This window comes from Fringilla coelebs (assembly GCF_963513975.1).
Source record: "Fringilla coelebs genome assembly, chromosome: 3".
Classification (NCBI taxonomy): domain Eukaryota; kingdom Metazoa; phylum Chordata; class Aves; order Passeriformes; family Fringillidae; genus Fringilla; species Fringilla coelebs.
Genome location: NC_140030.1, coordinates 78,163,113 through 78,224,060, shown reverse-complemented (window position 1 = coordinate 78,224,060; position 60,948 = coordinate 78,163,113). Strand labels below are relative to the sequence as shown.

Sequence of the window (60,948 nt, the reverse complement as noted above, 5' to 3'; positions counted from 1 at the left end):
AGTTCTGGACACCACAGAGTTGCCCTGTATCTGCTCATGCAGTCACTGTTTGTCCTAGAGGCCAATGCATAAGGACAAGTAAAAAATAAGACAGACAGAGAAAATACATCTCTTCAGCTTTGACCCAGGAAAAATTCATTGCACTTTACAAGCATCTGCCCTTAGCAACAATTTCTCACCCTGCTCCAAGCTCACTGGTGGCTCCACCTGATCCATTCCCAGGGGAAAGTCTGCAGTGAAAACTCTTTCAAGACAGGCTCTCCTCAAGACCGAAGTGGTGAAGTGGGAGTGAGACATTTGCACCAGGTGAAAATGCCTTCCAGTGTGCAAAGTCAGAACGAACGAGGAGAGTAATTCTGCTTCAACTTGGCAATCTATTTTTAATGTTTAGAGGAGTTTTGAATGGCACTGAGAAAGTATGAGTGTGGTTTTGAAAGAAAGGCTACCAGCAAAATGAGTGCAAGGAGTCTTGTGCAATTGGGCTCTGCTGGCCCGGTGCTGACCCGAGGCAAGCAGCAATTCCAGACGGAGCCTCTCCTGGGCTCTGGCACTGCTCGGCGCTAGCAGCACACAGAGCAGGTGTGATGCAGATTCAAGGCTGTAACCACCAGTAACTCACTGAGGAGGATTTAAGATTTCAACTAAACTACATCTGAATAAAAGTATGTGCAGGTTTATTAGTGCTAAGCAGCTTTGCATTTCAGTGCTGTTATACTGTGGAGACCAGCTTTGCTGAAACAGAGTTAGTAGGACCTATTCCACAGATGCTCAATCAACCTTTACACATTGCCAGTCCTCCAGCCTTGGTCTGAGGTCCAAAAGAGCCAGAAAGACTGCAGCTTGCCTTCAGCCACCTCTGTGACTGAGTCTTTTAAGCAAAATCTGGTTCCATGTTTCAGCTGAAGTCGGTATTTGATCCACTGTTCACTACAAAGAATTGTGTTTCTCTTAGTCAGATTTGTGGGACGTGATCTGCAAAGATCAACATCCTCCCAAGGCTTTCTCCTAAACGTGATTATTAAGGCAAGAAAGAAGTACAGTAAATATGGTAACTTTCAGGTCCTTCTATGAATTGAATTATTGATTTTTGAAAGGAGTTTCGCTTGAAACACTCCATTTTGGTTTAACTTTATTTTAAAAGGCACTTTCAAGGAAAACCTTGGTCCCAGGTCACGATTAATTCTCAAAAAATCAACAACAATGTTTATTCACACATCACTAGTATGTCTCTTCTTTTTCATAACCAATCACATTCTTGTCATAGCAGACAGGACCTTTGCAAAGTTCTCAACAAGGCAGGCACTTTCCTGAGGATGACTTCTGTATAAATTGCTCTGGCATCATGTAGCCTACCTAATGTTAACACAGATTTACTAGTTTGTATACAAAACAGCATACTGGCTAACAATCGTGATCCTTGCCTACATAATGTCTGAAACAGAAGGTTTAACATTCTCCAAATTCCTGAAGTGCCACAGGTCCTTAACTCTCACCACTTTGAGTGTGAGCCCTCATCTGTATGTTTCAGATATTCTGTTTCAAATCTTAAACAGAAGAAACATTTTTCATCCACATAGCAACAGCTCTCTTTCTCTCTCTTTCAAGTTTCTGCCTTTCCACTTAAATAATCACCAATCCCAAACCATGCATTAGGGTCTTCAGTAAGCACACAGCTATTCTAACATAAAAACTACCAATGCAAAAAGTAGCAGAAAGGTTTTTTTACTGAATTTATGCAAAGTGAAGGAAAAGCATGTGCCCTTGACAACAGAAAATGTTGGGATAGTGCAAAGAGGTAAAGAAATACTACACTATATTCCCATCTTAACTGAGTATGATGTGAAAATCATTGATTTTTTTTTTCAAGCTTGAGAGAGTCTGGGAAGCTTGGTATGTATTTTTAAGACACTAAGCTGAAAAAAATTGGAAGTTCTGATTTTAAAAAAGGCATATCAAAATAATTCTTTTTCTCAAATTAATTCATGGAAGATATTTGAGGGTTTCAACATAGTTGCTTTCTGAGACCTATAGCTGCACAGCCATCCTCATTGAATACATGCATGGCAATTCTGTTTCCCTGCATGTAAACACGGTTTGCTTAAACACTTCCAGTCTGCAGGATAAGTTCCACTGAGGAAGGGAGTACTCAGACAAAATGAAGATTCATAGACTTTTAACCATGAAAGATTTGCACATCCTGTAAAACATATCTTGTCTTCTTAAACCATGTTAGCCAATTTTGTCCTCTTTTTTAAGCAAAAAAAAAAAAAAAATCCTTTTTCCAACTCTCCAAGCCCAAAGAAATTAAAATATTTAACCATAATGAAATCCTTTAAGGAAGTAATAATGTGCCTCCTCTTTTTTTCTTTTTTTTTTTTTTTTTTTTTTTTTTTGTGGAGTACAAAAGATAACCTCCTAGCATGTTTTTGAACAAGTGTTTTCCTCATGCAAAGAGAACTGCATCTGCAGACCAATCACTATCAAATTCTTTTACTTATATTGGCAGGGGAGGGCAAAACCCCCTAAGATCTTTCCTTTGTTTAAATGCATTTCCTGCCTTCCTTACTGCTATAGTCTGTGTTGTGACAGGCCTATTTATAGTCCAAAGAAAGGAAAAAGCACCACTGGAGGCAGGAAAACTAAGTTGGGAAAGAATAGAAGGAAGTGTGGCTGCCATTTAGCCAAACAATCTAGAACTAATTGAGCTCAAAGGAGCCCCAGCCCCAGTGAAGCTGCTGGGAGGGAGCAGAGCACAATCCTGCTTCTCTCTCCAGGGCCCTGCCGGGGCTGCCGAGTGGGAGAGCCATGGGCAGGACACTGCAGGGAGCAAACAGCCTCAGCACCTTGATATCCTGAGAAGAACTCTTGGAAAAAAGGAGAGTGATGCAAGCTGGATACCTATCAAATTCAGGTAAGTGCCTCCTTCTGGCATTTCTGCTCGCTGCACGCTCCACTTCTTTTCAGGTGTGGCCAGGCTGCAAATGAAAAAAGAATGAGCTTTGGAGAAGGAATCGCAACTGACTTTTAGATAAGGGTTTGGCAGGATGTCTGATTTTTAGACAAAGAAATCTGAATTCACTTGTGGATTCTTCAGAACTTATCTTAAGCAAAAGAAACCTTTGCCATAAATCCATGACACAACTGCTGTTTTCCTGACTTGTGTCGTGTTCATCTTACAGATTGCGATTAAGTACTAGAGAAATGTTATGGTAAATATGGAAAGGAAAATATGATGTTAACTCTGCATTCTTTTAAAAATATAGATTTAGAGAAAGAGGGAGGGAGAAGTATATGAGAGATATATTTATACAGGATGTGTCAGTATGGAATAGAGAAACACATCAAAATGTGTTTCTCTATTATTCTCAATAATCTTGCATTATTCTCAATAATGCAAGATTTGTGATAATTTAGTCTTATGATGTTGCAACTTAGTCTGAATTAAAATACCTGGAAGTTTCTAGAGTTTCAGAATTTATTATGACAAGTAATCTGTGTATGTGCATGCATATATAGATATCAAGCCAAGATATATTATTAATTGTTGCTTGCATTGCAATACTACATGCTGCCATTAGATTCTGAGAGCTAATTTAAACTGACAGTAGAATATGAGTGGAAATTTCTAATCTGCTGATTTTCAGATACTATACACAATATCACACTGTCATGACTGTGTAAAAAGCTCCATTTAAAGATAGATCAGTGTACAGACCATATTAATTCACTGAATTACCATCAACAAGACAGACTTTTAAGATGGAAAAATTGAGTTTTTTAAGATTGTGTTTGATTTTTTCAACTCTCAACATGTCCTTTGCACTTCTAACAAAGGAAACGCTGTTGTGATTTGCAGGCAGCAGAATAGAAGCTGTAGAATAACAGACTCAGGTTTTCATCACGCAAATTTTATCTTCTTTGCAAGACCTATGAGAATAAGCTTTGTATTTGTCTCATTTGTGTTAACACGTTGCCCCTAAGCCTATGCTGTTCAGATGATCAATTTGTTATGCAGATGTTGTCTGGGATTAGCTGTTCATGGTGAAAAGTTGCTGGTGACTAAAAAGGAAGTGTGATGTGCTGTTGTTCTACTGTATCCCCATAGGATGCTATTATGTTTAGAGTCTGCTATTGTGAAGATAGCAGGGCAGGATGTCACCCATGTAGGTGAAAAGCCTCGACAGGACAATTGTAAACAGCAGCATTCTGCTGGAGCTCTGGTCCAGGGAGGTGCCAAGCAGCAGCTCCAATGAAGCAGATGTCAGCCAACACTCATGGAAAGGATCAGGCCTTTCCTGGTCTGATTTCAAAGTACTCAGCATTTACAGTGATTCTCAGTAATTTACAGTAGCGCTAGGTGGTTATAAGCCTGGTCTTGTGGAGACTAAAATGGCAGTAAAACTAGAAGCTTGTACAGGTATTTGTAAAACTCTTTAGACTGCACTTTGTGTGACTAGCATGGCATGCTCTCGTGCAGGTAGCATTCCTTGTTTTCAATTTCAGTTACTGATTGTGCAAAAACTAAGCAGAAACAGAAAAAGAGTGCTTTAATTTAAAAACTTAGGAAGCATTGCAATTTCTGGTGTTGAATAAGGGCAATCATGTCCATGAGATGTCAGTTGCACAGTGATACAATCCGACTAAACAGTACACACTGTATCATTCAGATTTATTTATTCAGGTCGGCAGCACTCACCAGGTTATTTTAAAGCTTGGTACCACTGCGTGAATGCAGCAAAACAGAAACATTTCCTTAGCTTAAGGAGAAGATCATTTACAAACCAGGCAGTCACGTTGTAGTTTACCAGAAAAGGTGATCAAAAACATACTGATGCACTCCCACCTTTGCCTTTGGAAAAAATACTACAAATAGTACTTTAAAAATTTCCTAATTAATAGTCTTGATAAGCACACACATATAAAGACTTGTTTCTAAACTGCAAGAGTTCACATGTTCATGAGTTCGGAGTTTGCAAATGGAGGGTTTTGTCCTGCAGATAGAATCATGAGGAAAAAAATACTTCACTGAAAGAGTGATTGGACACTGGAATGGGCTGTCCAGGGAAGTGGTTGAGTCACCGTCCCTGGAGGTGTTTAAAAAAAAGGCTTGGTGAGGCACTCAGTGCCATGGTTTAGCTGATAAGGTAATGATAGGTCACAGGCTGGGACTCCATGATCTCAAAGGTCTTTTCCAACCTAGTTTATTCTGTGATTCTGTGATTTCAGAAAGCTTAGAATGAAATTTACACCCCAGCACCTTATAAAACCTTACCACCTGCTAGGGTCTAAGTACTCTGCAGGAGATTCTTTCCACATAAACACTTTAGAGTGTTCACAAGTACTAACAGAGCTGCAATTATTCAAGCTCCGAGCTAAAAATTAAATATGAGAATTTGATATACCAGAAGGAAGTTGAGGTTCACATGCTTCCTACCCTGACATTATTTCACCAGGTAATTAAAGAGGTTTAGGGTTGTCAAATAAATACCTCAGTCAGCTGTCACTACTGTGTGGGCAGTATGGATTTCTGGTTCCAGGAAATCTGACTGACTTGAAGAAAAATCACATGACTTAAAAAGTAATGCACGTTGGGTGACAAGTCATGCCATGCTTTCCTGCAAAGCCAGTTCAGGTTTAGTAAGATTTATTATTCTTCATGCAATTGCTCCGGTGTAAGTATCTTAATTTCTCTCTAAGCCCTTATTCCACTCTACCAGACAGTCTTACAAGGAAGCTTTGTGCTCCAAGTCACCATTTAGTCAGGCCCACTAACATTATAGAAAAAAAAAGAGCAGAGAATTACAAGTGTTTGGAGTAGTCAAAGCAAGATTTTTCAAGAACACGTACAGTCTACAGTAGTCTCACTCCAAAAACAGAACTGGGGAAGAAGGAACACAAAAAGAAACCCAGTTAAAACACATTAAGACATCAACATTCAGTATTGGATAGCATCAAAATAGTTCTACAAAGAGATGCAGCTGTTCAACACAACAGAAATATCAGTGTTAACAAATAATTTCTTTTGATAATATCTAAAACACCTAGCTCATAACTATGTGCTGAATAACATCCTGACTCATGAAAATGTTTATGCAGGTGCTTAAATTTAAGCATATGGGCAGTCTCACTGATTTCAAGCAAAATTTTTTCAACAGACTGATAAAATTCAAAGCCTGGCAGAGTCATTAGATCATCTAGTCTGACTACAAACACAGCATGTTAATTTCACCATTTCTCTTCTCCAAAACCCAAAAGCTTCCCTGCTTACAACAGAAGAGTATGGATAAAAGTTTAAGGGGAAGATCACAATGTTCTACACGCATGAGTAGCGACCCACAGCAGTGAGAATTGTTCAGGCTGACACAAATCCTTTAGCTCAAGTGGGAATTAAATGTGCAGCCTCTGCACCAACTTACTGCACGGGGGTGAAGGTCAATGTGTGTATGGAAGATGGACTGTTTCTCCCAGAAGTCTCTGTGCTATCAGAAAAAGCCATTAACTTTACTTGGGTTGCTTTCCTACTCTTCTAGTGGACTAGAAAATACTGTTGCATAAGCAAGGATTTTTGGAAAAAGCTTCTTTAAAATCAATCTTTATGCCAAAGGGCAGACATATTTTTCTACCTGAAGTTCACTCATTCACCCCAGACCATGTGCAAATTGTGGTACAAAATAAGGAGCCATTGCTCAGGAACAGATGAAACATAGATGCATTAACCAAATAGAAAAATACATCCAGAATGAATTTGTCAAATTTCTTACTTGGCCACTCCTAGGCAGTTTAAAAAGACTTATTATCCGAACAACAGGTGAGAAAAAGTGGGAGACTTGACCTAGGGTCTCATTTCCAAGGATTAGTAGGAGTGGGTTTCTGCATGACCACATGGCAGCAGCAGTGGTGTTGAAGGATATGTGCAATACATGGCATTAACAAAAAAATAGAGGGGGAACAAGAAAGACTGCCATGGAGTACAAGTCCACCTGGTCAATAACCCAATAACCCTGCAGGTATCTTCGTATCTTAGGTTACCAAAAACAAAAAAACCAAACCAACTTGGCTTTGAGAAGTATTTGAGAAGAATTTTTGTCTGTATCTTCTTCCTATGCAAGCTGAGTTTCAGGGTTGGTAATCTCCTTGTTGCTTAGCATAGTACTTCCTGGGAAGCAGAGGGGTACCCTAGGGGAAGGAGAAGCTTTTCCCAGCTTTTGGCAGCAGAAGGAAATGGCAAACACTCTAGAGGTAGATGTAGATGTACCTCTAGATGTAGAGGTAGATTCAGTCCTCTGCTCTTCTCTGAACTCCCTGCAGCAGTTTGCTCTCACCTGGATGCCATCTCTGAAGTGTCCCTTCCCAAGCCCCTGTCTGGTAATGGTTGCAGACCCATTTATCACAGTGGTCCCCAACAAACGCTGTGGACTCAAACAGCTGCACGGTGCAAAACACAGCCCTGCCCTGATGGCTCTGCAGTGCAGCACCACACAGCCCCAGGAAAATGAAAATGCAAGGGGCCCACCCTGGTGTCAGTGTTGCAATGCAGATGTGCCACTTGGTCAAGGCAGCAGTGAACATCCAGAGCAGTTATGATGTGACACAGAGCACTGTGTGCAGTCTGCTCTGCCAACATGGTCCAGCCATGTGCCAGATAACTCCACTGGAGGGGCTGGACAAAGGAATTTAAAGTCAAGCTTAGAGGTCTGGCATTGTCCCACTAATTGATTAATGACTGTTTACATTATAGAGCTGTAATTCACCTGACTTAGAAAGAATAGAAATTAATGTGTACCAACATCTCTGTTTAGACAGCTCAGAGTTCTTAGAATCCTTTCTATTCTAACACACCTTTTTTTCCAGCCTAGTGTTCCAGCATAGTGTTCCATTGTTATTTTGGATTATTAACGTACCACAATTATCTTGGAAGGCTGGAGACAAAGATAAATCTTCAAAGATGAGGTCATTACTAAAGGGAAGAGGAAAACCCAAGTCAGTTTCAATTGAACTACAAAATACGCTTCATAACTTCATAAATGGGAACAGGCAAGAGAGAGAAATAGATTAATGCTGAATTTTTCCATGCTGCTTGACCTCCTTCCCAAGCATGGGTAGTCTCTTCTTTCTCTCTTAAAAAAAAGAACTATCATACTGCCTTTGCAGAGTGCTGTGGCTTTATACTAGAACACAACCTGTGTGGAATTCCGGACCCAGCACATCACTGATATTGTTCTAGTCATTCAGATATATTCTATTAAGAATAACTGTCCTAAGCAGTAGTTAAAAGCAGTAAAAATGTAAAAGAGGAGGATAACGTATTTATAGCACTAAAAGAAATTGAACTGAAACTAACAACAGAGAAGGGCCCAGAGTAAAACAAGTGTAATAAATCCAGCAGTTAAATATAGAGACCTTGGCCCCAAGGGGCTCCATCATACAAAATATTAAGTGTTGTGACTGTAATAAGCAAATCTCCTCTCAACTAAGGAGCATGGAAGCAATAGACTCTCTCTTGTCTTTGCACTGAATACTTCATACATTATAGGAAGGCACAGATGCATGCAAATTCACTCATCTCAGAGTGAGCTGGGAGCACGAACCCAGCATGAGACACTCGCAGCAGATTTCAGACAGGCTGCTGGATAACAGAGTCTGGCTGATAAACATGCTGTGTGTTGGACTAAGTGGAGATCCTGCCTGACAGTTCTATCAGGGCAGGCATTTGTGGTCCATGCCTCCTTTTACAGTGCATAAAATGCTACTTTTCATAAGTGAGCTGTGCACTAATTTTTAGTATTTTGAAAGAAACTGTTAAAAAAAGGTCAGGTTTTCATTCTAGAGAGAAGGAAATAGGCTTGGGGTTTTTTTGTCTTTTCTGGGTCTGTTACCAGTACCCATTGTTTCCACTCCTGCAATGTCAATGCAAATGGACTATGTCATGCTGCAACTTGGCACTTAGTGCTCTAAGTTGATACTTAGATACTCAGTACCAGCCTGAGCTGCGTCACTGAGGAAAAACTGACTTACCAAACCAAGAACCACTGTGACATCAGTGGTGACAACACGTTTGTCAAAATTAATAGAGTGAAAAAAACCTTTTTCACTATTCATGTGTAATAAAAATTTGGCAGATAACGTTCTCTCTGTTGTAAAATTTAAGTGAAAATAATTCTCAGAAATTATTTATGCAAGACAAAGTTGCCAGCAGTTGAACTTATAATAGGAGAGACAAGTAAAATGCAGAATGCTAGGTACTTTCAGTAAAACAGAAATAAGCGCATTTTGAAACATTTGTTCACCAAATAGAAAACTTTCTGTGCAACTATAATTTCATTTAAAGTCTGAGAGAGGATGTCATGAAGAATTCAGAAAAAAGCCCTGATGTCATTCTCTTGGTCTCTTGTATTTGTTTGCAACAAGAGTGGAAAAAAACTCCATACTTACTGGAGATTCGTAAATGGTAAAGGAACTCCTGATTAGCTCAAACTTACCAGATGCAGAAAAGACAACAAAAACTGAGAGGTGCTGTACATTCAACATTACAGCAATGTCCCATCCTTCTTCAGCACATCACTCACAGTGAGGATGGCTGGAGAAACCTAGAGAGCAAATCTCTTCCAAATACACAAGTCTGTTTAGAAATCTTCAATCTAGACAGTATTGGGAAAAAAAACCCTTTATGACACACGTGCTTTTGTGCTACTGTATCTAAGTCTAGAATTACTGGAACACACTCCTCAAGCTCTGTTTCTGAAATGAGGATATCCACCCTGTGGAATGTAACTATTCAATGCAGTTGGTAACAAAGAAGAGCTTTTGTTGTTTGGTTTTTTGGTTTTTTTGTAATCACAGGTCTATTGTCACAGCTACAGAAGCTGTCCTTAGTGCCTGCTATCACTGCATGGCACAATTTCACCCTATCTCTTAGCAAGAGAGATGTCAGCCCGCTTTAGCACTCAGAGTGCAGAACAATTTTTGCTTTTCATTCCACCTCTGTACTTCAAGGTGAAACAAAATCAAACAAAGCAAACTGGAAATAAAGAATGGTGCTCTTACAATAATAGTAACAATTTTAATAATTAAAATTTCTTACACGTCTATATACGGAAGAAACTGTAAATTTCCAGCTTCTCTGTGAATACTGTGGGCTTTGGAAAGGAAGGAACAAGTGTGATAAGGGTTGTCTTGTGGATGGGGGTATTTTTGTTTGAGTAGATTTGATGTTTTCATTCATCCTATCAGTCATTGTCATCCCCTTTCTAAATCGGAGAACTGAAGATGGAGAAAAAATAAGACCATCCCCTATTTTTCATGCCAAATTTGTAATCCCTAAAGTCTAGTATCTCCCTAACCTCCTAAAAGAAAATATCACGTAAAATACCATTGCCATTAAGCTGCAGCTGTGAGTGCACAGCATTTCCACAAACCAGTGTAAAGATTCCAATCTGGATATCAAGAGGAGGAAAAGGAGGGACCAGTAATGTACATGAGAGAAGAGGCTGCCATCCACCTTTATCTTTAAGCTTCATCCTTCCACCTCCCATCTCTACCTCCTGGACCCTCTCTCCTTTACTCTTAGGGGTCTGTGCTTCACAGTTGGATGATGTTGATCCAAACAGATGATCCTCACAGGTCCCTTCAAACTGAGATATTCTATTCTATTCTATTCTATTCTATTCTATTCTATTCTATTCTATTCTATTCTATTCTATTCTATTCTATTCTATTCTATTCCATTCCATTCCATTCCATTCCATTCCATTCCATTCCATTCTATTCTATTCTCTCCTATCCCTTCCATTCCAGGCATAGTGCTTCTGGGTTTTCCACTGAACAGACCAACCAAGTGCTTAGTAGAAAACTAAGATCCATCCAAAAGTGGTGGAAAGGCAGCCTAGAGGACAAGCCAGAGCCCCTTTGGAACATGGCATGAGAAGCACTCAGGGCACAGACTACTGGCAGAGTGGCTTAATTCCCAGAGAATTCAGGAGTCACAGTAACAAGTGAAAACCTTTGTCAGAGGCTTATACCTGGGCTGAATGTTTACTAGGTCAACAAAAAAATCCTCCACTGCCTGCCATGGTGCAGCTGAGCTGTCAAACAGCAGATCTGTACTTCACAGACTGGAACTATTACAGTTTTTCAACTTGAAAGACATGTTTAACAGACCACAACAATTTTTTCCATCCATAATTTCTGACAATATAATTATTGGACATTTTAGCTTAATTCACAAACTCTGAATTTCAGATGGGTACACAGCATATCAAACTTCCATTTAAATTGCTATTTTCTCATATACTTAAATCACTGAAGGGCACTGTTTTCCAATGAAAAGCAACCAGCAGCCTTGACTCTAAGCATTGCTCTAGGCTCCCTTACGACATTCAATTGATGATGTAAAGGAAGGGCTGATATCAAGGGTCATATCCAGGGATGCCCTAACTTGATAATTTATCCTCTCAACTCTTACTCTCTTAGAGGTGATGTGACTGCTGAGTTCATCCTTGGGCATGACAGGGGAGGGACACGGGGCACTTGCAGCACTCCTGTGCCCTCTAGAGCATGGCACTGAAGAACATGGAACTGGCTCAGATTGCTAGGGATGTAATATAGCCCATGAATGTTTAAAGCTGATTTAATGTGATGGAAGGTTGAGAGCCTTACATGCAGTATTTTCAGCGAAATTTCTTATCTGATCTGCCCCTCCCATGTCCTTTAGCTGGAAGCTGTGTGTAAGAACTGTTGCACTATTTATAGCAGCCCCTTTAATCACACTTGGGTATTTATAAAGCATCCTGTCTGGTGGAGGCTTCCATGGTCTGCTTTCATTCACTTCAGCTATAGAATATCTGGGACAGTGAGGCAGACCAGCAAACCCGGCAGTTTTTCTGTTGAATTTAGTGCAGCCATTTGGGAAACAAACCTAACAACACAGGCTTGCAGTTAGTATAACCTGACATTTATGTCCACTGAGAGTCTTATACCTGCTCCATGAATTCCAGAAGAACATGCTAACAGAAAAGAGACATTTTCAGGCAACTCACAAAACAGAGGTCCATAACTGCCATATGCAGAAAATAACTCTACAGTTCATAATTCTGCACAGTATCAAAGTACTGATATTGAGAAAAGTTCTTTATCAGTAATCAATTTCTAAATTAACACACCTACAGTTAATTAAATGGCACATAAACAAGACATAGCCAAGTGCATTAAAAAAAAAAAGAAAGAAAAAAGGGAAAAAACCCAACAGTTTAAAAAAAGCCATGAAATAAAGCCTCTCCTACTGTAAGGAGAGGCTCTGGATCCATTTATCCAGCATCAGTAAAAGCAAAAATCTTCCTGATCTCAACCCAAACCCAAATGGACAGCTATTCTGTTCTTTAGTTCCTTGAGGCTATTCTAAAAGCTATCCATACTATGTGACATTAAAAATTTTACCTTACACATCCCTATCACAAGTCAGTGCTAACTGTAGTTATTTTTTGTTACTCCTTTTCAGTACTTTTGTTACTCCTTCTCATGTCTCGTTTCAGCATGACTGAGAAATCTGTGTTCATCTCTGAGTTTTATTTGAGGCATTAATCATAGAATTTTTGAGATGTAGGGAACCCACAAGGATCATTGTGTCCTACTCACAAATGAATGTCCATGGAGAAAGAAATGTACCCTTCCCAACCCAGTCCTCATCTGTTTTCTGAGCAGAAAGAGAAGGCAGAAGAATACTGTTGTATACCACACAGCAAAGCTTTTGTCATATTTAAGATGCTCTCTGATAGATGTAAGAACACAACACTTAATGCTTTGTAGCTGCATTAACTACCTGATCTTCTTTTGTAAGTTGGTATTTCTTTCAAAAAACAGAAAGAATAGAAAAAAAAGGAAGACCTCCACACAATATTACAGACCTTTATTTTCAGCAATTACATCCAAATTATTTCTCTGTTCTGTTTCACAATGACTTAAAATTGTCTGTCTAGCATGAGAATAGATGAACTTTTTCCCACATAAACTGCAGTTTATGGCAGTATTTACAGAGCCATAAAAATTAATTTATTTGTCTACTCATTTCAGAAAATACAAAGGCTACTTTTCTTTTTAGAGAGTGTATCCCAAGTTTGTGGAATATTGCCATTCAGTCACTATCATCAAATTATGTTCCTGTGTGGAGCATGGCTACCAGATAGAGCCAGCTCTTCAGTGCAGAGTGATGCCATTGTGCTCTGTGCTATTTCAAATGGCCCAGGTACCACCAGCATTTCATCAATTATATTGCTGATAAATGTAAAAGAGTGCAGTTGATACTGCATAATCAGAGAAAGAGGAAAAGTAATAAAAATGGTATTTGTGGACAAATAGCTTATTTTGGAACACACTTCAGTCATGTTTTCTTCAGTATCAAAAAGGAGTAATTTTGCTCAAAGTCGTAAAGAAATTTAAGATTTAATTTAATTTTAAAATTTCAGGTGAAGTTCTGTTACCCTTGATCTCAGCGCATTTTAGGGGAAATGAAATGCCATTCATCAAGGATAACTTGACCAAGGATTTGGTCAATGGGCTGTGCCCTAAAGCACAGTGAAATCCTCAATCCTTTTGAGGAGGAACCCCAACCCCAGGGCTCCTTTGCCCCCCAGGCTGGACAGGAGCCTCCCACAGCTGGATACACCCATGCCTGTCCAGGTGGGGAGAGCTCCTGCAAGGCGGGAGGTTGTTCTCTGGAAGCTTGTTTCCCTGGAGAAACAGGAGAAGCTCACAAAGGCGGGGTGGGTAATCATCACAAGGGCTTCTTCCCTGCTCCAGGCTACGCTGGCAGCGCTGGTGGCTGCATGGTTTTGTAACCATGTGCTGGTTTATATAACATGAAGAGCTGGGTAAGGTCAAAGGAAGTGACCTGAGTTACTCTTTGTCACTGCAGACTTCAGGGATTTGCTGCCTTTCGCTGGGTTCTGACAAATGTGCCAGCTAGATACGCTCTTCTATTTTAACAATTTTAAAAACAGGCACCTGGCTCTGAGAAGTTCCCTTAATTTGCCCAAGTCTTGGTTGCAGCACTATCTATTGGTGCAGTTTGTATTTCAGAAAATGCCCTGTAATGCCTTTTGTGATCCAATGAGACCGTGCCGTCTTGCAGGACCGGGATTGCTTACAAAACATCAAAATACCATTACCACATCCTATCCTGATGGACAATTCCCTGTGTACCTTCAATCTTGCCAGTTTGCAGCACTGCCAGGGTTTCAGCACAGTGCATCCTATATGTGGGATGGGAATTTCAGAAATTCAGAGGATGATCTTTTGCACCTCACCCTTGAAATACCATTGACTGTACGCCTTTGTCCTTAAATACCTAAATATCTTTAAATGTGTGACCAAGCTAAAGGGAGTTAAGTGTAAAGTCTCAGTTGAATTTCAGTAATGTGGGACTACATATCACCCTGGAAAATTCCATCAAAACCTGTTCCTTTCTTGACTTCAGCATTTCTCCTTCATTTGTCCTCTATCTGGGAATGTGGGGATAAGGATGCTTTTTTTTGCTCTGTCTGTTTAGACTGATAGTCCTCACCTCAAAGGGTCTCAGCCTGACTATGCAATGTCTGGCAAAATGCAGCCGCAAAATCCTTAATGTAAAAATGCCAGATGCCAAAATTAAAATTATCTGCATTATTAATACTTACCACTCTACTGTCCAAACATAAAAGATTGTCATGTTACCCTTAAGCACAACTAATCCCCAAAAGTGGGATTGTTCATGTCTTTTACATGATCACTGGAGTGGCCTGGTGTTAAATACACTAGAAATGCAACAGTATTTTGAATTTTACTGTTCCTCTTTAAATTCCTGTATTAAAATACAGCAAAGTCTGAAGTCAGAAAAAACCTGAAGCGATCACCGGGGATGTGTTTAACTTTCCACTTGTGCTGCCCCTACTGCCGATTTAGGCTTATCTACTGTTTGGTGTTAGTCATTAAAAAAAACCCTACCAACAAAAACCAGAAGTTATGGAGCACACAGCGCCGTGTTCCAGTCGAATGCTCTAGCAAAGGCTGCTGTTATGAAAAGGATTTTCTAATAGGGGGAATAATGATCTTCAGATTCTAACCTCCTGGCACGGCAGTGAGATTTATCAGGAGGGGCATGTGACTAGTTAAGACACACAGCCCCAGCTTGAAGGAAACAGCTGCTCATTTCATGCTTTAGCACTTGGCAGCTGGACAAGGAAGGGTGATGTTTGTGTTGAATACCTCTGCAGAACCAAGTACAGTAAGTGATTTTCCCTGTTTTTGATTTTTTTTCCCTAAACTGTCACTGCTTTCCCATTTTCATCCTAGACCTTTCATAAAAATACTTGAAAGAGAGAAGCATATTTTTGAAACTTGATTGATAAGCAGCCATTCATGCTCAGGTTGCCTGCATTTTCCTGAGCTGTGATTAACTGCATTGTTTTTGGTCTTGTGGGAACACGGCAGGTACGGCGTTTCGCCCTCGTGCTAGCCAGGAAGGGACTGTGGTGCTTATTTACTCAGATGATGGAGTGGGGAGGCTGTTTATGATGACTGTATTTTCCTTTCTCTCTAGAGCTAGTCAGTAGGTAGTGATGCAACTTGAGTATAGAGAAATTTCAGTGTTTGGTTTAAAAGTACCAGCGTAAGGAATTGACAGAGGTACTCCCTCAAAACAGTGAGCTCAATCTGAGCAAAATTGCTTGTGACTTTCTGAGGGTGAATGGAGAGATTTTCTTAAAAAGGAAAAGGCACAAGTACAGAAATGCAGGAAGACTGAAGATGTACTGATTAAGATACTATTGAGCCATTCTGAATAACAATTAATAATTAGACTGTGAAAATTGAAAAATTGCAAAAAACAGGGAAAGACTCTCCTAAATTTCTCCAAGTTCGTAATTCAAATTATTTTTGGGTACTTGCATGTTTTGTGGTTTTGCTTCATGAATGATTGATGTCCCTGTCTGATAATTTTTGACTCTTACAGTCTGAAGTTTTCTTTCAAAACCAGAGTGTAGGATACATAAAAAGGAACTTTTGATCAATTATTTACATAGAGATGAATGAGGTTTCTTTGGAGGAAGACTTAGGAGGAACAGGAACAGGTGAATGAGCGATGGATCTTGATATGTGATAAGACTAAGGTGCTCCGGGGAAGGTTAAAGAGGGGCAGACACAGCAGTGGGGTCCTGTTGAGGAAAGTCTAAGAGTAAACACTGACAGGTTGCATGCAGTCTCTCCTTTAAAGGTAGGGAGAATAAGCTTTTCAAATATTTCTTTCATAAGAAAGGGAAACATTAGTTCTTTTTGAAGACTTTTCTTTTAAACTATAGCTTATGATTTTGACAGTTAATTGGAAATTTTATGGGAAAATGCCAATCGGTTTCAATTCTTCACAAAACCAGAAGTCTGTGTGGCTTCCTGCCTGTTTGTGTCTCCAAGGCTAGACTGCCTCTGAACCAAGAGCTGAAGTACTCCCAGCACACTGCAGCCCTGCCACAGGGATACAGTGGAACACCATTAACAGAGCAGACCTACAGGTCTTGGTGTTGTGTCAGGAGCCCGTGCTGCCCTGGGCACTTTGGCTGCAACGGGTCCCTCCAGCCTGGCCACATCTCCATTCCATCTGGGGCAGGGAGAATAACTTCTTTCCTGTCACTTTTTATTCTGATCCTAGAATAAGTTGGGTTTTTTTTTCCAAAACTGTAGGAATTCTGATTTTGAGTAAGATTATGCTGTTTTGTGCTTGTTTCCAGACACTTCATTTTGTATTTGCAATGAGTGCTCTGTGCTAAGCAAACTGTCCAGGACATGCTGCAAACAAAAACCCCAAATCCACCAGAAAACAGATATGAGCTCAGTCCATACCTGCTGTAACTTCTTCCTCCCTGCTTCTCCAGGACCACTGTGCCAGCATTGGTGCAGCAGGCTGATGTAAACCCATATGGCTCTGCACCAGCTGGGAGTCAAGTGTAATATAAAAGAGACAAAATCATGATTGCAGAGTAAACATTAGATATCTGCATTACTGAGCTTGCCTTCAGGTAACAGTGTCTGAAAACCTCTTGTTACAGTGGTAACTGAACTGTCTCAAAGAAATGTGGTGGGAGAACTCAGTTTTGTGCCTCTTTATTGTTGGTTATAAGGGTAATTTGCGGTCAAGGAGAATAACTCATCACTTGGATCTGCAAAGTTTAAGACAAAAAAACCTGCTTTATTTACAGCTTCCAGCTGTCATTACTGTATCTGATTCTGATACAGTAATGTAAATTCAGGACTCATGACGATTCTTTTAAATTCTCTGTCCACAAAATGAAGAAAACCTGATCATCACAAGATTCTCAAGAGTGTAACTGTTTCAATCCTTATCACTAACTCATTTTGGCATGAATATTTACTGTTAAACACAGCCAGTGTACTTTGAGAAATAAGTAGAGTCTTTAGACTCTCCTCACTTTTTGGCTTTTCTCATGAATTCTAACTGCAGTATCTGCCACTGCAACGCCAGACATGGAACACCACTGGGGCACACACTGATTTTGCACTTAAGCAGAAAACACAACCTCTGTACCACCACCTTTTTACAGTATTTTATAATTTCCTGATCTCAAAAAAACCAATGCTCAGCTTCTTGAATACACACCCCCATTATGTTCATGTGTGTCAAGGCAGGTCTGCATAGGCATGAAGCACAGTAATTAAATTTCAGCATTCTTTGTTCAGGGAAGGGCTCTGCCCTCGGATTGCCCCTTGATGGGGCTCTAGAAAGCCAAATGTATAGCTGAAAGTTCATCCTGGATGTTTTTTTATTACATTGTACAGGAGACTGGGTAACAGTGGGGACATTGCTGTCCCTGTGCAGAAGCTCAGTGCAGACCCTTGTCACTGAGAGCATCGTAAGGTTCCTGTTAAATCTTTTACTCTGAGGAAATGATCAGGGCAGCCTGGCAGTTCTCTGAATGGGTATATTTCTGCTCTGTATCAAAACATGCAGCTGAGAGGCAGCTGCAGTCGTGCTGGCCTCTCTCTCTCTAGTTGAAAATGCCATTGTACCAAGGAGCCACTCCCAGGATATTCCTGAATAAAGAGAGGAAACTACTTTTAAAAATACTGTAAGGGCACTTGTGTCATTTTCTTTCTTTCCTAAGTTACCCAGGCCTGGCTACAATACATTTGTACAGGTACTCTAAACAACTTGCACTGAGTGTTTTCTTTTAACATATTTATGGCACATTCACTTTTCACTGCTGAATTTGATAAATTTGTTTTCAAGCTGGCCCTTCCCTACAAGTCAGAAATAGCAAAGTTCTATACCTAAGAGTTTGAATCAAAAGCCTGAGACAAGTTCTCAGGTCTTCTGGTTTTCACTCTTCATTGCTTTTCTCTGTGTTTTTTCTATTCAATGTGAATAGCCAGTGAAGTACTACTTTTTCATTAATTGGTTTACTTATTGGTATAACATATCTAAAAACCACCTGACCAGAATAGAGGTGTTGTGACGGGGGGGGGAACTTTTCTCTTGTAATGAATGTAAAAGATTAACAGCTACAAGCACCATCAACATCAACAAAACAGATTTGGTGAGTCCAGTTCAGCTACAAAGGCGATTCCTGCAAATACACAGGTATTTACTGGGCTGAATTTGTGAGAGATCCCACCAGAAAGCTCAGCTAACCCCTAAGTGTGTATGAGGTCAGGATCAACGTGTGGGTGTGTGGAAATACCCACAGGGCTGATGTTTACAGCTCAGCAGAAAATACAATTACCCCTGAGAACTACTCTGGTTGTTTTGGTGGCCATCTGCTGTCTCACTTCTCTGAATAACTGCTCTCCTTGACCACATTCAAATAAGAGAAATGGTTTGACTCTCTCTGCAGAGTACTCTCCCACCTGTGATTTATGCATATGCTCCTTACTAATGATCTGGAGTTTCTCAGGCAAGGGCAGTGGGCCTCAGCATCTTGAGAACCTGTCAGGCATAATAATTCATGCAAAATTAGTGAGACCTGAGCTATTCTTATATTCATATATTTAGTTCCTACAAAGAGAAAATAACTGTATCATCTTGAATAAACACAAATTAAATATTAATGATTCAGGAGTATGTCTGCTTTGGACTACCACAAAAGTCATACCAAGCTTAATATCCAGTAGCTGATAGGTACATATATTGATATTGCATGTTATATATATCAGTGCATTTCCATATACAACTCCTTCCACTCCTCTTAAAAGTGCTTCTCTTTTCAACCCCTTCTATGGAAACCAGTTCCACTCAGAGCAGTGATGGGCTTGTGCAAGGGGGTCTGGAGTGCAAGTGTGTGCAGGAACAGGATCTCCAAGATGAACAGGGATTTTCCATTACTTCTGAAGTATATTTTACTCCTCGTGCCTGAAGCAGGTTGAAGATTTTCAACATAGAAATCGGTCTTAGAGACTGGAATTTAAGTCATACATGATATGGTCGAATAGACTGAACTTGGCTTGTATGGGGGGTATTTGCATGCTTGCTAAACATGTTGATAAGGCTGTTTTTGACACATGATCAAAGGTTCATCTATTCTTTGTCATAATGCTGTGTTCTTGTTCATGGTCTTTAGAAAGATGAACATTTCTCCAGCTTAAACTCTGGTCTCAACAAATTGAATTTCCCTAATCTGAAGTAGCATTATTACAGAAAGGTTTCTATTCATAACCCATAATTCACTTAGGTCCTCCCAGTCCATACTCTTGGTGCTGGTTCCTGTGGCACGCATTGGTAAATTGGTTGTTTCACAGCAACACATTGTTCGAGCCCAGAGCTTGTTTGGAAATTTCTGGTGCTGCTAGTGGGAAGTAAAAAAAGCCCCAACTTATGCAAATACATAATTGATTACAGTGGGGAAAGTTACATCAGAAAAAGTTTGCTGAATTAGGGCTTGAGTCAACTCACTGTCTGGATATATAGTGATTTTTGTCCTCCAAATCAGAATAGCCATGACATTCCAGACTTATCACACTGTTCATGAAATAGCTTCCTTAAAAGACTAACAACCTCCTCTGCTAAAGATGTCTTGCCTGCTTTAGCTTGGTTACTCATGCTCTACTTTGCTGAATTCATGAACACATACTTCCTGGAACAGCTGCCACCCTTCCTAAAATTCTTGGCTTCCAGGCCCTGCCCTAATGACTGTCTGTATATTTTTATCTTAACTGGGAACTGGGGAAGGAACTAGAATTCACCTTTTCCCCCTCCTCTTCAGTGAATGCACGTCCCCTTAAATTGCACAGTCATGCTCTTGCTTGCTTGCTCCCTGCAGACCAAAGGAACTTCATTATTTCAAGTAATACAGAACTACACTGAGGTTCTGAGGATGATAAATCTCCTCTGGAGTCTCAGCCAAGGTAGGGTGAGGTAGTGTGGGATTGACATGTGAGGCATGACTAAAGGATGCTTAACACAGACAAGGCAGAGGACTTCCATGTGTACAGATCCCAAAAGGATTTAGGAGTGACCTAAGTAGGGAGCTCTTGATGTTACTGACTCAGACTTTATACCAAAAGTGCAGAGAGTGGTTACAAGCTCTAGGCAGTCACCTGCTGGGGTGAGGGGGTGAGAAGTGAGAGACCAGGCTGAGAAACACACCCCTGAAGTCAGGCTGTAGAAGCAAAAGGGAGCCAGGATTTGGGCTCTTAATCCTTCTTTTGGATCTAGTTCTCAGCTCATATTGCAGAACTAAAATAACAGACGTGGTTTTCAGATTAATGTATCTTAAGTTTGCCTCATGTCTGTGTTCCAAAACCATCTCATTTTTGAATACTCAAACTGATTTAATGATATTTAATTAGAAATTGGTGGAAAATTTGACTTGAGCATGGTTACCTGGTATACTAATGCTTATAGAATTATAGTTTGTTCCTGTAAGTAAGCTTGAAAAAGACCAAGGTGTTTTGAAAACTCAACTGCAACAGCAGCCAGTCTTTCAATGCTAAATACCGGGGGAAGGAAAACAAGTCCCTAAGCCTCTAAATCAGCTTTTAAATCAATATCTTCCCAGCTCCTTCATCCTTTAATTTCTTCCCCTTACTTGACCATATTTTTTACTTGATATTGGCTTTACTACATAGCCACAGGATTTATTTATTTGTTTTTAGAATTATTGGAGTTTAGCAGATCTGTAAGGAAATTCTGATAAGGTCCTTAAACTTGATAACTCTATGCTAATGAGTTATGGGTGTTCTCTATGATATCAAAGCAAAAAGGTTTGGATTAATTCAATAAGTCTTTCAAGTTGCTTGGGATGGTGTGAACTGGCCCCTGCAAAGTTGTTATACTGCCAATTGACTGGGAGGGTTTGATCTACCACCCCAAAAGTGTACTGGGTGCAGTGTGTGATTCTCAGCTGTTGCAGCTACAGCAACTGCTCTTGCTGCTTTTCAAACAATGGTGGATCCTTAGCATACATGAGCTTGAAAGAATTACAGTGTTGTATCTCAAGACATGAGCTTTGTGAACTTAACCAATGGGTTTTGATAAGGTTTGTTTTTCTGAAGTCCTATGGTAGTAGTGTGTTCTGTGGCTGTGGAAGTGGGATGTTTGTGTAGCTGCAATCCTGTGATGGATATTCTTCCATACAATAAATATATAACTGCCAAAATAGTATTAGCAAAATAAATATCAAAGTTGCTTGCTTATTAAAGCAGGAACTGTAAGATGCTTTTCCTCTTTTTTCTGTGGGATTTTATTTTCACTCTGCTCCTTCCCCTTTTTCAAGTTGTCTTGCTGTTCTGTATATTTTTATATACAGCACATTCTTAGGTTGCTCTTTTTAAAGAAGTCATTTAACTTGTTGGCTGCAAGCTGTCTTATTGTTAGGAAGGTACCTGGTTATTAATAAAACTCACTCTGACCCAAGAGCTTGAATACAGGAATATAGGTGACACTGTTCTCATATCCTGTACTCTGTAGACTTCTTGTATCATAAACAGCTTTAGAGGTTTGCTGTTTCTTCATGTTTGTACTAACCAGTGCATGTTTCTTAGTAGATTGCTTTGTGAGGAAACAAAGTTTTGTCAGCTCACTTATGGTTGCTTTGTTACCTCTGAAAAAAAGAGTACAAAATCTAGTCAGACACACCAAAACCAGGCAATAATCTCTTTGCTGCTCTTCTCTGTTGGAGGCTTAGTATTTAGAAAAACTCTGAAGTGGCCCAAGAAGCACGGCATGCCCGTGTTTAAAACGCTCTCTTTGCACCAGTAAGAAATCTGAAGCTGCCGTTGTTCCACCCATCTTCCCAAGGGAAACTCAAAAATAATAACTAGAGGCGAGAAGCTGCTTACATATTTTGATGCCCAGCATCTGCTGACAGAATTCCAAAAAGTAAAATCCTGGATGTCTCCTGACCTCGGGGCTGTGTGCTCACTCCACAGCTCCTTGCTGTGAGTCCTGAGGCGCTGGTGACTTCTGCAGCTGCAAACCCACCCAAGCCAGGCGCCCTGCCCCGTGTGAGCGTGCAGGAGAGTGCGATCTGCATGGGCTGCAGGGGTCACACAGCAGGTCTGTGTGCCACATGCCCCTCTGCCACCTCTGCCTAGGTGCTGCTTTCACTGCCATTCTCTCCCTAAAGAGAACGGCTCCCAGTGGATGGCAGCTGCCACCAGGGACTGAGGGGGGTTGCTGGCCATCAGCAGCTGGCCCAGCCACACTCCTAGTGTGGGACCTATTAGCAGGTCTGTGGGAAATAGCAGTTCCTTGTGAACTGCTCATCAAAGGGAAAACAAAGGATTATCCCATTACAAATGCACAGTGACAGCCAAAGGAGTGAAAGCAGCCAAAGCTCTGTCCTGTCCTCTGTCCTTTTAACTCCGTCTTGCTCCATCTCAGACATCCAGCTTCCCATTACTTAAGTCTCTGAAAGCCTCTTCCTGCCTTTATTGTTTTACCAGTTGCTGCCTTCAATTTACTGCGCTGATAAGTACTTCCCAGGCTGTAAATATGTGGTCGAGACATTTCTGAAGCCAACCTAGGTTTTGATTGCGGTCACAGGAGGAAAGGTCAGCAGCAAAACTGCTCTCACTACACAGGGAGGCCACTCCTCACACTAGGGTAGGTATAGACTGGGAATTCATTGGGAGAGATGTGAGGGAATGTAGGGGATAACGGGACTGAAGAAGGAAAAATGGAACATGCACTTAAGGTGCCCTTTTCACAAGGTGATACCCTTGCTTTTAGTAGATGTACAGTAACTGCAGTTGTTCTTCAGTCTGGGAAAGGCCAGAAACCAGAAAGAGTGAGAAATCAAATATGACCATCATTGCTGAAAATGATAGCAGGTAAGTAGGAGGGGTTGAATTCTCCCTAGTGGTATCTGTGACTGCAGATTATGATTTTGTCTTACCTTCATACAACATAGCTGCAGAGATGGCCAGAGGAAGAGGGAGAGTGTTTTAAAAGTTTACCTTTTTGGGAAGCTTAGCTATAATCTCTACTGTTTGGGTGGCCAGCAGAAGCCTGTGGAGCTTGGTGGGCTTGGGAAGCTCCACATGTGTCTGCAATTCCTGTGGCATCATTACAAAGGGTGGCACCGATGTTTGCAGGGTGGCTGTCTGCCACTGTGGGGCCCAGCAAGTACTGTTCCATGAGTAATTAGTCTACAGTGGGCAACAACTGGAAATTACAGAATGATACGGAGTGAAAAAAGATTTTTCTAAGGGAAAAAATTATTTAGAAGCTATGGGTTTGTTACACAAGAACTTGATACCTTGATAACTTACTGAATTTTAATACAAGTTACATGCTCTTATGACTCCTCTTTGCCTTGAAATTGATCGAAAAGTTATGTGAAAATAAAAGCAGAGCTGATTTCTAAAACTGTCCTAACTCTTGGAATATTTCACAGCTTGAAAGAAGTCACTACCCAGAGACTATGCTGCTACTGAAAAATTTTGGCTTAGTTAAAAATAAGATTTAACAAGTGCTGTGGTAGATATTCAAGCTGAACATACGAGGAAGTCTAGGCAGATATGGCCTAGGATTTCTTAGTGATCTAATTAATAAAGGTGATTTTTCTGGCTTGTCTTGAGGAGCACATAGCTGGTTAAGGTAAACAATAAAATATTAAAATATTTTATAACAGACATGTGGTAATAAATATTCTGGGGGTTTGTCTTTCAGAACTGAAGGGTTGATTACTTCCCCAGATGTTTTTTAAAATAACTAAAATAATTGGTTTTTACTTGGGCTGAACCAGCCTCATCACAGGCATGTAACAATGTAAGGAGTTGTGACTTTATGCTGATAAGATGTATTTTAACCCTGACTTGACTAGGCTAACAAAGCAGACTTACTCTTGAAAGATGCTCTATGCAAGTCTGTGAATAGCAAAGGTAATTGCCAAGAGTTTCTCAGAAGGCTTACAGGCAGTAAGATAACTTGTAGGAGGTATTGATGGTGTCTTGCTTGGCTTCTGAAAAAAGATCAAGTTCGAGTGTGTGAAACTCTTACTGCTGTTGCTGTCCTCTCCCTCGGTGCTGGAGATCACCAATGTGTCTGGAGCACAAAGATTCTCAGAAGAACTGCACCCCTGGTGTCACACGTGGTAATCAAATGTCTGATATTGGTAATTTGACTTTATAGCAAAATCATTTCATGGCAAATCTACAGAGAAATATGGCTGGGAGTTTTCCTTCTTTTGAAAACAAGCTGAAGTCTTCCTTAGCTCTCCCTTTTAACCTGATTTGTTCTGGGCAACTCTACTACCTTGGAATATGTCATCAGCATAGTATATGGAACAAAGCAAGGATGTCTGCTCAGATTTTCCTGCCATTTATTAGCTGGAGTTAAATTACAGAGGCAAATACCAACAAAGTAAATACAGGAAACAAATACAGAAGTGGATGGGAAAAACCTGAATTATGGTAGATAACCAATTCCATAAAATGCTAGTATTGCAATTGGGAATGTAACCTTTGTTGTTTTTACACATCCAGTTATTAAGCTACTACTTTAGGTGAATTATAATGGAGAAAACCTGGTGGTGGTGGTGGTAGAGGTGTTCTGCTGTCTCTGAAATCCTCTTGGTTATGTTTCACAGGAAGAATGCTAAACAAAATGCTATCTAAGCAGCTCGAGCCTTAATCAAGTGACTTTCTGATTACTGAAAGTTTTTGGTTGGGTAACTGTCCATTGGCATTCCTCATGATTTCTGTAAGCTTCTTTTTCATCTTAGGTCAGCATGCATTGTACTCCATATGCTAATTTATCAACTTGTACCAGACACCATGGTCTTCTCTGTGTGGGTCTGAACTAACACCTGGGTAATCCCAGGGAGTGGATCCATATATCCACTTGGTCTCTTACCCGTGGCCCTATTAATTTAACCTCTGTTTCCATAGAACACCAGACGTCTAGGACTTGAAATGGCTTACAACACCCTTCTGTGTTGACTGGGTGACTTGTGAAAGTAAATATTAAGCTTAGTAGAGCCTTCTCTCGAAATTAGGCATAATAAAGTATATTTTGAGTATTTGTATTTGTAACTTGAATACTTTTGTGCTAAGGCACAAGTGCTCATCCCTTAAAGGCTAAACTGGATGCAAATAGCAAGGGTTTGGCAGCAGAGAGTCTGCAGGAGAAGGCATGGGACTGCCCTGTGTCAGACACAGCCACTTCCAGCTGTCTTTGCAAGGGACTCCATGCAGCTGAGACCAACAGCTAAGCACGTGGCACCTCTGGAAAACCATATTGAAGAAAAGGCAGAAAATTCTGAGGAGGGGGAAGCATGGAGAAAGCAAGGGAATGGACAGGAGGAGGGAAGAAGAGAGGGAATAATAAGGTCAGAGGACCAGGAGGTGCTCTGTGGCAGAGCAGGTACTTCCCTGAAGGGCCCATAGATAAGTTCATGGAAGAGCCAGTGCACTTCTGAAGGGACTGTGGCCCACAGAGAACCCATGCTGGAGCACAGGAGCAGGGTGTGAAGGGAGCAGCAGTGGAGAGAAACTGCTGAGTACAGACCCTGACCTGATGCACTGCTGGATGTCTCACCAAAGGATTGGCTTCAGCTAGCCACCAGCAGAGTACCTGTCCTACCTGCTTTTCAAACACAGACATCCATCCCACTCTGTTGTTCGGTGTCTTTTGAAGTTCCCCTTTGATCCAAAAACAAACAAAGAAAATGTGAATCAAAGCAATAGGATGCAGGCAGTTGCTGTGGTTTATTGTGTAACTATGATCTGAAGGTGTGCAACAAAGGTGAATGAGCCCTGGGAAGTCAGATGAGCCCAGGACGCCCATATTCCATTTTCATTCCTCTCCTGCCCACAGCAAGACTTGTCTCTTGCATTCATGGAGCAGTGCCACAATGCCTCCCTTGTTCTGTGTCCCTGCTCCATACAACAAACGTCACTGCTAAGCCAGATGTGCCGTCCTGCAGCCAGCTGCATGTGGTCCTGAGGTCATGGGCAGGCACAAGCAGGGCACTGGGCTGCCTGACAGCCCAGCATCTCTGCCCTGTCCTGTCTCCAGCTCCTGCTGTGTCACACCCTGGAGAAACCTGACCCCCTGTGTCACTTGCTCAGATTTTTCTAGAAATAGAGCTGTGTGCGCTGTAATAAATGACCTGGTACTGCCCAGCTACAAGAAATACACAACTGCTGGGAGAGACCAAACTCCAGGAGGCACACAGTAGGCAACCTAAGGTCTGTGCTGACTCGAGCCCAAACAGGTGTCTTGCTTATACCTGCATAGGCAAAGGTGCAGTCCCAGCTGGGGTTCTTATTATGGTAATTACACTCATATTTGTGCAGACTAATAACAGGAAAGGGTCTTGCTGTGAGAGCCTCCATTACATCTACGGGGCAGCAGTGACATCTGTCCTGAAGAGCTGGCCCTGGATGTGGTTAAGACAGGCTAATGCAAAGAGGTGTAGCAAGGGAAGGTGCCCTGAAACTTTCTCATGAGACTCAGGATTTCTTCTCAACTTCTTTTTCTGCATACTGCTACTGACTGGATTTCCCTGTAGGGCTGCTCCCACTTAGCAGCTCTCCAGCTGCCAGGTGGAAGATGTTTAATGCAAGCATTCACTGATGTGTTTGTTGTGTAGGCTTGGAGCAGGGGAGGTCTGGCTTATTTAAAGCCCCAAGAATGTCCTAATCTTGTAAAGAATACAAGTCTAATGTGTGCAGGCATCTGGAAAGTTTATGGATAACCTGGGACCCATAGAGGTGCCTCTGTATCAAGGTGGGACTCTTTGCATGTGCCTCTATTTATTGTCTTTAAGAAGAAGGAAAATAGCCCACTTTCAATAAATGGGGAAAATACTATAGGTACATTTAATTTGGCATGAGTAAAAAGCTGCTTGAATTTAATTTAGCTGAATAAATATTACCCTGTATGTCAAATTTAAGCCTATTTAAAACTGACTTATTGACTTAGCTTGCACCTGTAACCAATACAATTTGTCTGAAATCCACACAATGAGTGCCCACCCATGGATTTGTACAGGCTTGACATTTAAATATTATTTAAACTGCTGTAGGTTGTGGGTGTGGACCCCCCTTAGTAGCCTCCAGCAGCAGAAGTGAAGTCTTTTGGTTTTACTAATTTAAACCTTGACTTCATACTGCCTACCCTGTTTACATCACTTGGTGCTTTCACATAAGATTACAAGTTTGCTGCCAGGGTATCCTTTTCCTTCTAAAAACTAATGTATAGCACCTGACCACATCTGTCTCAAGAGCTCACAGCCTACACACTTGTTTCAAGTAATCTATCACGACAGTCCGCAATAGCACCATCTCAAGACTTCCAAAATGTTGAACCCAATATGCAATTGCACTGCACAAAAGTACTAAGGAAACCCATCTGCTCAGATGAATCATGTGCATGTGGCACTTGGGGTGATGGCAGGACTTGGAAGGAGCTCTAGGTCTTGTAGTTCAGTCCATGGCAAGCTTCTGACTTCTGAGCACATCACTGCAGTTGATTCTGCTTTCCCCCAAGGGAGGAAGTGCACATCCCATGGTAGAAATACTGCATGAAATAAAGCATGACATGCCTGACACCATGACTTGGTTCATAGGGATATTGTGGTTATTTCTATTGCCCAAATGAAGGAGGACAAGCTGTTGGCTTTGAGTGAGTGCCAAGGTCTGTGTTGATGGTATTGCTGCTGTTGCAGTCTTCACCTATTCCTGATTAACCCTTCCCAGCCTGTGGTGGGTTAGCAGCAGGACTTGCAAGGGACATTGTAATTCCAAGTGGCCTGATAAAGAAATGAGAATGGGTGGCTGTGGAGGACTGTGTGCCTCTTGTGTCCTTAACAGCCCATGTCAATCCCAGTAAATCCAATCAGATTTAAAATTCCATTATAAGGCAAAAATTTATTTGCTTCATTGTAGTGGGCAATTATTCCCTGAAAGAGCTGGATGGCAATAAGATATTTCAGTGTTACACTGGAAAGCAGCTGAGGGCAGAGATTCTCAAACTTATCTTTGTTTGAAAGTCCAACTGTATTTTTGGCAATCAATTTTTTAATAATTGCCACATATCTCAAACATTTTAAAATTTTATTTGCAGAAATACTTTGTGGTGATTCTATTTTATTTTTAATTTTGTGTCTTTCTTGCAGTGAACTGTTGGCAGAATATAGCTTATTTAATTTAGGTAGATGAAATTTAGAGTTGTATTTTACTCATCCATCTCTACAGGTGCTGGTGTGCGACTGGATACCACTGTGGCATGGTTATAGACAATTCCTTTATTGTTTTAGTAGAACAGCAGTGCTTGATCACACAAGTATTGATGGTTGTGGGTTTTGGAGTCTGCAGTCAAGAGATGTGACATCAGGTTTTGACTCAGACCCAATCAGCCAGTTCTTTACCTGGTGGAAATGTTTTATTCTTCTTTAAGAAGCATTATTATAGTAATGCTCTGACCTTTAGAGGTCTGACAGGTTTTTTTGGGAGGACAGCTCTGTCATGTCAGCATCTAGGTGTCTGCTACTTAAGTGGTTGTTGTAAAATTGAAGAAAAACACCAAACCTTCAATTTTACCCAGGGCATTACTTTTTAATTACCATATGGCTGCCTTTATGTTGTCAGTGGAAGACAGAGATGATACTCTCCTATGCTGTATTTTACATATGATGGGAATACCAACAAAATTTAAAAGCCATATCAAATCTCTTCCACTCCTATATTTCATGCTCAACAATTTTCTAGGCTTAGACAGAAAATACAATAGTTTTTCCCCATTTAATTTTTTGAAGCAGTGACTAAAAGATATTTTGAAATAGCAAATTATTTTATTTTTCTCCTCTTGAAAGAAAACTTAAGTCAGATAAATCTGGAAGAGCTAGATAGCTGGCTTTGTGGAAATTACACCAGTTATTTAAGCACTTAGAGAAGGACTTGGTCAAAAAGGAAAAACATGCCCAAAGTGGGATTCTAGCAAAAATTAAGTGTACAAGCTTGTGACCTTGAAAAACACTGCACAGCTGTTGGTTAACTCTGAAAGCAAACCAAACAAATGCTCTGCTTACTTTTTTATTTTTTCACTTTAAATACATGAACAGTCTTGGGAAGAAGGACTAACCCTAGGGTAACCATAGCTCTTGTGGCCTGACCAGCAGGTTAGAGAGTCACACATCTCTCTGCATTCTCCTGTCCATGTCACACAACTCTGGGTTTCAGGGTTAGCCCAGCTCTAGAAGGACGGGTTGAGGCTGCCCAGTCCAGCCCCAGAGCCAACCTGTTGGACACCACCTGCTACACAGGCTTGAAGCAGTAGTGGGGCTTGGTCACAGGTAGATAATAAAGTACTGATTTGTTCTTTAAATATAACCCGTAAAATTCCTTCTGAAAACTTGTAACAGAGTATTCTGTGCATCTTCAGGTAAAAAGATATTTGATATTTAAATGCATAGTAGATGTATGATAAAATGTAGAAGTTTCTGTGTGTGTTTAGGTCTCTGTGATTGCCCAGCTACTGCAGGAAGATTTATTTTATTTTAAAAAGCTGATCTTAGGGTCTTTTGAAAAATTGCCTCCTAGTTTAATGTTTGCTATGAACTTCATTAAACACTTTATGTGGTCTGTGCCAATTAAGACCATTAGCATTATCATGAACCAGTAACCTCAGGGGGAAAAATGGTTGTGCTTAAAAACAAAAAAGCAGGGTTATTAACAAAAAGTGACTTATCAAGTGTAAATAGAATGACTTGAACAAAATGTGCGTCAGTGTGCATGCAGGCCCTCATTTGCCATCTGGTGTCTGTTTTATGACCCCAGCTATGGATTCATTTTGTGCTAGTGGACAAACAATTGGATAATGCTTAGAAACACAAACTGGAATGCAGGGAAAGCTTATGGCAATCTTTCACATGCTCTGTATCATGTGGGGAAAAAAGCAGTTTATAGAAAAGATGAGTTGAACTGTAAGCATTGCATCCTGAGAATTCTTCCATATAGTCATATAATGATGATTTCTTTTACTTTCTTCAGATTTTCATTGAAGTCCAGCTAAGAATGCAACCAACAAAATAAAGTGAAAAAGCTGGGCATTTGAAGAAGCATCCTCCTACTTGGTGAAAATGTCTCTTATTTTTTGACAACGATTAAAAGACAATGGGGTCAAACACTCTTGGAAAGGCTGCAACATTAGATGAGCTTTTGAACACTTGTATTGAAATGTTTGGTATGCTCTTTCAATATTTTATTTTGTTGTTATTGGAATCAATCTTTTTAATATAAATACTGTTCTCTGGTTTAGCCAGTCTTTCTCTTGGCTAAGAACATTTCTGTTCTGTCAAATTTTCCATGTTTCAATTTGGCCCAGAATCATGCAAGCCAGAATTTTAATCACATGCATACAGTATTAAATTTTCTTAATACAGCTAATGCACAATTGTGGGTATGGTGGTTTCTACGATGCTGACCTTTACCAAGAGAAATGTTTAGATGAATTATTCAAGGAGTTATTTCTGGCATTGATCTTTGTCTTGAGTGGTTACACAGCTGTGGTTTTGACCAGTCATTTTTTTAAAGGTTTTCCAAATCATCATGCAATAATTGGTAAGAATATGACCTAAGGCTCATGTAATCTTTTTACTCTTATTAAAATGGGATGTACCAGGTCTGAGGGAAAGAAGTGATGAAAAAAACCTTGATCCATAACACCATTAATCATGACATATATCACATTACAGTCAAATGAGTTCATGGATGGGCTTAAGTGTTTTCAAACAGTGCTTTGGTTCACAAAGCTACATTTAGATTCCCTGGAGATGCAGGACAACTTTTGATTGGAAGGAAGGGCTAATTTTGTATGCCATGTGGAGAGAAACAAGTATCTAAAGGCAAGAGAGATTGAACAATTGATGGATGGACAGACCTTGCTGCAGTGAATCCCAGACATCCATTTCTGTAGGCCACCATCCAACTGGTTGCTCTAGAACTTCATTTAAGGATTAGCAGAGCCCATGCACTTGCTGTCTGCTGGAAATAGTGTCTCTTCTTGTGTACACACTCTCTTGACAAGCATAGTTCAAGTGTGGCTCCTGTTTTCAACCATCCCATCATCTACTGTCTTCAAAAAAATGACAGGGAATAATCCAACATTGCAGATGCTGGGAAAGACTGATGGTCAGCCAGTCTGCCAGGGAATAATTCTATGTAGGTTCAGTGGCTACACTGCAAAGACAAAAGAGTCTCTGTTAGGCAGCTGGAGGTGTGACCTTAGGCACAGATGTGAGATGCTAGATGCTGCTTTAACATTGAATTCCTTGAAGCAGATCCATTTTTCAAAATAATTTAACTCCCAACTTAAAGCTATAAAGCTGCAATAAAATAAATATTGGTTGTAGTTGTACATAAATCGTCTTCCCCCCTCTTGGGGGACTAATTTTGGATTTGTCCCTTAGATTACTGGCACTGTCTTTACATAAGGTGTACCACAGTGCTGCCCATGCCCTATTTGCTTTTTAGCTGTGGCCTGTTATCTGAACTGGTTTGGGTTTTTTCCTTTGTTTCAATAACACTCACTGCATTCTAGCAAGTTGCTTTTCTAGGGGTGTTTTTGTGCCCTGTTGTTCTTTCCTACCTTTTTGTTAGATAACGAGCCAACACTTCCACTTTTGATCATTTCTGTCTGACTGTGCTTGAAGATTAAAAGCCCCCCTCTTTTATGGTGAGGTTAACTCATTGTTCTCTTTTGCAGATGACAAAGGAAACCCCTGCTCCAGCCATTTGCCAAGAACCTTTCTCTTAATGCATCGCTGGTATCTGCCTTCCACAGAGCTGGCTGGCAAGCTTCTGTCCACATATCCTTTCACAAAGGGCTGCAAATTGCCATTACAGCATCAAAAGCAGATTGTTTTCCTGACTGCTTGTAAAAATGTGCCAATTATCTAATGACAAACAAGGTTTAGAGGTGAATTTTTTTTCAACCTAAAAGGTGTGAGTTTGTGAGCTTCTTTGTGCTCATGCATAAAGACTTTGTAGGTTTTCTACATATGTACAAGAATACTAACTTTGCATCAACCTTGAATAGCTGCAAATATGAGGCCAAGACAATTTTTCAAGTGTATCACAGCAGGTTGACCTTTGAGCACTATGAATTTTCAGTGATATCTAACTATCTACGTGTCATTTATTCCTCTTACCTCAGTAATCATAACTATTATCATATTTGGTTAGCCAGAGCTGGCAAGAAGCCCTTCAGCAAAATATTCAGAATTGTAGAATAGAGGCATTTTTGATAGGGGGGAAAAAAAAGGGACAGCCAGGAAATAGTGTCTGTCCCCTGTGATGTTGTGAAAGTGAATGAAATACCAGAGGCATAATGTGGTTATCTCTAGAAGAAAAGTTTGATACTTTTTGATAGATTCAGCTGCTCTACTATCAGCCTCCAGTGAATAAAAACCACCTTGCTGAGTCAAGGCACCCCAAGCTTTCTTTAGCTGGCATACTTACAGAGATGCTGACGGGGAGAACTGCAATGAATTCAGATTGAAAATCTGCTACTTCATGAGGTAAATGCACTTCTGGTCCTCTAGCATTTTGATTTTATGGCTCTGTTACTACCATCAATATAATTTTGTTTGTTTGGGTTTTTTACTTGGTCCCCATTCTAGATTGAAGAGGGAATTTCTCTGGGTTTAAAACAATTAAGTTGAACCACCCCGCTTTTAAGACACTTAACTGCATGGAGCTAAAAAGCTGACAGAAAACTTGTGTTATTATTTATCTGGCTCATGAGTGTTATGATTTATCAGCCTCTCAGAGAGTGACAAGTTCAGTGCCACCCAGAGGAGAGACACATTTTGCTCCCAGATGTAACTTAGCGTGGGAGAAGAAAATTGTCTCTGGGTTGTAGACTTCAGTTCATGCAATCCCTTGCAATCCCTGCATAATTTATGGTGACAGGAGTGTGTCAGTGATGCCGAAGTTGTTACACACTGGGTGTGTTCCAAACCTTGCAACAGCTGCTCTGCCCTTGTTTCCATGGGAAAGCTCTCATGTGTTGGGCTGTTCTGATGCAGGAACATTTCTCTGTAAAAGAGAAAGTAGGAATTTTTAACTAATCATGATATAACTTGCTTCACTCAAACAAATGCTTTTCCTTCTTCCTCTGGATGAAGTTACATCACGGAGAAGAAAATGAGGGGGGGTTACTGTAGTCAGGGCTGATAAAGCCTTTTCCACTCCCCCTGTTGCATGTTTTACATGTGAGCTTACATGGCTTACACAGTTATCCTGGTGGAGCTGCCACTCAAATGCATGTTTGCATTTTCATTGAAAAGTCTTTTCTGAGCCGACAAAGTTGTCTCACTTGGACAGGGACTATGTGCAAGTGTTATCTGGGTGTCCTGGCAGCCTGAGTCAGGAGACTGTGCCTTCTGTGGGTGTCACCTGAGATACCACTTTAATTCTTTAATTTTGCATTTCAATGGGATGTTGCTTTGTTGAGCTGTTGTTAAGCAAAAAAAAAAAAAAAAAAGAAAAGAAAAGATAAAGTGACTTTTGCCACTTCAGTGTCACAAATAATTACAGAAGAAACAGGCTGAGTTCCCTCTCTCTGTCTAAACAGTGGACCTGAAATAAGTCCTATGGAAAAATGTGTGTAAAAGACATGCAGCCACTGAATGCTATACCTGAGTCTCTGGGCATCTCTTAACTGCTGTCTGTGGATTTCAGATACTGGATTTTGGAATTTCCTGCGGAGTTTAACTTGGATCTTGGGCTGATTCGTTTGACTGAAGAGTTTCAAGAAGTAGCCAGCCAGCTTGGATATGAGGATCACATCCATCTTATTGATATCTCCAGCATGTAAGGATGTCATGTCGAGGACACCTTTGTGTCTGGAACAGCAGAATTCTAGTTCTGTACGAAGTACAAAAATATTAAGGCCCATCTTGATCTTGAGAGAGCAAAAAAAGTACTTGTAAAATTGTCTTTAAATTTGAAGCTACTAAAAATTTGAGGTTATAGTTACAAAGTAAAGAGAAGATTCCTATCTGTATGTAAATTTTTCATATAAGCAGGAAATAAATTATTTTTCTGACAAAGCAAGTGCCAGTTAAGTGATTTGTATTACTTCTACAAGTTTTCATACAAAATAGCAAGCAATGTAGTGACTGGCATGCTGTTTAAACCTCTAGATCTTCTCAGGGAAGCTTTCTTGGGCTCTCATCCATAATCTGTTCGTTTTTTGCAATTTTATCTATTATTATCTGCAGAATTTTTAGCGTTCACATATGTAGTTGCATTACACCAAAATGATTACAACTACTATTTCCTTGGCAAGCTGGAATGAATGTTACTTTTTAAACATCACCAGACATGCTTTTGCATCTAATCTGATACTGTAGATTTTCTTTTAAAATATGGCACATGCACAGGATTTGGCTGTCTCTGTGGTTCCATTACTTCAGGGACCTGTGGACTGATAGAAGAAAAATTAATACTTGATGTTATTAAAGCATGTTTTTATTCTGTATCAGAATTTGGTTTGAGCTGTTCCTGTATTTTAAAGCTTCTTTAATGATGGCTTCCTGTATTGTGGGGAAGAATATGTTGTCCTTTTGTTGTGATAGAAACCTGCTATTATTTATAACTTGGAGTAGTGCATGCAAAACTCTCAGCTCCTGTTGCACTCTTGAGCAGGTCTCACTCTGTTTGCAATGTGCTGGATGCCACAGAGCAGAAGTCTCATGGTCCTTCTGGGGTCAGTTTTACATGGCACACCCCAGCTGGGGGCTACACTGACATGCACCCAAACAGAGCTGAGACTTATTCCTATTCTGTTGCAGTCCTTCCTATGACTGGATGAGAAGAGTTACACAGAGGAAGAAGATTTCCAAGAAAGGAAAAGCCTGCCTGCTGTTTGACCATCTGGAGCCCATTGAGCTAGCGGAACATCTCACTTTTCTGGAGCATAAATCTTTTAGGAGAATTTCTGTAAGAAGCCCACAGCTTTGTCACTTACAATTAGGAACCTGTCTTTAAGAGTGTTCACGTGATTTCACATTTATGACTTTTTTCCCAACATTTCAGTGTGGGGAATCTTTATACTCTCCCATATGATGTACATAGCCATGCACTTCCTGGGCCTTTTTGTGCCCGATGATTTCTGACACTGAGGGAAATTCAGGCACAGTTGCTTCTTTTCACAGGGGATTGTACAAGGGCAAGAGGCAAAAGTGGATGAAAACTGAAGTTGAAGCTAAAACAAAACAAATAGTAAGACAAATGTCAGAAGAAATGCTGATTTCTGCTGGCAAATATCCATGTGAAAGGGTCACGTGATGTTACTGCATCAGGTGGCAAATGGAAGCAGTAAGTTCTCAAGATGACAAATGAGACTTTTTTAAAGTGGTCAGAAGCATGAGAGAAATCAAACTCCCAAACTAAGAAAAATGTGTGAGTTTTTTTTGTTTGTTTCAAGGGAGGAAGGAAAAAGAGATCAATGAGGAGCTGAGACCAGTCTAAATAGAATCACTTTTGATGTCACTTAATAATGTTCAAAGGTTAATTACTCCAGACTTCAAATCGTAGGAAAACACCCTACTGTGATCCATGCAATGCTGACCTCAAAGAAGGAGGGAAGGACAAGAAAAAAGGCATGGATTTCTAATTAGATTTCAGATGCATTTGAATTCCTTTGGGGATTCCAGGAAGAAAACTCAAATCTGCAATGAATTTTCTTCTTTTCCCCTGCTCTTTCTAGCTTCTCTGTTAATTCTTCAGCTTGAATTTTGCTGTCACAGATGATTCTCTGCAGAGAATCATAACCAGAGAGAGTTAATTGATCTTGTACCGCTTGTTCTCTCAAAGAGATGCAATTGTAGAATATGATTAGTCTGAATCCTGTGTTTGGTTTTACCAGTTAAAAAAATGGAGGAGAAGGAAGGGCAGCGTTAACTATAACAAAAAAATTTCAAATTATCTGAACACTGAAATATTCTCTATCTGCAGCTAGGAGACAAGCATCTGTTGTGTTAGGGTATATGCCCTCATATTTTTCTAGCAGGCTGGTTTTGATCAGCTAAACCCATCTTGTCTGGCATCGCTAGCAACTCCCTACACAAGCTAAAATTATGTCCTAAATTACTGAAAACATCCTTTTAAGGGATAGCTTAAAACTGTTTTTCAAATATTCAGGGAAATTTTATTTTTGGGATCCTATAGAGTACCGTAGCTTGAAGGTGTCAAATATAACTACACAGAATAAAATGTGTTGAGCAAATTATGGGAAAGATGGAAGTAGCAATCACACTCATCTTGCAGGCTTCTGTATTTCCTGACACACAAACAAGTTGTAAGTTGGCATTTAAGGAAAAGCCACACCAAAACAACAGCAAAAAGATTTTAAGGAGGAGATGTTGTGCAGCAGGGTATGCTGACCCTGAATCATGGTCACTTTCTAAACAAGAGAAGCTCTAGAAAGAAAAGTATCAAAGTTTCAGTATGATTCTCCAGTTTGTCCACTGTTTTACTGAAAGTGTCTTTTCTCTGTTAGTTCACAGATTACCAAAGCTATGTCATCCATGGCTGCTTGGAAAACAATCCTACTTTGGAGAGATCTATTGCTTTATTTAATGGTATCTCTAAATGGGTCCAGCTCATGGTTCTCAGCAAACCAACACCTCAGCAAAGAGCAGAAGTAATCACAAAGTTTATCAATGTTGCACAGGTAAGTCTTGCAGATGAGTCTTTTTCTTCAGTCCAAAGCAGGAATATAAATGGAGATTACAGTAAACAAATCAGCTGATGCTCTTTGTGTTATTTCCTCAGGGAATAGCCTGTTCAATACCACTGGAGGTTATTTGGTCAGGCATGGTGTGCCTGCAATTTTTAACTAGCAGACATAACTTTATAAAATTTTTCTTTGTTTTATTCCAGTTGGCAACTGTCACTATGGTGTGCTTCCTCTGGACCTAAGCTAGTTAAAAAATGAAATGCTGAACCATTCTGTTATGTGCCCTGGTTTATTGATTTGTGCTTTAGCCATGATGGGTTGTCTCGAACTTGCTGTGTGTGACATTGAGTAGCTGCTGCTTGTAGTTTGTTAATTTTGAATTGTGCATGATTAATCTGTCCTGCAGAAGCTCCTTCACCTCCAGAACTTCAACACGCTGATGGCAGTGGTGGGAGGTCTAAGCCACAGCTCTATTTCTCGCCTGAAGGAGACTCATTCTCATCTGTCCTCAGAAGTCACAAAGGTATGATGGACTCCAGAGCACAGACATGTTGAGGGGAACATCACCTCCATGAGGTCTGATGGGTTCTGCAGTGCAGGTGTCTCACCAGCACAATATTTGGATCATGGCAGAGCATCCTGAAAGGCACTAGGTTGCATTCCTCTCCATGGAGCAGGATGAGCTCACAGAGATCCTCTGGCTGATTGCCTGTGCCAGAGAGGAAATTAACACTGTCAACACCACGACAAGAGCTGTGCTCATTTAGAACAGGTTAAGGAAATGCAATGAATGCTTTCACAGGGACTTGCTTCTCTGGCTGTTTGTAGGACTGGAACGAAATGACAGAGCTGGTCTCTTCCAATGGAAACTACTGCAACTACCGCAAGGCTTTTGCTGACTGTGTTGGCTTCAAAATTCCCATCTTAGGAGTCCATTTGAAAGACTTGATTGCTGTCCATGTCATTTTTCCTGATTGGATAGATGAGAACAAAGTTAACATAGTGAAAATGCAGCAGCTTTCCATCACCTTGAGTGAACTGGTTTCCCTGCAGACTGCTTCTCATCATTTAGAGCCTAATTTGGATTTAATTAACCTGCTAACCGTAAGTATTTAACACGTTTCAATTCACTGCTGTGATCCAAAGGTTGAGTGTCAGTAGGAATACTTATATCTAATAAGTTAAGTGCATATTTTAATCTCACTTTTGAAAAAGAAAAGGGAAAAAATACAAAACAGAAACAAGTTCACATGAGGTGTTAAGAAAGTCAAAGAGTTTTAGTACAGTCGTATGGGATGGCTGGAAGCAGCAACAGAGTTATAAACTACCTCTTTTAAGAATGACAGATAGAGGGCTGTGTTTGTGTTAGAAGAAGTAAAACTCAGTTCTGACTACTTAGAATGGAGGTTTATGTCTCCTCTGGAACAACTGGGAGACATGCTGACATCAACACGAGAGAAATTCCAGCCTGAGCATCATTCCAGTTTGCTGCCCTGTGTTTTCCTTGTGGCACAGTACCCTTCCTATCCAGTAAATAAAAATGTGATGGATTCACACTGGGGCTGATCAGGTACAGAGCTTTACACCAAGGAAACTGACAAATGTGAGCCTGATCTTGGAGCAACCAAGCTGGTGTGGATATACCTATGGCTTCATTGTAATGGGGGCTGGGAAAGTTTGGGGAAACTGGAAAACCTCCTTCAGTTGTGCCTTGTCTGGAACAACCTGGGAACAAGTCTTAATCCTGATTAGTGGGACAGGAAAGAGCAGGCACCAGATGTTGGACCCTGCAACAATCCTTTAACTTAAATTTTGAACTAAAAGGTAGATATTTATTGTCTTGTTTTGTTTTTGTAATGACTGAGAGCTGCTTTCTTGTGACACTCTTTCCCTTCCCGGTCATTTCTTACAAGCTTGGCTTTGAATAGGGGGAAGTGGAACCTCAGGCTTTAGGGAACTGAGCAATTAAAAAGTGAGTCCAAAAGGATAGAAATTGGGCAATGTGAAGTGAGAGATGGAAGCTGAACTGCTGCTACCACTTTCATTAGCTGTTCTCTCTTCTTGGTGGCAGCCTGTTTCCCAAAAGGAGCAGAAAGCTAAAGACTTTTTTGACCTTGCAGGTCTTGATATATTCATCATTGTATCAGCCTGAGCTCCCATAGCGTATCTGTTTTTCAATTTTTAATTTTTTTCCTCGTTTTCTTTGTTTTCAGCAAGATGACAGGGATTCTATTTGTATTTTTGTATTTCTCTCAGTGTACTCCATTTACTAGGAGAAGTAATGGAGTACATGATGGGTACTTCTCACTTGTGATACTCCAATGCATTCATTCATAATACAACTCTGCTGACTTTGTTACAGTTGAGCCAATCTGATAAAGTAAAAAATGAAGTTGCATTCTGAAATGTTGATTCCAGACCTGATCAAGGGTTATAAATCAGGTAGACAGGTGTAGGGAACCAAAAACCTTTCCAGGGTAATTCTGTCTTGACATCAGTCACTGGAAGTGTAGTTGTGGATCAAGTAGGTTTGTGTGGGGGTATTGATTTAAAATGGTGACTTCTGGAAAGGGAAAAAACAACACATTTCTATCAAAAGTTCCTGGACCAGAATTTTGATATATACCATAATAGGAATATTCTCATTTTTCTTCCTGTATGTAGATTTTGTCCTTATCAGTGTATATAAATACAGTAACTTTTTTTTTTTTTAATGCTAGTCTCTTGAATAGAAATAATGGATTTATATTATAGATTAAATGTTTCTGTCTATCTTTTTGTTGAAAAGAAAGTTTTTAATCATTGCCTGGGTTCAGAGAAAGAGGACAAGAAAAGGGTTGCGACCCAAAGCTGAAAAGAACTGACAACTAAGAACAGTTGGCCTTGCTATGTGCAAATGGTCTTTTAGCAGATTTAGCCTCCCCTGCTGCCTACATCATCTTCACTTTTCAGAATGTGAAGAATTAACAATTCTTTTTGTTGCTAGGTCTATCTCTCTCATGTCAACTGTACAAATTTTTTTCCATATTTACCTTATTTAGAGAAACTCCCTTTCAAATCTAGTAAATGAATATAAATGTGTAGAATGCTTTCCAGTTGTGTGTGAATTGGCTGACCCAACTGTTTCTTCCCTTCTGCTGTTCTGCCATTGAGCAGCTTTTATCTGGGCAAGCTTTTAGTCGGTCTCCTGTCCTGATCAGCAATGTGTAAACCTCTCACCTGGCCTCCCTCCCTTGCAGGGTTGCCTTTTACACTACACTTAGCAAGTGCCTGGCCTGGGCTTGCTTGACAAGTCAGTCACTGGGTTCTGGCTTGCCAGCCCAACAACTTGCACAAAAAGATAAAATGGGCATTTCATGGGCTTGTGGGAATTTGTCCCGGCTTCTCCCTTCCTCAGGGCTAGAGTCCTGTTTGCTCTGAGGGAGATGATACCTTTCAAGTGGCTTGGAAATGGTGATGTTTGGGAAGACTTTGATAAGAACTATGAAGTAAGAACTTGGGTTAAATGTTTGGGTGAGAGGCGGGTAGTAAACTTCAGGCCAATTCCTCAAGGAGCTTACAGGCATTTTAAAGATGCTGTTTAGAGTACAGACCAAGAGGGTTCATGGGGAACAAGAGGACTCTTGGTTTCAGTGGTAGCTGCTGAAGGGTCAACAGTTTGGAAAGTTGATCTTCTCATGCCTTAAATGTCTGCACACAAACTTAGAGTCTTCTTTCACCCCTCCACCCCACCTCATCTTTTTGTAAGCATAAAAAGTCAGCTTCTAGCTCACAGAATTTTAGCTTTGAGCAAGCAGCTCAAAGAAGTCAGCATTTTGTATGGAAGTTTGCATGGAAGTTAGCCACAAACAAGGGAAAGTTTTGGTGTATGGACAGCAGGGACACATGCCAGGTTTACTGGCACAGGAGACTACAAAAGCTGAGGGGGATGCAAGTCCTGCCTTGGGCTGAGTAAATGAGTCAGAGTTACAAGGGCAAGTGAAGCCAATGTGTTACAATTCAGCAGCCAGTGAGCCAGAGCCAGTTCCAGGAAGATGGACTCAGTTCTTAGCACATGATTGCTCTTACTCTGGGATTATTCCTCTTTTCCTGACTTACTGGCCACGCTTGCTCCACCTTCACCGAGCCTTGTACCTGGTTCTGTACCATGTGGAGCTAAGATGTAGTGAAAGAGGACCTAAACACAGGCTTGGCAGGGCAGCAGAGAGGAAAAACAGCTTTAATGACAGTTTTGCCTTTAGAAAACTTCTATTTGATAAGGATGCTTAACCTTACCTGCTGTGCACTGGTTTGGTTTTTTCCACAATGTGAATAAAAACCTGTGGGTACATGTTTCTTCACTTTCTGTGCAATGGAACTGGATCTCAGTTTCTCAGCTAGACCACAGTGTATGTGGTCCAGCTGAGAACTGTGTTAAAACTTATTCAGTGCCACCATTTTTCCCTTGCTATTTTTATCTCTCAGTATCTATTTATCTAACCTGTTCTGAGACTATATGCAAATGACTGGAAAGCCCCAGGCATTTGTACAATCTGGTGAAGAGAATGAGAACTACCTAAACAATCAAATTGAAAGTCACCCTCCCTAACTTGTGTTCAGTAAGTTCCACTTAAAAAAAAAAAAAGTCATGTGTTTCTGGTCACTCCCCTACCTTTCTCAATGCCCCTCCAAACTGCTCAGAAAAAAAATAAGATAGCAATGATAGTCAAGTTAGAATAGAAACTGCCACTGACTGTAATGCTTATTCTAGGAAAATCCATATTATGCTTAATTTGTCATAGCAAAACTGTAAATAAAATATAAAATTAATGCTTACATAACTGTATAATCATCATGCTTGTCATTTTTGTACTAATGTATGAAACTTCTGACCTAGACAATACCTTGTCCACTGCGTGCTTGCACACTGTGCCTAATGAAGTTACATCCACTGCATAAGATAAGGTGATATAATTCAGGGAGGGAGAGGTACAAGCCTGCTCAATAACCACTAATACACTTCCTCTCCCAAATCCACACCCAGCTCATCTGGCCTGCTGAGAAATCTGTGCTCTCTCACAGGAACCAGACAACACCTTCGGAAGTGCTATTTCTGCTCCCCCAGTCTGACCCGATGACACCACGCACTCCAGCAGAGTGCTGCTTATGTTATGCCACCAAGGAGCCTCAGAACACAGCCACTGAACATCTCACCACATGAACAACATTTATTACAGCCCTTACTGGTTCAATTTTGTCTTTAGGACAGGCCCTTACCTAAGCCCGTGACAGCAGCATGCTGGCTGGTAAAGGAACCTGCAGGATGCACAGCCTTTCCCTGTGCCCTTAATTACAAAGTGCAAAAATCAGCAATGTTTCAGCTGGACAAAATGAATAATGTGATTTCCAGACTCCTCTAAAGCCACGTGTTTGCTTTGGGAACCTATCTCGGGAAAGGACACAACTTGTGTCTTACTCATCACACAAAACTGTGCCTAAAAGAGAGTGGTTCCTAGACGTGGTTTTGCAGTAGGTGTCCCTGGTCCTGCTTGCCACTTACTTGGCACTTCAAGTTCTCTAAAAATAACCTTCTGTCACAGTCATTTAGTCAGTAGTAATTCTATCTGTCTTCTTGGGAACAGCAAAAAATCCTTTTAACTCAATCTTGGCTTAACTGGGGATTTGCAAGGTGGATGATAACCTCAAGTCGTGTCAATTCTTCAAAGCCAGTTAATGCAGGGAGATGATCACAGGAAACATGCAATGTTTGTTTCCTCTCACTGTCAAACATTAGCTGCAGTGTCGATTACCTTTCTCCTTCATCACTCCAAAGGAGGAGGAGTTCACTGCAGACCTTGATCAGTGCAAGACCCCAGCTGCTGAAGTAAAAACAGAATCATCCTACTATGAGTATATTTATGTACCTTTTTGTGTTTCTCAATAAATCCTCCAGGGAAAAGAATGAGAACGTGATAGAAAAATCTTTCATTTATCTAGAAACAGCTGGAAGGCAATTTGCCTGACTTGCTGAGAGGTGACCAGGAGCAGGCTAAGCTGGGACTGCTCTCAGTGGAGCACTTTTCCGCATCACCAGCAGTGGCAAACCCAGCTTGCCTCTCCCAGGCCTCTATCTGCCCAGGGCTTTCCAAAGAGGCATTTGCTCTAGGGGCTGATCTTTGTAGAAGAGCTGCACTACTAGGACCCTTCTTGAGGAACAAAATTTGACCAAAATAAAATCTGAAATCCTTCCAGCCTGGCCCCTCTACAGCTGCTGTCCTGAAGGTTTTGCAGCCACCAGGCTGTTTCTCTGAGATCTCTCACGAGCGCTGAGCTGCCAGAAGAAAGTGATTAAGTGATTTCTGTAGGGGTGCTCTGGGGAGCCCATGTCCCTCTGTGCATGCAGCCCCCTCACCCCTGGGGCAGGGTCAGCCTTGTGCCAGCCCCAGCTGCAGCGGCACGAGCAGCAGCGCGCTCTTCACCAGCCTGGGCAGATCCGCTTCCCCAGCAGCTGCACGAGGCTCTGGCGTGTCTCCTGAACTCAGAGCAGCAAAATGTTGTGTTTGCCTTCAGTGGGAGCTTAAAAGCCTGTCATATCCAACCCAGTCTAGTAAATATCACTGTTTTCCATTCTTTCTTACACACAGCTGTCCCTGGACCTCTACCACACTGAGGATGATATCTACAAGCTCTCGCTGGTGCTGGAGCCAAGGAACTCCAAATCTGTACGTCGTCTTTTACTGCATTTTGACGTGTTGTTTATTTTGTCTGCATGCAGTTCATTTATTTTTTAAATGACAGTTCATGTGTTTCCTTATTCATATGTATTTAAAGCTTTTTAGTGTTATATTTGTGTAGAAAACACAGGAACTATTTATAGGTTTTATATATTTCTCCCAATATGCAACTTTATTTTAGTGCATATTAGGAGAAATAAATAGTGGAACATGCCAGATGTCACTGTTAATTATTTTTCAACAAAACCTCTGCAAGTCCTGGAAAACAAAGTTCTGCTTTAGATATATAATAATTTATAAGTTTATATCATTTATTTATTATGTGACCCTTAGCTGATTTTCTGGATGCTGGTGCATAAAACAACACTGAGTTAAAAGGCTTGTTTAAGGCAAAGCAAATAATTACTGTACTATTTTAAAACTGTTTGCTTAGGTATGATTGGCTGCATCTTGGGCTCTCAAGCAATGTTTAAACAGATGAGAATAGATATTAATCTTTATTTGGTTACGTGCAGCTAAGGATAATGCTGCATTCAAGCACTTTTTTTGAAAGTCAAAGGATACAGATAAACCTCATAATTAATAGTTATTACTCAATATTATTACTCGTAATTAATATTTGAATTCCACTTCAAGTATTAATTATTCACTTTCTTCTGCTGCCAAAGGTTGCAGACTCCGCTTTCCTCTGTGCATTTCTTCAGTGTATCAACATTCTTCTTACCTTTTATATCCAGCCTGTGATGCTCTCAGGCTGAGCCCTCTCAGGTCTGACAGCAGCAGAAGCTGAGAGTGGCTGGAAATGTTTCACATGGGGTGAGAGCAGGGTCCAGGGGTCTGAGATAAGGCATTCCAGTGCTTTTAAAGGGTTTGAGGCATTCTTAAAAGCAAACAGGGAAGCAGAACCCTTGAATCTCCAAGTATAAGGCTTCTCTGGGGTTTAAAATTGTTAATCACTCTTGGAGACCTGTTTGAGAACTATGTGTGTGCTCCCGATTATGTGATATGAGCAATGATGAGGAGACTGATCAATATTTCTACAGTCAATGCTAGCTCAGCTTGAACATTTGAAATTTCATTACTGGGTCTCCAGTGCTTGTTGGGTATGATTTGACCACAACAGTTGTTTATTTCAGTCCTTCTGGGTCCCTCATTACTGCCAGCAAAGTTGAAGTGTCACAGCCCTATGCTGTGGAAGGACAGACGACCGCTACTGTAAATGAAGAAAATTATCACAGAGCTGCTTTGATCTCCAGCCTGAGCTTTAAGCAAGACAAAAGCAACATAAGCAATGCTGTGAACTTTAACAGTGTCCAGCAGTGGTGGGAGGCTTCTGCATGAGGATCAATGAGCAGCCAGTGACACTGAGCTATGGCAGCACCCCGATGGGTAAAAAGCTGCAGCTGAACCGACAGAAGCCGGACGATTTGAAGCTGACTTCTCTTTGAAGGGGTGCCAAAGCACACAGGCTCCATTACAGGGGAAAGAATCTGTAGGGCTTTTGTAGGTGGAAAAGTTTGCCAAAGGCAACGTGACAGCATAGTTATGTCATTCCAGCTGCTCCTTGATTTATTGTTATGTGGGTACCACTCCCATGCAGGTGCACTGTGGAGGAAATGCCTCACGCTGCTGCAATCATTTTCGAGGCAAAAGTGGAGCTGATCTGTCAGCATATCAGTCTGCTGTCAACAGGGACTTGAGCAAGACTTTCCTTCTGCTGAAGCTGGGAGGAGACCCTTCAGTCAGTATAGCAGCCTTACAAAAACTCTGAGGAATGACCACCAGCTGTAGTATAGCACCTCCTTGTCACAATGTCCTGCTTTTCCACAATTATTAGTGATCTTCTTGTTAGGAGTGTTCACTGATACAGCTATTATCTAGAGGACAACTCTGCCTGGTGCAATTATACCACTGATGATGCACTTAGGTAATTTTTTTTTTGTTTTCAGTAGAATTCACTTCAGTGCCAAAATACATAGATGTTTGCAAACATCTGAAAATGCTTTCTCAGTCTACAATACCATGGTCCCTGTGCTGGTGAAGTAAATGGGAGATGCAGTCTGAGTCACAAACTGCATGGCCAGATATAGTGTTCTAGAATGTTTAATGCATTCAGCTTGATAGTCTCTGGACTGCCATTTAGCACCTTTCCTCATAGGATGCATCTCAAATACATAAATAAGATCACCATTGTTCATTTGAGTCTAGGAGTGCAATAGAAGAACAAATAACTCCCTTTGGTTAGCGGTCAGTAACATGAGGATTTCATTGCAACCTGTCAAAAAATATAAAAATTGAATGAGACTTCAAATGAAATAGCCCAGAAGGAAGAGGAAGGCTCCAGTGAATTCAGTCTCTTTCTGCCACTGCTCACTCAGACCAGCAGATGTTAAAAGCTCCTTGTGAGGTCTTGGTAGTCTAGCACCACACTGACACTTTGAATACAGATGCTTTGAGTCCCTGCTTTTGGCAGATAGAGCTGGATGTTCAGGTTTACAGTACTTCTTATGAGCATTGAATTTTGTTGATATAGGGGTGTTTTCCTCCCAAACTTACTTGTGCACATTTTTATGGGTCAAAAATCTATCAAGGTGTTGATAAAGGCTAATGTTCTAACACTTGAAAAAGGAAAAGCCAAATTAATAAAGCAACCCACTGAACAAATCCTTTTTTTCTTTTCCAACCAAACACAGTAAAATATGAACCTGTGACAATTTCTCATCTGGATGTCAAAGTCTACAATACCATTGCTATACACAGTGAGATGTGTAGCATCTTTACATGTCTTAATAGTCTCCCTTTCAAGTCACACCAATTCAGAGCCAGACAAATGAGACCCAGATTCTTTGCTCATCAGCTAACACAGGGGCCTTCTGAGACTGTGGACCCTCTCCCTTCTGATCCAAAACACACTGAATTTTTTCTGCTTGACACCTGCTTGATGTCCAGTGCAGATGCAGGGAAAGGCCAGTTTGTCATGCAGCATCGTCCATGCTAACTGGGTTTTTTTGAATCCTTACCTGAAAATGTCTTCAGGTTTGTCCTGTATTTCCTACTTGAAGAATCTGAGCTGCATTCCAGCGCTCCTCCCAAAGCACTGTAGTGGTGTGGAAAGAGTCAGGTTGTGAAGTCTGTGCATCCAGTGAGCTGTCAGCAACTGTTCTGTCAAGACCAAGACATTTTTAAAATAAAATAGTCTGGCTGGTGTTATCTGCAGAACAAGTCAAAGGTTAGAGCCTTTCTGCTCAAGCTGCCTAGGTGACTCAAGCTGTGCATCCTGGCACATCTCAGCTGGAAGCCAGCAGGATTGCTGAGCACAATTCTGCCCTGCTTCTGCATCCTGCTGTCCTGCTGGTGGCACACAGAGCAGGAGCATGAACTGATTCTGGTTGAGGCAGTCCCTCATGTGCCTTCTGGGCATGGTCCCTCCAGCAGGGAGTTGGGGGCAGACTGTGGTGAACTCCTCAGAGGTTTTACAGAGGAACAAAGCAGGTTTCTGATGCACTTCTGATGCTCACTGTGTTCACAAACCCTACAGACCCTCCTTCCTTCCCTCTTCCTTCAAGCCCCATTGCTGTTGGACCCTCTGGAGATGTCAGTGAGGAAAAACTGCTTGGGTTTGCTTCTGAGCTGCCTGGCTGGGGGCAGTGGAGCACAGAGCCTGGCTGAAGCTGTTAGTGAAGCCCATTAAAACCTTGCCTGATGCTTTGCTAAGCACAGTTTTACAGCACGAGTACTCCAGCAGTTTGCTGTTGTAGCTCTGACATTTTGAGCTGCTTTTACTGGGAAATTCAACTTCTTCATTCAGATTTGAAAATCCTTGTGTTCTGATCCATCTCTCAGCAGCCTACCTCCCCCACCACCCCCAACAAGCCAGTAGTGCCACTGGAGTGGGCATCTGGAGTGGTACCTAAACCTGACCCCACAGTCATCAACAAGCACATCCGGAAACTGGTGGATGTAAGTATTTGGAACATTACCATTGGACCAATTACAGTGGGCTAAGAGAATGGTAGATTTGATATTTTCATCATTATAATCAATTTCAAGCTTATAATGAGATTGTTATGGTTGGGGTGAATTTCAGACATACAATAACAAATTTGAGTCGTTACTGATACGTTCAGAAATATTTATTTTATTCCTGCAGTCACCAATGGGACTAGTAAACAGGTTTCTGGGTGCAAAGGAGCAGACTTTCAGAAGCATCCAAAACCTGGCTGCTGTTTAATAGGTTTGTCTAGCAAATATAAAGTCAGAGTGCAAAGTTTAGTTCCTGCAGCTCTAGCCACACAGTTCATGTCTGGTAACAGAGAGCTGAAAAGAAAGGAACTCAGAAACAAGGTCTCATACATTAATAGGTCCAATGAACTTTTCTGGAAATTCTATTTCTGGTTTTCAACTTGCTGTTAGTTTACTGTCCAGAGCATGTCATGCACGGTAAAGATAGCGTTGCCTTGGTGTCACTTTAAAAATGTGGACATGAGGTCACACAGAATTAGAGCTGAGACCTTCTAGCTCCAGTTTAGAAGGTGATGTGTTGTGCCAGGTAAACAATGCTAAACACCTCCAGATTCCTTTGGAGACACTGAACTTTTCTTTCTCCTTTTTACAAATTAATGTCTCTCTGGGAGGAACTATTAAATTCTGATTTTGTTTGCATTACAGATCACTAATTGGGGTTAAGATAACCTAAACAAACTCTTCCATTCTCTCACCCAGATTTCAAATACAGCTTGTTGTTTACTTTTTGTACATGACCTTTTTTAAAAAAAGTTTAATTTTTCTTCTAGTGTGGGATGCCAGAAATGCACATGCTGTTCCTGAATTGCTTTTGTCAGTGCCATATGTGTTGATAAAAATGACTCCACATCCAAACCTCTCTTTGATAACTTGTTAAATAGGAAGTCTGCCACAATTCCTTAATCTTTCCAGAAAGTGCTGGGTGGGAGTTTATGTTCCTATAGTTGAGGGAGTTGCACTTCCCCATTCCACAATTTTGGCTTGGTTCAGGACATGTGATTTGAGTTTGACAGGATTAAAACATGGTTTGGGGCTTTCATGGATGCAGCTTACTAAAAGGCTCACACCACTCTCCAACTGTTTTCACTTTGCCAGTATTTGTTGTTTACTTGCTGCTTTGAGTTGTGCTTTTAGCCATTGTTTTTATTACAAAAAGTGTTGAATACTACTTGGGTTTGTGTTTTAGTTCCGTCTTTATGATGTTTTTTTGAGGTCTGCCAGTCATTGGTTGCAGTAATTTCATAGAAATGGGTTTCATCAGGGTCTTGTTAGAACAGGGACACTTCAGATGCCTTTCAGGGGTCTCGGTGTATTGATGTAATGTCTTTATCAACAAGGTTTTCACCTAATGAAGGAGCCTGTCCTTCACCATGTGCCTCTCAGACAGCCATGTGGATTTCCACACTCATGTTTTTCCCATCACCATCGCACGTAGCTTTAACACCACAGATGTTTGCACATCTCTGCAAACAGAAATAAAGAATACAGAATACAGTGACCCCTTGGCAGCTAAGGAGGGCACCCATTGCTGTATGTGACCTTTAAATCTGATCCCATGTCTGTTTTTATTGAGTGGTGGGTTGGGGTGGGTTGATGGAAGAGAATGGTTGTCAGACACAAATTGCTCATGGTTGGGGTGTCAAAATATTAGTAAAAAAGATAGATTGAAACAGTACTGTGGCAGAGCAGAGGTGACCACCTAAGAGAAAAATGAAGCCAAAACCATCTGAAATAGTCATGGGAAAGCTGCTGTTTTTGTTTTATTTCCTTTTTTCATTATTAAAAAGTATGCTTAATGAAGCAAAGGGAATATGTCATCGCCTGGGGCAGAATTTTAGTGACATTTCCATCAAAGAAGAAAAATAAAGCAAGAAGAATTATGTGTGAAGACGTTTGGAGGATCATCACTAGATAAACACTGATGTCAAGTTTCCTTTAAAAATCAGCCATTTTTCCCATAGAGTCCAATAATATGCATATTGAAATACTAAGGAAAATAAAATTAATAAAACAGATGCAACAGAGCATCTGAATAGCAGAATAAAACATTAGTTTACATGTAATTATATTGTTGAAGAGGCTGGTACAGACTCAGGATAAACTAGATAATAGTGCAATAATATCTTTTTTTTCTCCCCAGTCTGTCTTTAGGAACTACGATCACGACCATGATGGTTATATATCTCAGGAAGACTTTGAGAGTATAGCTGCCAACTTCCCCTTCTTGGACTCTTTCTGTGTACTGGACAAAGACCAGTAAGCTTGGATTTCTCTTTGTGGTGGCTTTTTTCCCCTTTTCCTCAATTTAAAAATTCGGAAAATACATATATTTAAGAAACACTGGCTCCCAAATTTCTTGTGTTTGACAAGATTACTGAAAGCCAAATTCTGTTATAATTTAAATTCTTATACTCTAGTCAGTTCTCTAAGTCCTAGGTTGGAGTCCTGCTTTACCTGGTAATTTTAAAATCATTTATGTAATAGCTTAATGACAAATTCCACCTGGGACTGAGTCAAAACCCTAGGGTACTGTGAAATTACAGTGGAGATACTCTATCCAGACCAGGCATCAGACTGATGAAACAAATAAGTTCTGTACAGCACATGAGTGCATGTAGCAGAGAGGGGGCAACAAATACTCTAGAAGGTATATATAACACCCATTTCCTAGCCAGTTGGGCTTGATTATTCTTGTTATCCAGAATCTCTTTGGCTGTGAAGGTTGATGGCCAGCCAGAGGCGTAACCACTTGTTCTGTGTGAGCAGTAAGTCAGGTTCCTTCATTTAGTGGCCTGGTCTGTGCTCTCATACCACTAACAGGTGAGATAACAACGGTTTAATGTTACTGTTTAAGGAAAGATAAGAACCACAAAGGCTGTAAGGGCTTTTTTCCTTCCAGGACTGTTGCAGCTCTTTCAAAGGATGTTCTTTGTGTGCTGCATGCTTTCTGCAATGAGAAAACCCCAAATTTTTCAGTGCCATGAGCAGTGACAGATCCACTCTACTTTTTATTTCCCTTACAGAGATGGTCTTATTAGCAAAGAAGAAATGATGGCTTACTTTCTGAGAGCTAAATCACAGTTTCAGTGTAAAATGGGACCAGGGTTTATTCATAACTTTCAGGAAATGACCTATCTTAAACCAACTTTCTGCGAGCACTGTGCAGGATTTGTAAGTATGATTTTATCTTAAAAACAACTTTTAGCCTTTAATGTATATGAGGTGGAACTGGCTCCATACATTGCTAAAGTGTCTTGGCCAAATAATATCTCATGGCATTCAGAAGCACAAAACATTTACTCCTGTTGTAGCTATGCTATCCAGTTTTGATTTAGTGGTTTCTGAAAACTGACGTTTGTAGGAATTTCTGTTGGGGGGGGAGCAATTACATTAGCTAAAGGATGTTAGAGACGATATGAATGGGGTAACTTGGTTTATCTTAAGTTCTTAAATTTGGCTTGATTTCCCATGTAAACAAGCTCAGGGGAAAATAGATGTCTGGAGCAGAGGATATAGATGAAGCAAAAGCTGTTCTTTCTCAGGAAATTGTACATGCCAACCTAGATATGTTCAGAATTCTCTGGACAGCTGTAACAGCCCTAATTTTCCCCCTATAGAACTAGGGGGAAAATTTTGTAAAGAAATCAAAAGTGCTTCCAGCAGTTCTGTACAATAAGGATTTTTAGAATTTATTCATTTGAGGGTTTTTTAAAATTTGCTTTTTCTCTCAGCCATAACCTACCAGGTGTCACTTATTGGAGTGCTCTCTACATATCTGGGAAAGGATTGGTTTTGTGAACATTTGTGTTGCTTGTAAACCTTCTCTAAGTTTTCCACTTCCAACCAAATGTAGTAAAGAATCCCTATGATATAGAAGTTACTTTAATGGACACACCTGGCTGAAATCAAATGTCCACATTTAGACAGCTAAAGCAGTAAGGGCAGAGGCCATGTCCTCTGTTTGTGTGTGGCTCACATAACAGGCAGTAAACTCAGACCTGTCCCTGCTCTCCAGAACAGATCTGCCTCTGCACTCGGGGGTAACTTTATTCCATGATCTTTTCCGCTAAGCAATATTTCTTCATGGTTGAAAGCACCAACAGCAGCGCTACAAAGTGCAAAAATGCGCCTCCCTTCAGCCCCACCCTGGCGCCCCTGCTCCAGCCCACGCTCCCATTTTCCCCTCTCCTCTTTTGCCACGTGCCAGTTCTCTTTGGACGCCTGAAGCCCCTATCGCAGCCGCTGCCGCTGATTAATGCCACGGGCGAGAAGGAATTCCGCCTATTTCCGCTGGAGCTGCAGCAGCGCTGGCGGTGACATGGTCAGTGCTGACGTGGGAGTGTGCTGGTGGGTCTCCAGCTGACAGCTCCAGAGACCCACGGGGCAGGGACAGCCACCGGCCTGAGCCTGCTGTTCCAGCTGCCTTGGGAAGACGTCATTGCGTTCGTGACACTCGGTGCGTGTTTGGAAGGCTTCCACGGCAAAGCAAGGCCCGAGGACTGCCCTGAAACGTCCTCCCCTGCAGATATTTTTCTCCTGCATCAATTTTTGAATTGGCCATTGTTAGATTTTTCACGTCTCCCTGATTACATCCAGTGCAGGAATGCAAACGAGTAAGGGGTTGTACAGGAAATGGAAATAAGGTCATTTTTCCTGTCAGCTCGCTGAAGTCATTGGCATTGTTCTGTGGATGAGTTGGACTGATAGGACAGGAACCAACTACAGGATCTACTGCGTATTCTGCGTTTCAGTGCTACTCATCCACGGGTGGAAACCTAATTTCAAACTGATGCGCTGATTCACAGTCAAAATAATGTGCACTGACCATGCAGCAGGATGAATTGACGTGACAGTGCCATGCACACAGTTATTAGAATGCTACAAACGTTGAAGGTCAAGCTGAGACCTAATGCCATTAAGCAGCACAAAGTTGTTGTGCCCATGGTCAGTCGCAGTTCCGTCCCAAAGCCTGAGTTGCACCACGTGGCAGGGTGGGTGACCGGCCGTCCTGCTAAGCTTTATAATCTGAATTTGCACAGATCCTCTTACCTTGCAGCTGGGTCAAGCCAGCTTTGCAGCAAAGCTGTGTCAGACACATTCAGAGCTCTAGGTCAGAATTCATGACATGAGAATTCAGCTAAGCTTCCACTGCGGTGTGTAACCACAACAGTGGTGCCAAATTTGAGTGGGAGGAAGATACAGAGATAAGAAGGTGAGGAGTGAGGAGAGAAGGCTTCAGTGGGAACAGGTTAGAGCTTAAATGAAATAAGTAACAATCCATGTCTCTTACAGGGATCCTGTAAAAGAAATCTGGGAATATAGGTCATCTCTGCCCTTTCAAGAGGGAATGGGGTGCTCCCCTGTCGCTGCCTGAGCACAGCAGCTGTATTCACTGTGCACATATATGGCATTAGCAAGAAAAGAATAAGCCACAGGCCTTCTTGTGGACCCAGCTTCCACTGTTGTCCTTTCTGTTCTTTTGTTCACCATTCTTCTACCTTGTCTAATCTATTTCTGCTCTCTCCAGAGCCCCATTTTTGCTCGCTATTTCTTTTGTGCAGTGAGTGGGGTGGGGGTTTTTTTCACCCAGAATCTTTCCATTGTGTTTATTTTACTCTTTCCTTTGTATTCAGAATGATTTTCATCTCTTACTTTTGAACCTTTCTTTAATGACCATATCCACTCCCTGCTCTCTGTACATGGGTACTTATAAATCTGGTGTGGAGCCACATGCAGTTTCAGTTGCCTGGATGTGCTCACCCTCCCTGGTGAATGAGTTCAGAAAAAATAAACACCAGAGTCCCCAGCTTTTTTCCTTTTATTCTAGAGTTAGAAAAACTGCCCCTTCCTCTCACTGCCTCTCAAGAGTGGAAATGCTTGTTTTTATAATGCTGTGGCTGTACATACAGTGCTTCTGAGTACACAGAAAACAATTTACTAGGGAGTTTCCCTGTTTCCAAGCAATCCTGCTCATGTGGCAGCGAAAGCTTCCCAAAAGTGGGACCACACACACTGGCCCTTGGATGTTTAGCATTTGGTAGTTGCCAGTGTATGCTGACAAGAACAGCTTCTGAGGGAAGGCAAAGATGGAATTTAGTGGCTTTTCTGCCTGTTTCATTCTTCATCTGTTTGGGTTGGGGTTTTTTTAAGGTGGAAAAGGCAGGTGCACAAATAAGATTGCTGTGGCTAGGTGTGCTGGGAACCAGTATGGGAACCAAGAACCTAGTTTTTCTCCCCAGTGGTCTTTTCTTCTGCTCTGTTTGAATGTTTTGGGTCGGTGATGTATCTGGAGAATGGATGTACACAGGAAATTCTCCTGCAGATAACATTAAGGGAGCCTAGAAGCAGAATGTTTTCACTAAGCTTGATATGATAGCACATTTTAACCCATTCCTGGAAGCAAAAGTCATCTGTGTCTCTCCTTCTCTGGTAGTCCCATTACTACAAGTAAGTGGCAGAAGTAAGGGAGAAGCCACACAAGTGTTATCACAGCTAGAGGGGGAGGTCTGCCTGACAGGAAGGGTGTTAAGAGCAGTTGTATCCTGTTTGTGCTTTTGTAGCCATTGGTACTTCCTCATTGTGACCTTGTTTTCCTTCCAGCTTTCTTTTCTGATTCCTTGACGTTCTTTTGTCTTTCTTTGCAGCTCTGGGGCATAATCAAACAAGGCTACAAATGTAAAGGTAAATAAATACTTACAAGGATTTTTTTCAAGGTATGGGTGGTGGGCTGTAGTACCAGTTGGTCAACCATACCTTTAACTGAAATGGCATGTGTTCAAACACATCTTGCATCTACATTTGGTCCATGAGCAGTTACTGCTGGCACACTATGAAGTTTCACTGCATTAGAATGCACATTACTACATTAGGATGCAGTAGGAATGCACAGATTCTGTGAGATAAAGGTCCGAAGCAGCCCCTGACTCCATGAGCTGTAACTTTCTACCAGTAAAGACCTTGTAAACTGGAAAACCAGGTGTTCTTGTCCTAACACTGATAGATCCTGAAATATATCCCCTGAGACTTGGGTCAGGAAAAAATCTGCTGGCAACAGTTCGTACATCCATGTACATCCATGTGCCTGTAGTGAAGCCTACATGCAATTTAATAGTGGCTGAGCTAGAAATAGAGAAATATTTAATTCCTGGACTGCCCAGCAGATCTCATTGCAAGTTCTTCATACATTCAACTCATAAAAAATGCTAGAGCTCTTACATCTCTCTCATTTGCCTTCATTAATTAAAATACTTAATTTTTTATGCAGTACTTGTACCCTATTAAGCAGGTCAGACTAAAAAGGGCATTATAGTGGTCCTCACTGGCTTTTAAATCCTGGACCTGTTTATTTCTCAACCAGCCCAACTCTGGCTGAAGGGCACTGTTGATTTTCATAGCTGTAGCTACATCTCAGTTATTCAAAGGGGAAGATTCACACTTGTACTCTTTTAACTTAGTCTTACACAGACGCCAAGGAGAAGGATAAAGAATTCACAGTAATTTTTTTTAGGATACACCATACTCCTGTCTCTCTCCCTCCAGCCACAAACCTCTCTTCCTCAGAGTGGGATGGAAAAAATGTCCATGGCTATATGTAATTCAGATATTGCTGATTACTGTCATCTTAGAAGCTCTGAAAGGGCTGGTTGCAGTCTATAGTCTTACTGCTAGGATGAGGAAAGGAAGGTAACCAACCTGTAAACTCAGTCTGAGATCTGAAGGTTGATCTTCTGTCCTGCATCACTGCCTGTAGCAGTGGCCCAGTGGAGACTGAGCAAAAGTGGTTCTGTAAAGTCAAAGTTACAGGCAATGAAGCATGAAAGTAGGAGAGCAGAGCTGCTCACTCAGATCCTGCAATGGTCAACAAGTGTGAGGGTGCCTTTTGTTGCAGCAGCTACCAGCTGCTCTGTGTTCCAGCATCACTGCAGTGTGACACCCATTAGGAATGAACTCTGCCTTTAGCACAGAGCTGTCATCCTCTGTTTGAACACAGCAGGGGGAGGGAGGGAGTCCTTCTCCCGGGTCTGCTGCTTACCCCAGTACTTGAGTAATGAGATCAAAGCTAGACTGCAAGTGACAGAAGGAGCCCTGCACTTCAAGAGAGATCTTTAGTGTATCTGAGGGAGCGTGTTACCTTTGAGGCAGAGAAAGCCAGAGCTGGGCATGGACTGCTGCATCAGCCATATGAACAAGGTGTTGGCAGAAAGCAGAGCTCTCACCCATCATGCCAGCGCTGCTGCCCTGAGCAGAGTGGTTCCTGCAGCAGAGCCATAAATGCTTGATATTTAAATAAATTAAATAAACCTTGACAATTCTCACCTGGAACAAATGTTGTGCTGTGGAGCAGCAGAAGAGAAATAAGGGAGATGGGAATTTTTAGACAATGGAAAAGGATACAGAGGAGAGTGTGTTTGGGGCACATTCTCCACCCTTCGGCCCTTTCTTGCATGTAAGATCCATACTCCAGCCACACTTCAGATAAATGTACCTAGTCATGATGTATCCACACTGATTTAAATCCCAGCAGAGGCTTGGAGTGCAGAAAATACTCAAAAAGTCTTTTCTGAGTGGATGATACACTTCCACAGAGCTCATTCACATGCTAATGTTGATTACTGAGCTACTTAGACTAGTTTTAACCCACAGTAGTCCACACTGAGCTCCAGCAGTCCTTCCAGACACTCAGGATGCTCTGGTGTGTTCTAACCAAACCTGTTTACTATAATGGGCCCTGCTGGGTAAGATAAAAGCCAGCCAAATAAATAACCCCCCCTCTTGGGGGGATTCATGCAGTAGAGCAGAAGCTTTATGTAGGGCATACACAGGATCATATCATTCCACATCTCTTCCTTGAGATTATTTTATGATTAAAATATCATCTTCCTTCTTCTCTTCTACTGCCATTTTTCAGTAGAAAATAATTCATTAGTAAATGGCTGTCATAGAAATGATCCTTTTTTTTTTTTTTTGTAATGCCCTTCACATCAAATGATCCATTTCTGTAACACCTTTCATGACTTCTGTCAAACTTTTAGCTCCTTCAAAGTCCTTTCTTGGTATCTGCCTGCTAATAGCCCTGAGGGATTACCAGACAGATGTGGCTTTCCATTTGATGACTTGAAAATTTATTTTTTTACAGATTGCGGTGCCAACTGTCACAAGCAATGCAGAGACCTGCTTGTGCTGGCTTGCAGGAAATTTTCCAGAGGAACTTCAGTAGGCAGCAACCATGGGTCTCTTCCTAGCAGTCCATCTCTGCCTCCAGGTGAGAACAGTTTTCCTCCTGTTTTAAACCACTTCTGGAATCCTCTCTAATGGATTCCAGTTGTGTTCTTGCTGCCATTTTTAATTTTTCCTTTGCATCAATGCACAAAGCAGCACCTGTCCTTTTTGCTGCCCTATGGCTTGTGTTCAGCCCTCAGATTACAGCACCCTTTTCTCCAGTGATGGCTTTAGTATCCTGTCTAAGGCTCACTATCCTCCTTACTGGCACCCCTATCCCAGCTGAAAAGAAATGAAATGGTGTTTCTCCTTTTTTATCACTTAGGAGCAAAGAGGCATAGGGCACAATTGTAGCACTGTCTTACCCCCTGAGCATGCAGATGGTGGCACAATGAGATCTGTGCACACAGTGTCAGAACCAGTTTCCAATCAGCATATGGATATTGATAATTATAGCACTGCTTCATCCAAGGGCTTACCCCCCACCCTCCCCCACGTTTGTTAACTTTTTGTGAAGACCTTCAAGCAGAATACTTAAACAAAACAATTCCACCCTCTCTTTCAGTGCAAGATGAAGTATTTGAGTTTCCCAGTGTTGCTGCAGAACACCAGGACCTCGATGGCAGAGCTATCACCCTTGTCACTGGCTCTTCACGGAAAATTTCCGTGCGGCTGCAGCGGGTGACCACCAGCCAAGCAACACAGACAGAACCACTCTGGCATGAGCCGGGCTGGAATGATTCAGGTTCCCACACCTTCCCCAAGATGAAGTCCAAATTCTATGGAAAAGCTGGGAAGAACAAAGGCTTTGCAAAGTGGGAGAACGAAAAGCCCAGCATGCAGGCTGATGTAGAGCTAGAAGCCGAGGCCCCACAAGATATCCAGGATCACAATGGAATAGAAACTCTCCCAGAAACACAAGAATCTGAGGTGAGTTCCAGAAGAAGCCAAGACAGTTTAAAATCTGCTAGTCTGAAGTCTCCTAAGGTTATTTGATGGATTTCAGGGTGCTTTTTCATTCAAATATGTCATTGCTTCTTGCACAAGAATCGCTTTCAGAAGAATGCTAAATCATCCATAGATCCCCGTTTTCTACACTGCACTACACATGTACTATGACACTGTAACTGGCAGTTTGGGTTCTAGGGTCAGTATGTGCTTTTTAGTAGTTGGTACTTCTCATTTTTAAAATCATTAAAGTAGCCTGGTGGATATCTGGCCACCTTCTGTCCTGTTGTACCCTGGCATTGCACAGTTCAGGGCTCCATGAGAGAGCAACACTCACAACAATTACCATTCTGACAAATACAGGAATCCAGGCCAGGGCAGGGAATTGATCTGATGTCTGTTGCTGTCATCCATAAAGTTTATGCTTCCAAAGCCTCATGCTTTTATTGACCATCTCTGCCAGCATGTAAATACTTCTTTTCTTCTGCTTGCAGGATAGCTGATTGCCCACCCTGAAGCACAGAAAGCTAAAGATGACAACTACAGCAAGTGTTGATGGACTGTCACAGACCACATTTGGCCATAAGGAGTGTTCCCATACCTCATCCTTTTAAAGCCAACCATTGCCCTGTTTTCTTAGCTGAAAGGTGTTATAAGGCACTATTTATTTCCTCTCGAGTAAGCCGTTTCACTGAACATTGCACAGCCACAGCAGAATGGATCTCTGTGCTCAGTGTTTTCTTTTGTATGACTTCTGTGGAAACTTCCTCTACGTGACAGTGAGGATGTGTTCAGCCTTCTTTAAATGCACTGCATCATTTCAGTATGTCTGCCAGCAACAGCAATGGTGAGGACAGAAGTTAAGCATCCAAGTTTGTTCAATAACACTCCTTTCCCGAGGTTTGTCATCATCATTTAAGGAAAGAAGTAGGTGTGTGTGTTGATTAAATCTCAAACAGAAATCTCTCACAAGATACCCTATACTGAAATTCTTCACGCGCCTGGGGTTTTGAATTTTGGCCACGTTTACATTGCTGCAGTGAACGTATTGGTGTTCAGCACAGTGATATCAGTTCCCAGACTGGGGATCCTTCAAATAGGCAGCAGCTGGCTGAGACTGAAGGAATTCCAAGACACTATGTGTTTTTCTGGTTACACCACAATGGAGAAGGGTCATTTTTGCCAGCACTAATTATGGTAACATTAGCATGCAATAAACACTTTAGTTTTAATTGTGTGTGTATTTGCATCTGTGTATGTATGTGGATTTGGTACTTTTCTCTGATTAGAAAGTTGTACATGTTAAGACTAAATGTTCTGAAGAGCAATCTCCAAATCAGCAGATTACTAAGGTAGGATCTAGCACCTGAATTATAATAGTCTGGTTTGAAGTTGCATTTCCCAGAACCATTAAGTTGTTGAAATAGGACAGCGCTCATCTGGAAAAGGAGAGAAAAACAAAACACCACAAAGCTCAAACCTGAAAAACTGGCACATGTGTTAGTCTTCTTATCCCATCTCCACACAACAACAGGGGTGGGGAGTGTGCATATGTAGCACACACTCTGATTTAAAACCCAGTTATAAGATATCATACAAAATTCAAGTTATTGCACACTTCAACATGTTATAAGCCTTCAAGATGAGAGTAATTTCAGAGACTTCCCTAACACAAAACTGCCAGCTGCACTCCTCTGTGGTAATTTGACTGTAAACTGCACTAGGACTACATGATACCTGCCCAGGTTTGCATCTTGCATCCTGCAGGTTTGTTTTCCAGCACAAACAGTAGCAATAGTAAATAGTAAATCTGTGGAGACAAAAATAAATTTTAAAACCATCCTCTTTACTGTTGTAAACTCAAGAGAAATAAGCACTGGTTTCCAAACTAGGATGAGGGCCAGAAGCACACTTCATTCTTGTACTGCTGTGGGCAAAGAGCAAGCATTAGCACAACCCTGGTGTTGATTTCCTGTGGTGGGTGAGTGGACAGGTCACAGCCAGCTGAGCGCACCGCTACCCTTACAGAGCACGGCTTGCTCACAGTGAAAATGCTGGGCTAGAGAATTTGAATAGAGAAATTTGGTTACCATCCAGGCTGTTGATGGATCTGTTGAGATAAGCCTCTTAATGCTCTATAAATGCAGGAGCATTCATAGGAGTTCAGGAGCAACTTCATTCTTAACATCACATAGTTTTGACCAGCATTTAGTCTGTAGATCTCAGCTCATTTCTTGCACACTTTTAAAAGTTATTTGTAGCTCTTGGCTTACTCATCTCATCAATAAATCTCTTGCAAGCCTGGAAGATTCAGTCAGTTATATGCTTACCTCAGCAGCAGTTGCAGATCAAGAATAGCCTGCAGGCTCACACAACTGATCCTGCTAAGCAAAATATTGTGGCCTCCAAGGAGAATCACAAAATCATTAAGGCTGTAAAAGACCTCCAAGATCAGCAAGTCCAACCTTTGACCAGTCACCTTGTCAACTAAACCATGGCACAAAAGGCCACATCCAGTTGTTTCTTGAACACATCCAAGGATGGTGACTCCACAACCTCCCTGGGCAGTCCATTCCAATGCTTAACAACCCCAACCATGAAGAAATTCTTCCTGAAATTCTTCATGAAATTGAGAAGGAATAGGTGAAAATTTCAAGTAACTGCAACAGCTGGAAACCCTTTGCTTCAGGCATTTAAGGAAGGAGAGCCCAGAGTCTGTTGTTGGCAGTAAGTGATCATAGCCATTGAAAACAAAAAAGACACGGGGTAAAAATACAGCCATTTTTCTCACACAAACACCCCCCACTGCCCAAAAAGGAATAGATTTATCTTAGACAATGCAATTATTTATTTAAAAAGTATTCACAGGCTGTTTAC

General features: G+C 41.2%; 1 protein-coding gene across 4 annotated transcripts; it reads left to right on the top strand.

Moving 5' to 3' along the window:
* Positions 1–2,771: 2,771 nt before the first annotated feature.
* RASGRP3 (RAS guanyl releasing protein 3) lies at positions 2,772–59,160 on the top strand. 4 transcript variants are annotated; one of them, XM_084202005.1, is made up of 17 exons: positions 2,772–2,911; positions 30,472–30,554; positions 32,186–32,288; positions 32,937–32,999; positions 34,165–34,296; positions 35,280–35,427; positions 36,989–37,162; positions 37,575–37,691; positions 37,997–38,272; positions 43,792–43,869; positions 47,725–47,841; positions 50,045–50,160; positions 50,928–51,075; positions 54,549–54,585; positions 57,041–57,166; positions 57,689–58,053; positions 58,566–59,160. In XM_084202005.1, exons 3-17 carry the CDS (start codon positions 32,236–32,238, stop codon positions 58,572–58,574), a joined length of 1,959 nt encoding a protein of 652 aa, XP_084058131.1. In that variant the 5' UTR covers positions 2,772–2,911; positions 30,472–30,554; positions 32,186–32,235; the 3' UTR covers positions 58,575–59,160. The 4 variants fall into 4 exon arrangements, with proteins under 4 accessions (XP_084058131.1, XP_084058130.1, XP_084058128.1 ...); XM_084202004.1 differs by having other exon boundaries at positions 30,472–30,664; positions 47,728–47,841; XM_084202002.1 differs by having other exon boundaries at positions 30,472–30,664.
* Positions 59,161–60,948: the final 1,788 nt, after the last annotated feature.

Bases quoted from the DNA above. Each gene is read 5' to 3' on its own strand.
- RASGRP3 (XM_084202002.1), top strand. From the start codon at position 30,595: ATGGGGTCAAACACTCTTGGAAAGGCTGCAACATTAGATGAGCTTTTG. The intron at 35,428-36,988 runs GTAAGAAGCCCA...TTTCTCTGTTAG, and splicing joins AATCTTTTAGGAGAATTTCT to TTCACAGATTACCAAAGCTA. The intron at 38,273-43,791 runs GTAAGTATTTAA...TCTTACACACAG, and splicing joins ATTTAATTAACCTGCTAACC to CTGTCCCTGGACCTCTACCA.